The following is a 72,089-nucleotide window of genomic DNA, read 5'->3' as shown; positions in this document are numbered from 1 at the left end:
CGGTTACTACCACCACCTGATGTCTTGCACCCATCAAATAATGTCTCCATTCCACAAATGCTAATCGAATGGCCAATAATTCTTTATCCGTAATAGAATAGTTTTGTTCACACCCTGACAATTTCTTAGAGAAAAAGGCCACAGGATGCAAAATTCCCTCTTCATCCTTCTGTGATAAAATAGCTCCTACTGCCACATTACTAGCATCTGTCTCCACCTGAAAGGCTCTCTCTAGTTTAGGATGTCTTAACACAGGAGCGGTAGTGAATGCTGATTTTAGTTGTTGAAATGCTCGCTCTGCCTCCACACTCCATGTAAATCTCACTGTCTTTTTTAGTAGTTGTGTAATTGGACTAACGATTTTGGAGAAATTGCCAATGAAACGTCTGTAGAAGTTAGCAAACCCCAAGAAGGATTGTATGTCTTTTATACATTGTGGAGAAGGCCAATTCAACACTGCTTGCACCTTCCTTGGGTCCATCACAATTCCGGTGTTTGTCAATATAAACCCCAGAAATTCCACCTGGCTTACATGAAATGCGCATTTCTCTGATTTCACACATAATTGATATTCTTGTAACCTTTTCAACACTGCTGTTACATGTTTTACATGTTGTTCTGGGGAATCTGAGTAAATCAAAATATCATCAATATACACAATTACAAAAAGATCAATAAACTCATGCAATACTTCTTGCATAAAAAACTGAAAAGCGGCAGGGGCATTACATAAACCAAACGGCATGACAAGATACTCAAACAATCCAAACTTTGTTCTGAATGCCGTCTTCCACTCATCACCCTCTTTTACCCGTATCAAATGATAGGCTCCCCTTAGATCCAATTTGGTATAAATCTTTGCATTCTTTACTTGGTCCAATAGAACCGAAATCAAAGGTAAAGGGAATCGATTCTTGACGGTCACCTTGTTTAATGCATGATAGTCTATGCAAGTGCGTAACGTCCCTTCCTTTTTAGGGACAAAAAATAATGGAGAGGAAACTGGAGAAGTAGAGGGCCTAATAAATCCTTTAGACAACATTTCATCAAGATACTCTCGTAAGTGTTCATTTTCCTTCTCCGTAAGGGCATATATTCTACTACAAGGTAATTTCGCCCCTTCTTCTAGTTCAATAACACAATAATAGGTCCTATGAGGAGGCAACTGCTCCGCCACTCTTTTGTCAAACACTTTTGCAAATTCCATGTACTGTGAGGGTATTCTCTTTTCCACCGCGCCCACCACTTGGGGCCCTACTACCTTCTCAATTAACAATGCTGTGGGGCCTGTTTCGAGTAGAATGTGTTCCTGACACCGTTGTTCATCAAATCTTACTGTCCGTAGTACCCAATCAATTTGCGGGTTATGTAATTTTAACCATGGCATCCCCAGAATCAACCCAAATTGCAGGGCTGCTATAAGATGAAAGGTAATTATCTCTTGATGACCTCCTTCACAAATCATTTCCAATTTCTCAGTCTGTTGTCGTATGGGACCTGATGTTAATGTTGAACCATCTACCGACTGGACTCCTTCTACCTGCTGCTTGTCAACTACAGGTAACCCTAACTGAGTAGCCAGTGAGATGTCTACAAAGTTACCTGTGGCCCCTGAGTCCTCCTGTTTCGTCAAAGCAAAACATAATGTGACAAGAATGTAGAAATGGGAAGTTTTACCACCCACCGTGTTTGCAATCCACCTGGGGAATCTTACTTCTAATGGGCCTGACACCTGTGTTCCCCTCAAGGCCGGCCCAATTCTTTTCCCGCCTCCTTCGAACTCTTTTCACCACTCTTCTGAGGGGTATTGGGACATGTCCGTATGAAATGCCCTGCTTGCCCACAATACAAACACAACTTATTGGACCTACGTTGTTCCTTTTCTGCCGCCGATAATGGCCCTCTGACACTTCCAATCTGCATTGGTTCTACTTCACTTGCCCTTCCTCCCCTACTTCTGTCTAATCGTACAAAAGGTGTTACTTCAGGTCTCTTTTTATCACCTTTCCTTTCGTTCATGCGATGATCCAACCTCAGCGCTAAATCTATCATAGCAGTACATGTGCGCGGTTGAGGCTCCACTTGTGCAATGGCATCTTTTAGTTCCTCCCGTAATCCTTGATAAAATAATACTGTTTGTTTGGCTGCTGGCCACTCCGTCTCTATGACTAGCCTGTTAAACTGAGTTACATACGTTACTAGATCCCGCACTCCTTGTTTTAATCCCAACAATTCCTTATCCTGGGCTAGAGACACCTCTCTGCGATCAAATAGTCGGCCAAATTCCGTCAAAAACTCATCCCAGTTATATAATAGAGGATCATCTTTTTGTACCAAGGGCATCGCCCATGCTGCAGCATCCCCGGTCAAATAAGAAATGACAAAAGCCGTTCTAGCCTGGATAGTCTCGAAGGCTGTAGGTTTACACAGGAAATGTAGTCTACATTGTGTAAGGAACATCATGTACTTTCGGGGATCCCCCCAAAAACGTTCGGGGGCTGCCAAAGGGACACTACTGGGAGAGTGGACAATTACTGTGGAATTCTGACAGGAAGAGGCAACTCCCATTGCACTTGCTCCTTCCAATGGAGTTCTCTGAGCAACTAAACTTTGAACTTGAGTCTTCAAATTATCAGCTTCTTGTCTTGTCTGAGCTAATTCCAACTGCATATCTTGGAGGGCCTTTAGCACATCGGCCAAAGGCGGAGGAGTCGCTTCCATTTGGCTTGGGTGGTTTGAGTATCCCAATATGGGGGTGGCTTATTATGTCAAGATACACAATAATAGGAGGAGAGGTCGACACTCTCCCCCGAACCACAGAAGCCGAATGAAGTCGACCCTCCCACCGTGGTTGGCACAGGTACCTGATATATATATATAGACAGGACACCACGTGGCAGCCAGTGGGGGGAAGAGGGTTAGGGAGAGGTTGTGGACAGGGTGAGGAGTTTTAGGAACACCGGATAGAGGGTAGAGGAAAACCTAGTTTGGATAGGACTGGGGGAAGTACAGGGAAAACTCCTACACTTATAATTCTTGTAACACCATAACCTGCAATACTTTGATTACTTGATATCATATGTGGTAGTGCTGCCTGTTACCTGATAACCTATATCTTGAGAACACCTTAATACATGTATCTCACACACTGTGTGTCATTGACATGAAACAAAACAAGCATGGTTAGCAGATGAAACATACAATGGGAATACTCCCAAGATGAAGACATGACACATGGCCCCCTGGGCTGATATTTGCAACACTTATAGTTACTAACAAGCACATAAACGTATGGAACATAAAGATTTGTCAAGTGCTTCCTTGCAGCATAACAGAAAGATATGCACAGTCTCTCAGTATGTAGTTGTCTCCATAAATACCCCGTAGTAACCCCTGCTGGGTTGGAACAATGTGGGACAATGCAATTCTAATGGCACCTCTGCGTACTACCCATAGTTTTTGCAAAGCATACACCTAACAAACACTGGGTACTTCTGTTAGCATGCTCGTAATCACGTGTGCCTTTCGTCAAAGAAAAGATGAGCCCTTTCCGCACTTATCTTGTGTCCGGGAAGCTCCTGAGCCTTCCCGGACGTTGAATGCTGTTGCCCGTAGCAGCCGTCGGAATCACTTCTCTCCCCGCTGCAAAGTGCTCACGCCCGCCGCCTCCGCGTTCATACCAATTCCATAGCGGGCGGCTCCTGACTTCTCCAATGCTGCTTCGACCGACGCAGCTTCGACCTCCAAACAAAATAAGCCACACCTGCCGTGCGCCGTAAGCCGCTCATAAACCGTTAGCAATCAAGATCAGCTGGCCCCCACGCGCGCACGGCAGTAAACTACCCAGCCTCCTAAGTACTTCTGGGAATTGTAGTTTTGCTGGATTTTTCAGTGTTTTAGCCCTCTGAGCCCAGTATACACACGCTTGCCCTTATTCCTGACAATACTGCAGCAGGATCCAGAAGTTCAAATTGACCAGTTACTGATGACTCTTGAATTATTTCAGTTTTTTCCCTTAAGCTTTCTTCAATATTTATTTCTTTGTAGTATTCGTTATTGTCTTTGCGATATTGCAAGGCTTGTCTAACTTTATGTAAGTCCACCAGTTGTTGCCAAATTTTTGTGTCTTTTGTTGGTACACCATTTACTAAGACAATTAAACAATGCTCTATTGGATGTTGCACTCCTAGAGTGTGCACATTTTCTGTCAGATCTAATGGCAAATAAACTACTTTGCCACAAAGGCCTTTCACCAATTCAGAAGGAGGTAATTTTGCTGTTTTTGGTTGAAGGCGTATTATTGCTTGAAATGGGTGAACTGTTTGAATGATGATGCTCTCATACAAATTGTGTTGTTGCAGGGGTTTTGGTAGTGGGAATAATTTCAAATTATTTGTGATAGCACGTGCAGGAGTTTGGTTGTTGTCTAGTTTTGTAGTGCAGTAACTGCAACATATTAGGGGTTCACTTATTTGGTATTTGTTTTCTGCTAAAAGGTAGAGAGCAAATTCAAACCATTTGTAATCTTCGTTGTTTTCTATTTTGTATGTTACGTCTATAGTTTTTGTGATCCTTTTGTAAAACATTCTGCAGCAACACACACACACATGGTTTGGTACTTCAGCCGATGTACTTTTAAATGTTAGTATTTCTTTTTTGTATGTGTGTAATAGAAGGTTGCTATGTGCAGAATTGTTGCTAGTCTGCTCTAAATCTATTGCATTTTGTAAGTGGCTTTCACTTCCAAAATATATTCTCTGGATACGGTCGATTTCTTCTTGTAGGTATTTGGGTGTACCATGCAGAAGAGTGTTATATAAATTGGCTAATTCTAAAGCTGGACTGTTAGCATAGTACAGTTTATACACTAGATTTCTTACATTTGAATGATTTATTGATATCCTTTTGATATCATGGAAGGTGTTTTTGCAAATAGGTCCTGAAATGCAGGCTAATGAATGTCCTTGTAGTCCTGTGTATTTGCGCACTGGACAGATATCCATATTTTGCAGCACTTTCATTTTGATTTTGTCTTTACCTTTCACAAACTGATTGAGGAACTGACGTGAAGATTTGGAAGATTTGTTTGGAATGTCACACATTAACGTGCACTGCCATTTGTATACTGGACGGTCTTGTTCAGTCGAATGGAGAGGTCATTCTGAGTTTTCAGGGGATACTTTTGTAAGCAGTGTTTCTTGTTCCATGATGGTATTATTGATTTTTTCATACCCTCATCCACTGCTATGGTTGGCAATTGTGTTTGTTTGATTTTCTCTGTATGCTTCATTAAATTATGGTTCTGTGGTTGTTGTGTGACTCCATTCACCTCCACAAATATTTTAGAAGTTATTTTAGTTGACATTCCGTTTATTGAGAAGTTTCTTTTGTAGTTTAGCACTTAGGTTTGTTAGTGGTTTCATCCTATTTAACACTAAAATAAATAAGTTCCTTTTGAGAAGAATTGCACTGTCTATGAGAGCTTGTAGGATTAATTTTCTACGGTAGGTTTTAAGGTATGAGGATGACTTCGCTCCTCTTCTTATTAGATTCTGAAGGACTCTGTGGTGAAACATTTTTGCAAAAATATTTTTACTATGGGTTCTTGCTACTATATCAGGATACATAGGAGCATTGTTAGCAGTACTGTTTCTTGCCACATTATAATAGAGGAGCCAAAGTTTCGGTAGTTGAAGCTTCCTTTGTTTCGCTAAATGATTGTATTAGCATTTCTGTTTCAACGTTCTGTACACACTCTGCTAGAGATGGATGCTTACTTTGGACACTTTTATTTTCATTTGCTCTATTTCTGCGTTCCTTTCTACGGACTTGCTTTTTGGTAGGCATTCTTTGGGGTCTGTTGAAAAAAAAGAAGGCATGGTTTGGTTTGTTTTACAATGTATGTGTGCTGTGTGCATGCGTGCATGAGTTTGATGGGGAAGCTGGTTGCGGTGGTGTGTTAATGTGCATTGGGCAGTTACAATGAGTTGGGAAGGCTATTTTTCTGTTTGTATATTACTACACTGTGCTTCAGATGAGATTAGAAAGTGAGCTGGTGGTGAGGAGAAGCATTAATAGTAAACGTAATGGTATAAAATTAAAACAAGTATTAGTTTTGTAGTACTAACATTCTAAGGCTTCTGTATGTTATTTGTTTTCCAAAAACACAGGGATTTGTCTGCCATTCTGCTTGTTATTCATTGTTTAATAAATGGGGATTTGTGGGTAGAATGGTTCAGAAATCAATGTTTTTTTTGGTGCGCAAATTACATAAATAACCCACACAGTCTCTTTGAGGAACAGAAAGAATATAAAGGAAGGACTGTACCTACTTTTTTTTGCAGAATCACCAGGTTTCTTCGGATATGTTGTTTGCAGTGTAGACGCTGTTGATTTTCAGGAGAGTAGTCTTCACTGCAATTGTAAAATGAAGAAGTAAGTAACTTTGTGTGTTTAAAGCAGTGATGTTAATGTACGTTCATTTTGCATCTTTCGTCGGAGTATTCTCTTTTGATATCTCAACACAGCCTTTATATGTTATTTGCAGTCTGTTAGTTGAACCTGCTTCGCAAATGAGTACAATTTTCAGTTCATGAAATCCCCTTGTTTTTTTTAAGCTGTGTTTTCCATAGCAGAGAGGTTTGTAAGTGATAAGTCATTATAGTAGATTGGAAAAATTCGACTACTTTCCCATTATAAGTACGAATGCGAAAAATCGGGAGAACCTCAGAGGGAGATGTCACCACAGCAATCGGGAACGTTTATTTTTCTCGCGTTCGCATTGGAAGTAGCATTAATTTAGGCGGAAGACAGTAAAAAATTGTGACATTTCCTAATGGGAAATCGAGTTTCGCGCCTAAATCGGGAGAGTTGTTACGTATGTATAGGTTATGCGGGAGACAGTAAGAAGTAGTGCGGTTTCACAATGGAAAATCAGAAGTCTTTCACCTATAGGGGGAGCGTTGGTATGTATTGGCTATGCAGATTTAGTGGCATTAATTTGTTTAAATGAAATCATAAGGGTTGCACATGTTCTCTGAATAAAATATGCATACCTGTACTTTGTACTTATGCATGTGCGTATGCATGGAGCTGTAAGTAGAAATCCGCGACACTTGCACAGTAATTTTTGAAGTAGGTGCTTTGCAATGATATACAACTTGCATTCAGAGTGATGAACAGTACATTTGAAGTGCGGAACTCTGATGAGTTAGATTTAGAGATCTTGAATGTGATTGGTGGATGGTTGTGTGACTGCTTAGCTGTGTCCAATGAGGGAATGGATTTGCGAGTGATGTGGAAAAGGTTGAAGGACTGGCTAAGAGTTACGTGCCGCTCAGACACCGCGCTTTTACAGCAAATCCAGCATGGAAAGGGGACTGTAGGCATGAGCCAATCAGATGTTCACATTGTTCATTTGTGTTGAAAGACAGTGCGTGTAGTGAAGATGGCAGAGGTGGAGACAGTCAGGGTGTTGGTGCTCGGAGATATTTTTGTCCATGGTTTACAGCACTATTCCGAAAGTAGGCATGTGGCACACAATTTCGATGTCAGAGGAGTGGAGGTGGTGTGGAGAGCTGCGACTGATTGCAATGTTGTGGCAATTCTCCAAGTTTGCAGAGATATGCGTAGAATGACCAGTCCCCATGTGGTAGTTTTGCACTACGGTGCTTGCCATTTGGGCTACGTGAGTTCACGTACTTTGTTGGAAGATTTCAAACAGTTGGTGCAAGCAGTCATTAACATCTTTCCAACTGTGAAAATAATTTTTTCCGGCTTACTCCCTAGAAGAAAATGGAACAACAGTTCTGTTTTTTGTCCTGATCAAAGTATTGGGAGGTGTACCATCAATCGCGGCGTGCGTGCTTTCATGTTATGAGCTGATATGTTTTTCTGCACCCACGAGAACATTGTTTCCAGTAATGTGGCTTATTTTGAAGCAGATGGTGTTTCGTTATCTTTTTTGGGAAATGCCATGTTCTTTTGAAATGTAAGGCTTGCTTTGGAGAAGGTTCTGTGATGATTGTAGGAGTAAAGTAAGAAGAAATGAATAAAATACAAAATAACATGTCTGTCAGGCATCTGCCAAAAAAACAAAAAAAAAACGTCTCTTTTCAGAGCCCACCTTAAAGGGGAAAAGGGGAATACTATTTAAATGTACAGTCGTCACGCTCAGATCCTCTTCGTGTCCGCGGACATGGCGGTAGACTGCAGGCAGCGTGTATTACCAACAGGGTTTCTGGGGTGGAGCCGCATGCAAATGAGAATGAGCGAAGCTGGGGATTGGTCAGTAAAGTTCAGTGGGTGTGTTCTGAACGGAGAGATTTAATGAGAACGTCTTTTTCCTGACAGGAGACTAGACAGCTATGGCTCTGTGTGCTCGAAAACAGATCATTGCGCTATATCTGCAGATCTTGGATTTTCTCATGCGGAAGTGCACTGGCATGGAGTGCGTGAAATGAAGTGGCTGGACTTGGTACCTCTCTGTGCTACTTTACAGACAGAGCGTCATCCTAATGTAATTATCATTCATTGTGGAGGAAACAGTTTAGGGCATGTCTCTGGAATTTCTTTGCAATTTGCAATGAAGGAAGGACTTGCGAAGGTCATGAACATGTTTCCAAATTGCCTAGTCGTTTTTTCCCGTATTGCACAAAGACAAATGTGGCTGCGTTCTTCTGCATTTGGTCCACAAATGGAGAAAGCGAGGCGCAATGTCAATAAGGCTGTTTGTGCCTTTCTAAGAGATGTTGGCATGTCCTCTTTTCACAATGAAAATATTTTGTTTCGCAGCACTTTCATTTTTCGCAGAGATGGAGTCCATCTCACATATGCTGGCAATCAGATTTTTCTTCGAAATCTACAAAATGCATTGCAGCCTTTTTTGGATTCATAGTCACCTATATGGCAATCCGTTTTTTCACATCCACAGTTTTTCAAATACACCAACCACCACCAAAGGCTCTTTTCAGAGCCACCACTTACTCCCAGCGAAAAGTGCATTGGTTTTGCTCTGCTTGCACCCTCCATTTTTGTGCGTCCTACGACTGTCCGCTGACTTTTTGAAAAATGTGCGGGGGCCTACACCGGTCACTTGATAGTTCAATTGTTAAACTGAGAAAGGCGGCTCTGAAAGAGCCTTTTTAGTCATTTGTGTTGTTTTCCATTTTTTTTTTTACACACGACACACTAGGAGAGGAGGGTAAAGGAGGGTAAGGAAGGCATACCAACCACAGGGATAAGAAAGGGCAGGTGGAGAGAGAAAGATGCTTTACTTAGGTAGAGAGCAGTTCTCCTGGTGCTCCGTGACCGTAGTCTCAAAAGCACTTCGAAGACTCTCCCCCCTGCAGAGTACTGCGTCGCAGTACATACGCAATATTGTGACCCTCGCAAGGTAAGGGTCAACAGCATCGCGAATGGCCTGTGAGGCAGCTGGAGGGATATGCTCTCCGACAGGAGTGTCTCTTGTGGTGAGAGGATCGGACACAGAGGAGGCTGCGGAGGAACTCAACCTACTACGTTCTTCACATGGTACCACCTTGCGAATGTCTGCACTGTGGAACAAAGTTACGTGTCGCTTCATGGTTGTCGTACCAAAGCTGTACGCACCAGGTCTCCCGCGACTCAGCACCAACTTGCACTGGTTACACCTGACCTGGTTCGCACGTGCTTTCGGTACGTTTCCAAAAACAGTAAACAACCGCCACACCCACAACTCCCGGCAAGTGCTTGTAGTGCGGAGTTCCTCCACCTCATTCTCTTCTTCCTCTTCTTCCTTGTTCTCTACATCCTAACGTGTATTTCCCTCTGCAGGCCCTTGGGGAGGTGGTGGCGGTGGAGGGTTTGGGGTGGTGTTGAGGCTAATGAAGCAACAGCAGCCATGGATGCCATTAGGGTTGGTCGGCTAATCTTCGCTACAGGAGTAAAGGCAGCAAAACTCAATCTGCTATAGCCAGACGTACAATGAAGATGGGCTCGGGGGTGTGGCCTTTTATAGCGGTGGAGGGGTGCGCCTCGTGACCATATCGATCACTCAAAATCGCTGCAAAAATTCGAAACCATATGTTGAAAGGTAGGGCTATTGTATGGGACATGTGAAATGGTTATTTTATACTGTAAAATAATTTCCCATGTCTGTATAAGTTCTTTTGAAATGTTGCGGAAGCAGACAAACTGCGCAAATTAGGCCACACGCTCAGCGTGGGTGCGGTCACATGATAACATCGTGAACACATCCGCGAAGGAAATGGGTGCCCGCTGGACACCAAATGCAGAGTAACGGGCGTGCGCATGCGCGCGGGTGTCCTACGGACAGTGTTCGGGTCCTGAAACTAATTAAAAGTGCGACACAAGTGAGACGGACAGTTACGGACAGGCGCGCTGTTCGCAGTACTTATGGGTGTGGTGTGCATGTGTGTAGATGTTGTGCTGACTGTACGGCCAGGTACAGTGTCCTTAAGACACCTCCATTTTGTTTGACTACGGACATGCCGGCCACCGCGCCTGTTCTACGGACAGCTCCATCTTGGCTGCAGACGGTACGTACAGGTATAGTGTCCTTAGGACACTCCCATTTTGTTAATTTGCAGACATCCCGGACACCCGGTGTGTTCTAAGAACATGTTTTATCTTGGTTGTGACCTGTACGGAGAGGTATAATATCCTTAGGACGCCCCATTCTGTTAATTTACGCACAACTTGGACAGCTGGTGCGTTCTAAGATCAGTTCCATCTTGGTTGCGAATGGTACGGGTAGGTGTATTGCCCTTAGAACATCCATATTATATTGATTACGGCCAGCCCGAACAGACGCGCTGTCCGCAGACATTTTTAAAACTCTTTTAAAAAAAATGTTTTAATCCAAACCATTTCACTACAACTAACATAAAACATGTTTTAATACACACACATACATCAATCAAGAGAAATACAGGGGGAAGCAGATACTGAAACAAATCTAGGGGAATTAGGGTTTAACACAGGATGGTTGTGAGGGTATGAAGGGATGGATGTTTCGTCAAAATGTTTATGTTATTCTTGAGGGTTTGGGGATGGTTCACTAGGAAATGGAGAAGGGGGACAGGTACAGGTTGGACAATGATATCTTATTTTTCCTCTCACGTAGTCCTCCACAAATTGCCTTGACCTGTTAAAATTCTCATTTAGTATGTCCATTTTCTGTTGTATCCGTTACAGGCTGTCTTGCTCTGTGTCCTTTGAAGGACTTTGTTCTTTTTTTACCTTGTCTGTTAAAAATAAATATATATATGTTAAATGCCCATAAAATACTGACTATTAATTTGCTTATGCAGAGAAGTATGTCCCATTATTATCGCTATCCTCCGACATTTCCCCATGCGGAAAATTCTCCTTCAGCCACTCCAAAGTACTGCACATTTCTGTGTCAAAACAGAAATACATTATTTTTTCTGCACCTCATACAAAAAAGTACACACACATATAAGAAAAATGAAGTTCACTTACTATTTTCTTGTAATTTGTCTTCGTTGTGCTGTGTGCGTCTACTGTCGCTCCTGGCTGCACAGTTTCTGTGAGGTAATTACGTTGGAGGCATATCTTTTTTTGTTATGATATAATCCATTTCATTCTACATGGTAATTAAATGCATGGGTAATATTTGAGACGTGTAGGCTCAATTGGTTACTTATTAGTACTTATAATGTGTGTATGTGTTCTTTTTTAAACTTGTGCATTTTTCATATGGCACAATAGTACAATTTCAGATACCCCCTGACTGTTTGGGTACTGTTGATCTCATCCCCGCCTGCCCGCAGACAGGCGCTCAGTCCGTGCCTTTCAAATATCATTAGCGAGGGGGTTCCGTATGTTCTATGTTACATGTATATAAAGTAAGGGAATTATAGTACATATCTCCCAAATTCACATGATGAAAGTGTATATTCAGTAAAAAAAACTTTGTTAACGGGATGTTATGATTAAGTTGCCCTACTAAAAAAACTATGAAATTCAGTAAAAAAAACTTTGTTAAAGGGACGTTATGGTTAAGTTGCCCTACTAAAAATCCATAAAATTCACTAAAAAAAACGTTGTTAAGGGCACGTTATGGTTAAGTTGCACTACTAAAAACCTGTGAAATTCACACAAAAAAACGTTATAAACGTCACATTATGGTTCGAAGTAAAACCGAAAAACCCCTGAAAATCGACAGTTATGGTAGGCTAAGCAACCATAACTGCCCGCACCACTGTGCACTTCTAACACTAACCCCCAGAACATCAAAGATGACATCACAAAAGTCATTGATGACATTACATGTGTAGCCCCTTCGTTTATGTTCACTGCCATATCTAGGCCAGGTGGGTTTATTTACTAACAGTCAGAAACTTAACTTTCAAAAGGTATTACATTTATAGATATTGCTATTCTCACATGTTCTTAGAATACTTTCCTTAGAATTTAATCGCATCTTATGATGTACATATATAGGGGAAGAAGTAGGCCTGCAACATAGCCATCATTTTTGTACGTGAATACAATCATGTACATTATACCCAGTTGCTAATGATACTGCCTCTTGTTTGCTTACTTTACTCTCCATATATAAGCCCCATATTTGTATACATTGTAGTCTATTTATGTGTTGTGTGTATTACTTGAAATATGTAGTAAGTGATGCATTATTAGCAACTTAGTACATGTTTCACAGACCAGAAAAGTGTGATACAGAAGCATTCACCGTTTTATTATATAACTTTGGAAAGTACAAATATAGCACCTCTGTGGTGTATGCTGCAGCCAATACCTACATTTATGTATGAGTAGGTTCCTGTACTAGAAAGAACATTGTAATGGAATTTTCTTTAGAACACTACATTGCGTGATGAAGTATGTAATTTATTGCACATTTCCCGATAATCCCTGATACTTTTTTGCCAAAATTACATTCACAACCCCTTGTCTGAAAGGTAAATGCACATGTGATGTCATCAGTGATGTCATCAATGACATGTGTGATGTCATCTTTGATGTCCCGGGTGTTAGTGTTAGCAGTGCACAGTGGTGCGGGCAGTTGTGGTTGCTTAGCCTACCATAACTGGCGAATTTCAGGGGTTTTTCGGTTTTACTTCGAACCATAATGTGACGTTTATAATGTTTTTTTTAGTGAATTTCACGGGTTTTTAGTAGCGCAATATATATATATATATATATATATATATATATATATATATATATATATATATATATATATATATATATATTACACGACCACAGTAGTGGCTATGAAGTTATGGTTAAGTTGCTGTTTCCATAGGAAGCGTACTTTTTGGGCAGCTTATAACTCTGCTCCTCCTGGCCGAATCCTCACCAAACTTTGCAAAAAAAGTATATGGCCCACTCTGAATTTTCTCGCAAAGTTTAGTGAGGTTTGGTCTAGTGGTGGAAAAGTTATAGGGGGGTCCCAAAACGTCTTTTTTTCCCATTGACTGAATAGGGGAAAACTTTGCGCATGGCTACAGGTCAAAACACTGGACGGATTTTCACCAAATTTGCGTCAGGTGCAGTGGCTTTGTCTAGAAAGCGTGATTTTGTAAATGTGGTGACCTTCCGTGCAGTACTTTCCATTAAAATGACCAAAAAGTAGGTCTGAAAAAATGTGTGATATCTATGTCCGCTTCGCGGTCACACTTCCCTGTTCGGTCCACGGACAAGATACCGATTGGCTAAGAGGCTGGCGTCATGACCGCGGACACGCAACGTCTCTGCCGATTGGCTGCAGCGAGACGTGTGCTGCGTCAGATTGTTTGGATGCACCCGACATCTTGGATCCGCTGATAGCGGAGCGACAACCAGCGGAAACATGCTATATTTATAAACCTCTTTTGCTGTGGCATAGAGCGTTGGGAAAGGTTCAGACAGTAAGACATGGGTGATCAATGCATTTGTTGTGGCGGTCGGTCTTCATGATGTATTTTCTATGGCCACCTTGTACGCACAGAAAATGAGGGCTCCAATAACGGTAGCATTTCAGTCCATGCAGTGCACAGTGAACTTGTAACTGTTGTAAGGACACGCGTGGTGTTAACGAACATTGAAATTGACACCATGCCGTAATTGCATTACTTTTTCCTATGGGTATTGTATTCATTAGTACGCCGCCATGGGTGTGACATGCTACGGTGGTCGTGACCAGGGCCTAGAGTCTTGGATGCATGGCCCTGGCCACCACCACTGCAGCATGTCACACCCATGCATATACCCGTAGTAATGCGTATCGATTGCCTGGTTGTGGGGAGTGTGTGCAGTCTTGGGTGCATGGCCAAAGACCATGCACCCAAGAACAAAGTTATAAGCACTGGACCTCCAAGCCACTGCACACCTATCCTATGTAATATCTATGGACATACAGCTATTTCACAGCTACAGAGACACCCGTAGTATTCTACATCAGTCAGGTGGCTGTGGGGAGGGTGTGCAGTCATGAGTGCATAGCCGCAGGCCATGCACCCAACAGCACAGTTATATGTAGTGTACTTACAAGGCACAATGGGTGTGATATGGTGTGGGAGTGCATCACTCAGGTGGCTGTGGGGAGCGGCTGTAGTGTACTTATGTTCCCAATGGATGTCATATGGTGCGGTAGTAGTGGCCAGGATGTAGAGTATTTGAACAAAGTAATAACCATTGCAGTTGCAACTATGGATTTTATATACTGTGTACCCTTACATTCATAAATCTATGGCCTCACACTGACGTCTGTAGCCTGTGGCTACAAACTACTGCACCATATCACAGCTATAGGTACACTTGTAGCATCATTAAGATGGTTGTGGGGAAGGCGTAGCGTTTTGGGAGCATGGCCAGAGGCCATGCGGAAAGTACTGTTCCAACCACTCCAAAGTACTAGTCATTTCTGTGTCAAAACAACAGAAAGGCATTATTACTTCTGCACCACATACCAAAAAAACTACACACACATACAAAAAAATGACCTTCACTTACTATTTTGATGTTATATCCCTTTGTCCTACTGCGTCCGTCCACTGTCGGTCCAGGCTGCAGAGTTTCTGTGAAGTAATTACGATGCAGGCATCCTTTTTTTTTAATGGTACCACCCATTTCATTCTACATGGCTATTAAATGCATTGTTTTCATTTCACACATTCAGTTTTCCTTATATATTTATTAATACTTATAATGTCTTCCTGTCCTTTTTCTAAGTTCAACATTTTTTGTGTACGAAAATAGTACATTTTCAGATACCCCCTGCCTGTTTGGGTACTGTTGACCTCGTCCGCCCCCGTCCGCAAACAGGCATTCAGTCCGTCCCTTTCTAATATCAATAGGGAGGGGGTTCTGTATGTTCGATGTTACATGTACATCAAGTACGTGCATTATACTACATTTCTCCCAAAATCACATGACAACAGTGTATATTCAGCACAACAACTCCATTAACACAATCTTACCATTAAGTTCCCCTTCCAAAAACCTGCAAAATTCACTACAAAAAAAAACTTTGTTAAGGGGACGTTATGGTTAAGTTGCCCTATCAAAAACATGTAAAATTCACTACAAAAAAAAACTTTGTTAAGGGGACGTTATGGTTAAGTTGCCCTACCAACAACCTGTGCACTTCACCACAAAAACTTTTCAACCTCCCTATTATGGTCCCCTTAACAACGTTTTTTTTGTAGTGATATATATATATATACATATATATATATATATGTATATATATGTATGTATATATATATGTTACACAGCCACGGTAGTGGCTGTGTAGTTATGGTTAAGTTGCTATTTCCATAGGAAGAGCCCTTTTTGGGTGGCTTATAACTCCGCTCCCCCTGGACGAATCCTCACCAAACTGTGCAAAAAAAAGTATATGGGCCACTCTGAATTTTCTTGTCAAGTTTGGTGATGTTTGGTCCAGGGGGGGAAAAGTTATTGGAGTGGTCCCAAAACGTCTTTTTTTCCAATAGACTGAATGGGGGGAAAAGTTTGCGCACGCCTACAGCCCAAACCGCTGGACGGATTTTCACCAAATTTGCGGCAGGAGCTTGGCCCCGAAAGCGTGCTTTTGTAAATTTGATGCCAATCGGTCCAGTAGTTTTCTTTAAAACAACCAAAAAGTATGACTCATAAAATTAGTGATATCTATGTCCGCTCCGCGGTCACACTTCCCTGTTCGCTCTGCGGACAAGATACCGATTGGCTAATCCGTAGCGTCATGTCCGCGGACATGTGACGCGTTCACTGATTGGATGTTGGACAGCGTGAAGTGTGTCAGATTGTTTTGCTGTGCCCGCCATCTTTTATTCGTGTTTTGGTGTACGGGGACATCGCCGCTAACACATATAAAATGACACATTGCACTTGTTAAACTTATGAAATACTGTCTCGGAAGGTGAGGGTTAATGAGGCTGGGATGGGATGTGGCAGCAGGAAGTCAAAAAGTGGTGTTTTCTTGTCACCAAAGTCATACGGTAAATTGGAAGTTGCTGCTCAATATAGTGTCCGTTAAGTACAGGCGAAGAATTATTGTGTCTGTGTTAAAATGTATTTAAAATAATATTGCAGTCAGACTGGCGTCCTAGAGTTTGAAATCTGAGGCAGGCACCTGCACTGTTTGATGGAAACAGCGGGTCTGCAAGTGTATGGGAGTACCAGTTCTCATGAAGGCATTGAGACATGTTGTTGCAAAGTCAGAATGTATTTGCATTCTGAGTGAAGGTCACTTGCTTTGCTTTTTTGGTTGCGAGCGCAGTAGGCCCACGCATCCGACTGAACCCATAAGGGTTAATTGTTTTTTGACCTTGAGTAAAAGGGAACATTCAGTAAGAATGCAGGGAGTGAAGGTTTGCAAAAAATACTATTTGATAAGTGTTAGGGAGAATTCTCTCTTTAGGCTGAATTTCCTAGCCTAGTGAGTCCCCCAGCAGCTTTGCTGGATTTCTGGAGTTTGTTTTTTTCTCCTGCCAAGAGTGAGACTCTTTTTTCTCCCACTCTTGGACATGATTTATGGTGTTCCTTTGACTGGTTATGTGTTTTATGGGCTATGGGGACCTTTACCCCATAGGGTCTCATGTGTTTTTACTATGTGTGTTACACAGCATCCTCCGTGCAGTAACGCAGGGGTGTCCTAGTGACACCCCACCATAGACTCCATACCCTGGGACTGACTACTCTCTCCCAGGGCATGTAAAGTCACCATTGGCTTTACTAGTCCCAAATTATTAACAGAAACCGGTACAAATCATCATATTGTGGACGTACTGGTCGGGGCAATTTGATTTCCCCGGGGTCTGTTAGTCGAGGGGGCACGTCTCCATCCCCCCTGATCGAGTTTTGGCTGGTGGCAGTGGATACTACTTTTTATATTCGACCGCGAATATATCCCTATGGGATTTTCCCATTGTTCGAGGCTACCAACTTTAATTATTTAATTCTCATAGCCTCGAACACACCGCCCGTTTATTTATTTAATATTAATTCGCCGGTTGGTATTTTTTGCCAGGACTCGATTCTAAAATGGCGTTTGTGTTCTCTTCTGTGACTCCAACCCAAGTCGAGCCCTTTGTTCCACTTTTTGCGGGCTTCTCCACAGAAGCCTCCAAAAGTGGTGCCACTCTGTCTGGGTACCACAGTGGGTGTGGGAGGGGGTTTAGGCACCCTGGACTGAGTTACCTTGGTAACTCAAGTCACACTCTTGTGTGATTGGCCCAAGTGGTGAGCCGGCCGGCTCACCACTTAACATGTTTGATTGACAGCTAGGCTGAGTGAATGGGGGTGTGCTGCATAAAAGCAGGGCTTTGGGGACTGGAACTTCAGAAGTCGCCACAGGACCTGAGAATCCGACGAGGGAGAAGCTGAGCCGACCTACCACAACGACACCACCGGTGGAGCCCTGCGGAACCAACTCACCACTTCCCGACGACAGAGAAGATCTCCCGGCTGGAGAGGCTTCTTCCCCTGACTGGTGGGCACAACCAGTTTACCTTCTTTTCCTCGCATCCCAGGACGTCTTGTGGTCGAATTGCCCGTGCCAAGCACCCCGGCAACCGGATAGCCACTTACCACTGGACCCGAGATCCTCTCTTCCCCCGGACGAAGCACTGACTTGCATCCGCTGCCAGGAACAACTGCCCCCGCTGGAGTATTCTCAACACTTTAAGGTACCGTGTCCGCCAGGCCTCCCTTTCTAAAGATTGCTACAAGGTAATAATAATCCCTTAACCTTCTGGACTGGGCTGGCCGCCTTGACCATCTAACTGGTCCCTTTCTTTGGTCCAACTCTTTTTGAACCTTTTCAAGACTTTTGTGCACTGCAACCGTGTGACCTTGGACACATTTTGTTCTGATCCTCTTAAAGTGGATCCGGCCTTCTGAACTCTAACTTCACGGTTTTACTTTGCCTTCCTCTCTTGTTGTGTTCTTGTGAAAGTGTTGGGATCTGTTTCAATTTATGTCTGCTTTTCTCTCCCTTTTTTTAAAACGAATTATTAGAGTGCCATGTGCGTTAAGCGCTCACCGCTGTCTGAAAATAAGTGGGGCTTTACTTAAGAATTGTCTAATATTCTTTTAAGGGAGTGTATATCTTTTAGTGACCGTTTTTTTGAACTGCTTAACATTAGTGCCTGTGTGTTTTACTAGATGTGGTTTTAAATAAATAATTATATCTCTTTTACACCAAGCTCTGGTCAGTGTTTACTTGTTCTACTATGTTCTCTTGACCTATTGTGAATACTCTGTATACTGCCTAACTCTTCTTGAGGGAAGTCTGACTGCTCAGCCACAGCTACCAAGTGAATCTGTGTGGTACAGACTGCTACCAAGTGGGTTTACTGCCAAACACCTGTAGTCTTAAATCTTTTGCAGTGGTCCCAGAGGGAACTGCACAGGTTTCTGCCTAACAATAAGGTTATGTATTCAAACCGTTTGTAAGGCACATGTAATATCAGTTCAAGAAGATTCTTTGGTGCAAGTACATTGCTGTCTGAGTTTCACGAATACAATGGAGACGGTGACTATCGTGTAAGTTTACTTTTGACGACTCTACACCGGAACAAGATTTAATTTTTTATTACCAGAACATTAATTTTGGCAATGTAACTGAAGTACTATCTTTCTGTGTTTTTTACTTATGGAGAGTGCAGATTCTCGGTGTTTGTAGGCTATCACTAGATTCACCCATGTTCAACGCTAATATTTCTTTAAAATGTCATGTATGATCACACCGATTTGTGCATAGTTTCCACGTTCTTTTTGTCTTTTTTGAAATTGTTTGCTAAATGTTGGGTATTGATAATTATTTTCTGTTATGTTTTCCGAACAGCTACATCCTGCCTTACTGTGATTGCCATGGATTCCAGATGCCAAGTGATGGATTTTTTGCACGCCAGATGCACGTACTCGTGACCGGCTGCCTAACCGTCACTGTTTTGGGGGACGATCGCGCAGGACCCATTTGTCCGTACGCGGCAGTGGCCATTAGGAGTAACATAACATCTTTTATGGTGGTCTAGGCCGAGGTTCACCCCGACGTCTTGGAAATCACTGTGCGACCGAAGCGGTTGCTTTATCGAAAACGAATACTTTGTGTATGGGAAAAGAACAACGTGCGCCTCACGATTAACATTTTCGATGACGACCGAAGAAATAAAGTTACTATTTGATTGAAAATGGGAATAGTCTGATGGTCTCGGACAGTTTATTGTGAAATAAAAGTACTTTACAAATTCTAAAATGTTACTGTTTTCGTTTAAAAACCAGTTTATTATTTCAAAATGTGACGTGCTACGTTGTACGTCGCTGTGTGCTCATTTTCAGGTTCTGCGTCACGACACGTAGGTGCTTATGGGCGCATTTGGCTAAGCTGGAGAGGAACGTCATCCAAACAAGGTGTATAATATCATTAGGGTTGGTTATGTAACGAGATGTGGGAGTGTTTTCGTATTAGACAAATGTTGTAATTTAGTTAAAAAACATAGCGGTATACGTTTACTGACAGAGGGGTAGGCTGTAGCCATGGGGAGTGGGCAGAATGTCGGGGTCATGGTATAAGGTCATGATCCGCACAATGTGGCTACTGGCCATGACCAGAAGGGAGAAAAGATAGGATTACAGTGGCCATGTCCACCTGGGACTGGCTTTGTGGTAAAGTTGTTCGACATTAGGATACATTTGAAAGGGAAGAAAAAAGTGCTTGTGGTAATATGTTAACAGGATTTCCTTTTTGCAGGCTGCCATGGAAAGCGAAGAGGGGCCCTGTATGGAACAACCGCCTTCCCTTTCTATGGGGGCCATCTTGGAAAAGGATTTTGATTAGGACGAAAAATCCTCTTTTTTAGTAGTACGGGTTACTGCTTTGGAAATCTAGATTGTTAATGGCATTCATCCCCCATTTTAGGGCTGGAAGGGGGGTAATGATCCAGAGGTCACATTATGCACTCTCGCTTCAATTGGACTGATAACTTGGCCTGTAGGCCCTTTATTCACTGTTCCAGTTCCTGGAACGGAGGACACACGCTACAGTATTGCCATTAGCATAACACAAACTGCAAATGGAAATGTTGGAAAATCTTATTGCGTCTATGTACTTTACTGAGAAATATAAAGTAGATGGAGTCTATGCGATTTTTTTTTATTTGCATTTTTAAACTGTGAAAGGTGGTTCTTAAAGGAACATTTAATTTGTTTACGGATGGCTTTTTTTTGGAAGGACAGCTAAGAAGGAAAGTTGCGGACGGAAATGAGCAGAGGCACCAAACAGTAATATGGAGGGGGTATCAATTACATTTGTGATGTCATCTTTGATGTCCTGGGTGTTAGTTTTAGCAGTGCACAGTGGTGGTGCGAGTTATGGTTGCTTAGCTTACCATAACTGGCGAATTCCAAGGGTTTTCGGTTTTACTTCAAACCACAACGTGATGTTAACAAAGTTTTTTTTAGTGAATTACATAGGTTTTTAGTAGCGCAACTTAACCATAACGTCCCTTTAATAAAGTTTTCTTTACTGAGTATATATATAGATGTGATATTTATTCTACAGGCTTGGCTTTATTGTTGTGATCTGGAGCGCCAGATTTGCTAAGTGAAGTAGAAAAGATAACATTGTGGGTGTATCACAATGAAATGGATCCACATTCTTATCCCTACACCAGCTGCTGAACCTGCCCGAACAACAGCGGTATAAGGATTTTGTTGCTGGCCAAAAGCAAAATCTCCATTACGTCTTCCTGGAGGTCCCAATCCTTGTACCTCAGCCTCTCAGAAACCATGCACGCAGGCTGAGTGTTTTGACCTCTGGATGGAGAACCTGACCCTGCTCTCGCGAGAGAAGGTCCTCTCTTTGTGAAAGACTTATCAGAGGGCAGATGGACATGTCCAGAAGGTCCGGGTACCACGTCCTCCTCGCCCAATCCTGGGCAATTAGGACCATTGATTTCCCAAACTTTCTCAACCTCCTGATAACGTGAGGAATGACAGGGACTGGAGGAGACACGTTCAGAAGTGGAAACTCCCAGTCTGCCACAAACACGTCTCCTAGAGCTCTTCCATGGGGAACTTCTCAGGAACAGAATAGCTTGCACTTCCGGTTGACACTGGTTGGGAACAGATCCACTTCAAGGTTTCCCCAAAGGGTGAAGATCTCTTGAAGGACTTCCAGAGCTAGTTCCCACTCGTGGGAGACTGTGCTCTGTCTGCTCAGAGCATCTACCGCCAAGTTCTCCTCTCCGGCTAGGTGAATACCCTCTTGAATTGACCAGTACCAGAGCTGCATTGCCTCTCTGCACAGTGGTAGTGACCTTTTACCTCCTCTCTTGTTGAGGTAGTACATGGCCACTGTGTTGTCCATCATTATCAGGACATTCTTTCCCTGTACAGAGGGTAGAGAGGCCTTCAGTGCTAACCTGATTGCCCTCTGCTCCTAAAGATTGATATGTAGTTTGAGCTCTGATGAAGACCAACGACCGCTGATTGTTAGATCGTTGGTGTGGGCTCCCCACCGCATGAGTGAGGCTTCCGTCACTACTGTTATCTCTGCCCATGGTTGCTAAAAAGGTTCTCCATTCAGAATGTTGTCCTTGCAGGCCCACCACAGAAGGTCTTGTGCAACTCTGCTTGGAACCTGAAAGAGGTCTTACATCCTGCCTGGGAAATGGGGCCATTGAGTCCTGAGAGCCCATTGGAGAGATCTCATTCTCAGGCGAGCCTCTGGCACCAGACAAATGCAATATGCCATGAGGCCGAGCAACCTCAAAAAATTGATGGCCGGATACTCTGGGCACTCTGAAAATTAGTGATCATCTGCAGAATGTGTTGAGCCCTCACCTCGGGTGGTGAGTCTTTTCCTGGGGAGGCATCCTGGACTGCTCTGATAAATTGGAGTCTTTGAGATGGTATCATATTTGACTTCTTGTAATTGAGGGAGAAGCCCAATTTGTGGAATAAGTGGCGCTGAGATGTTCCAGGGTCTGTTCTGGAGAACGAGTCCTGATCAGTCAATCGTCCAGGCAGGGGTGAATGTGCATGTGTCATGATGCCTACCCCCGGGGACCCAGACCACGTCCAGCAACCCCAGAAGCAGGCATCAAGTTAACCTAAGCAAGCCCAACAACCCCTGCTAGGGGCTATTTGGGTCCAGTCCTGGCGCCTATGGCGCCAGGCTCATATGGAGAGTGTCTTGGCGCCTATGGCGCCTATGGCGCCAGGCTCATAGATTAAAACTTACCTGATGCAGACCATGCTGCAAGAGCTCCAAGCCAAAAGCGGCTTGGAAGGGACTACTTTACTTAGGGACTATTTTTTACTCGGGCGGGGCTGGGGAGGAATACTTACCTGGGACTACTTTGGTTGCTATTTAAACCACGCCCGAAGAGCAGCACACGCTTCGCGTTATTCTGCATCCAGCAGTGTAACGCTCACCGTGCCTGCAAGTCTGCATCCAGCCTTCTGCCACGCCCACCTCGAGTTTGGAGCTCCTAGAAAAAGGGAGAAAGAAGTAGAAAAGGTTAGAACAAGAGCAATACCTTTAATCCTTACCTGGATTCCCGATCCATCGCGCCTTCGAGCTGGAAGAAAGAAGTTATTTTATGCGCGTCGCCTCGCCTGCTGCAGCGCCGCGCTGAACTCACCGGCCTTCGCAACATCTTCACATTCCACTGCATCCTCCTGCATGTTCCCGCCGCACTCCGGCACCTAAGGAGAAGACAAGAACAGCAAGGTGAGCCAAGGGAATACACAGAGGAATATAAGTTACCCCCCATAGACTTACCTGATTTTACCACCGGGGGTACTATTCCTCTTCACGGGTCGGCGCAGCTTCCACTGCATTTTCGCCGAACCCCGTCCTCTAAGGGGAAACAAAAGGACAGCCAGGTGAAACAAAGGGACTAACAAGGGGAACCCTCCTCATCACAATAGACTTACCTGATTTTACCGTCAGAGGTATTATTCCCCAAGACTTCATACTTTCTCTCAGCGCCTGAATAAGGGAGAAAGCAACAGGTTACATATTGACATTATTTTATCGAACTGTGTTGGAAAATACAAATCCTTACCAGATTACTATCGGTTGCCATGAGGAACTCTTCATTAGGGTCAAGCTGCAACCTGCAAGGAATCGGACAAGAGTGAAAGTTAGGCATTTGAACTCTTACAAACTTTATACTTACGGCGTCTTGCCGGGAATCTCGGAGTCAATATTGTTCTGGAACTCACCAATTCCTTCGAGCCAGTGAAGCAACTGGTTATCAACACGCCCCTGCGCTCAATGCAGGATGGAGAGCTCATCTTTTCAAACCATCAGGTGAGACTATAAGAGGGGACATCAAAGGCGATCTGTGGGGAGAACGGCGCGGGTGGGGGGATTTACGCTCAACTCCACGGGTGGTTAATTCCCTTTCTCCATTTGCAGAAGAATATTCCTACGGGCCAAGCAAACGAAGCTAGGTGGGCCAGTCCAGTCCGTCATCTCGGCCCTATGCGTCACATTGGTGGAGATCGCAGCTGTCCAGTTCCGATTGACGCCTCTGTGGGAGCCAGGTGAGCGTAACAGCATGCCCCCTGTCCCGAGACTCGGAGCCAGCACTGCCATCAACTTGGTGAAAACCCTGGGGAATTGCAGAACTATGAACTGAAAATGAGAACCGCCAACTGCAAACCTCAGGTACTTTCTGCGCTTGTGATGATGGATAGGCACATGAAAGCAAGCATCCCCAAGGTCCAATGATACCATCCAGTCTTTGAGTTGGAGTTTCTTAAGTCCAAGATAGGTCTCAATCCTCTGTCCTTTTTGGGGAATAGAAAATATGGGGAGTACAACCATTGTTACTCTCCGCTGCAGGTACTGGTTCTATTGCACCTTTTTCTAGCAGGGTCAACATTTCCTGCATAAGGAGCGGATCTGGAATTGTCAATGAGCTGTTCCCCAGTGGATGATCCTGGGGCCTTTTTAGATAAGGAAGGTAACCCTGCGCTACCGTTTCCAGTGGCCAATTATCTGAAGTAATGGCTCTCTACTCTTTCAGATGCTGTGAGAGCCTGCCTCCCACTGGGGTTTTGTGGATTAAGGCCTGTTGGAGATTTTGTCTTTGGGGATAGTTCCTGATTTGGCAGTATTTTAGTATTGTGGTATTTTGGCTGTAAATTGGCCTTACCGTTGGTGGTAGTTCAGTGTTACCCTATTTTGGTAATAGTTCAGAACTATCTTATTCTGGTGGTATTCTAGTGTTAGCTTACTTTTGTGGTAATTTTTAGTGGTATCTTATTTTTGTGGTATAGTGGTAATTTTAGTGGTGAGCATACCTTCCATCATACAGCCCTATGATAAAACAAAACTTCCCTCTTTATAATTATGACCCACCTTTGGCTGACGATAAAGAACCTTTGGACCTGGCACACTTTCAGGGAACCCAGTAAGATTATACAGAATGCAACTTATTGCATGTAGCTCATGTTGCTGATTTATTTACATCAGTAACCTATGTGCCTTGGAGGGCACCGCTTTCTCTTCAGCATGCAGAGAAAACCCATTCACACACACACAACCTTCTATCTTGCATATGTATATTCTTCCTTGTTTCCTAAATATACCTTTGGCGGTAACAAAAGTGGTAAATGTTTTACCACCGTGGTGTAAACATCAAAACCTCCCGACCACTCCTTCCCCTTGATACAGTAATAATTAGAGGCATGAAATGAAACCAGAAAATTCACCAGCTTTGCTTTTGTTATGATATTTGTTCTTATTATACACAATCAAGGGTAAAATGTTAATCTCATAATATTACAGTTACATATATTCTTACCAACAGTAATCACAACTTCGACCCTCTAAAAGATAAAAAGAGAGAAGAAAACAAGCACAGGGCAACATGGAAGAGTCTGTACACATGTGTGCAATTTTTCTTTTAAACAAATGCAGACATAAAGCAATAAAAATAAAGCATTTCGTTTTATAACCTAGCACCCTAAGCTACTTGAGCACATGTCAACGATCCCACGTACTCCTCAATTAACTTGACTTACAATTATTTTGAAGTCTGCTTCTATGTTCCACCTGCGTCTCTTGCTGCCAGAGCTTATCTGCACAACCTCACACAGCCCACGGACACAGCCCTGGGAATTCCAGTCACTCCGAAGCCACAACGACACTTCCTCTGCCCTGTCTTCAAGCTCTCTTCAAGCTGCAGCCTCTGGAGGCCCGCGTCCCAGAGAGGCACTGGTAGGAATCGAATCTCAGGAAGCTCTGACTACACCCCCCTGCTCAGCTGCTTAAATTTCCTCTGGCTTTCCATCACAAATTAACTCAGCCTTTCCTGACGTGGTTCTAACACCCCCAGACTTCTACCAATCACATTACAAGGGCCTGCATGTAACTATTCACTTCCTATGAGAACAATGGGAGCTTCAGTTATGCAAGAGCCTGTTACACTTCTAGTTTCCTACTGTGCATATTTTTCTCTTCTCCATAGAAGAGCACTGAAACCGAATGAATTTTCATCTGTGTTTACCAACTGCATTACAATGTTAATTTCTGTTATATAGGTTATTTCCACAATGCAACTTGTCACAGTTAGAAATACTTAATTTGTAAATGTGCACATTGAAACCCGGTCTTTTTCTGCATTTGTTTTTTTTTTTAATGTAACCCTAATGTGATATTTCACCTGCTCCATGTAATGTCCCAACTCTTCTCTACCTCCAGGGTAATTCCATTATCATGCTGAACTGTACCCCTAATTTGCACCCACTTTAAAATAACTGCCCGTTTCATTTAGTATTTCTAAAAATGAACATCCATTTTAGGCTGCATCTGTCAGGTTTCCATGATCTGGAGTCTTTATTTCTACAGCTTTAGGCTGAGTGTAGGTTTTGTTTACAATATTTTCCTTGACCATCATGTAAGCCAGCTGTTATTCTCCCAATTCAAGATGGCGAACTTCCTGCTCAGCAATGATTGGCTAGAGACTATTATGATGCAGTTTGGAACCTCTGAAAAGGTTCTAAACTGCTTTTCATTATAGATCTGTTCAGGAGTGGTCACAGCGCTCAAGAGCTCCAGAGGACACCTTAGAAACCAGAGAAAAGAAAATACATCTCCTTGAAACCATTCTTCAGAAAGAGCCAGAGAATTACTCAGATAAGTGACAAGTGAAAACAAGCTTGGTTAATGTTAAGAGACTGTATTTAAAAGACTGTTTGTGAAGACTGCATGTACAAAGTAGAAGAATGTCAATTTAGTGAAGTCAGAAGAAGCAACCATCACGTTTTAAAAACTGTTCGTTTATTGGTTATCTTCAGATTGTATATAAGTTAATTTTTTGTTAGAAGTATAGCGTGCGTTGCTGGCATCAGAAGGGAACGTTTGTACGACTTGCATGGTGCGCGTGGGAGGAAGAATAGAAGGTCTGTTGTTTCGTTTCCAGCGTGTCTATTCTCCTCCTGCTAGAGAAAAGGACCTTGCGGCGTGCCGCGCGTGATAAGGAAGTAAGGAGCTGCATCAGGCGAGCACGCGGGCACATTGCGCAGTGAAAACTGTTGTGGAAAGGAGATCGGCTGAGGGAACAGAAGCTGCGGCCGACAGGGTGTTAAGCGCGGAATACAAATGAAACAGTGTTCGCGCGGAGCACAGATGAGACAGTCCTGAAGCATTCCAACGCAGTGCGGCAGTTTTAAGGTATGCACGCACGCGCGCAAAAGTTATAATTAGTTTGGCAATTCAAAAAAGCAGTTGATTAATGTACAAGAGAATAAATGCAAACTTTATAAATAGCAAGCCAACGTTTTTTCAGGACCTTTTAGTGAGCTGAAGGAAAAGTGAATAAACTGCAAGTGAACAGATTCCAGTGTGAACACAAAGTAATTCTTCAAACTGAAGAAATGGTGCACAGAGATCAGAACAACAAATGGTTTAGTTCTGTTGAAGTTTAAGTTGAATTGAAAAAAGAAAACAGGAGACAGCAATTGAATTTCATTTTGGAGAGCAGAGAAAGCATTTCAAAAGCCAGAATAAATGAAAATCTATTAAGTCACATTTCTTTTTTGAACTTGAGAAAGAAGCCACAGAGAGCCCAATAGCTTTGAACAAGTTACCTGCAAAGGCAAGACTAGGAGACTAGAACGCTCTTGATTTCCTTGTTAAGCCTCAAGCAGAGGCAGTCGGGTAATGGGAGGTTTTAAGAGTAGAATACATTATTTCAAGTGCAGATGTTTAAGATGGAAGTTTAACCAGTAATGTGTTATTTGCAGGTTCGCCATAGTTTCAAGAATTGAAGGAGGCTAAAAAAGAGGTCCTAACCATTTTTTTTATTTTCTCCACTTCCCCTTTTCCCCCGGTCTGGTCTTGACTATTGGGTGTACCGGTTTGGGGGATCTGGTGGGCTATTCGTCTGCTCCTGCAGGATTTCGGCACTGGGACTTGACAGCAAATCTGGGAAAAGCTGCCATTTGCACCCATTACGAAATGGCTGCTTTTAAACACTGCCAATACAACACCCATTTTGCTTCCCTTACAATCTGTATACATATGCTGTTATTTGCATGAATTAGCACCCAAATATCCCTACAGGCCTCAGAGAGGTGGCTGAAGCAGCGATTGAGGGCAAAGCTGCCGCTGCTTGGGCTGATTTAGCACCTCTTCCTTGCCACCACGAGGGAATCTTCTTTATCCTCTATGGCTGGCTTGTTCTCTCCCTCTTCCAATTGAGGGGTAGAAAAGAAAGGACTAAACCCTCCAAGATGACGTACCAGAGTAGGAAATTAGCCGCCTCTTTTGAGGTCTGTAGCTTTTCCAGACTTTCATCGGCCTTGCTACCAAACAGTCTCAAGCTGTCAAAATGCATATGGACTAATCTAGATTGCATGTCCGGTGCAAACCCAGACTTCCTCAGCCATGCAAATCTGCCTAGCATGGTGCTAGTCGCCATGGACCTGCCAATCCTACCTGCAGTATCCCTACCTGACTGGAGGCACTGACACATTGCCTCCTTATCATCCTTCATGATAGCCAGGAAGCCGTCTCTCTCTTCCCCTTCGGGGATGTGGTCAGCCGCCAATGCTGGGCAATCCCACGGAATGAACGAAAACTTAGATAAGGCACAAGTGGCATTTGCTGATTTCAAGGCCATGCTACTGGCACTAAATACTTTTCACGCCCAAGCGTCCACCCATTTATCATCCCTGTCTGTAGGAATGGTAGGATAAGCAGATTGTTTTGTGGATGTGGCTGCTTGGATCACCAAACCTACTGTAGTCGGGAGCTTGGTTAAGTAATCTAGGTCACTGTTTGACGGTCTATATTACTTGGGAACATTTTTATTAACCGCAGAAATAGAATCTGGGGGGTGGAGGCGCTAGTGAGCCCAGCAAAAATGGCCGCAGGCCAGTGAGCTCCTGTACACATAAAGAAATCTGGCAATCATCCAGAGGTTTTCTCGACGAGAACTTGTTGTCTTAGAACAGCACTGCAAGCGTGAACAATCACCCCTCAAGTCACACGCAACTCTGAAGAAAATTGCTGTGGGGAAAGTGCAATTCTGGAATCACACGTAGAGTCCTCGTTGGAACGAAGAACTAGAGGCAGAGAAGGAGTAGCCGGCCCCGAATACTGAAAACCGATGCATGTGTCATGATGCCCGCTCCCGGGGAGCCGGTTCAAGCCCTGCATCCCCAGAAGCGGACATCCAGTCCCCAAGGAAGGACCCAGCAACCCCATATAGGGGCCCTTTGGACAGTGTCCTGGCGCCTATGGTGCCAGGCTCATAAAGGACATCAGTCCTGGAGCCATAGGCGCCAGGCTCATTATGGGAGTGCTTGGGTGCACTTACCTGATGCAGACCATGCTGCAGGATCCCAGCCTCCTTGAGGCCTGAAAGGAATTACTTTACCTGTGGGACTAATTCACCATCCGGGCGTGGTCGGGGAAGGATAAATACCTGATTGAAGGAAGGATACATACCTGTAACTTCTTCCAAGGCTATTTAAACCCCACCCGAACAGCCACACGTGCTGCGCGTTGTTCTGCATCTAGCAGCTGGACGCTCACCGTGTCTGCTCCTGCATCCTGACTTCTGCCACGCCTGCCAGCATCCTGGATCACCTGCAAAGGAAGAGAAGAAGAGAACAGAAGAAGGAAAAGTCCTTACCTGCTAAATCCGCATCCCGGAGACATCTCGCCGACAATCCTGAAAAGGAAGACTTTTATTTAAAAGCTCATCGCGTCGATCGCTGCTGCGCCGCATTCCACTCACCTTTACAGGGCGCCTCCATGTTCAGCAGCGATCATCCGGATTCGCAGTCACGCCCCAGCGCCTCGGGAGAAAAAGACCAGAACAAAAGGTGAGAGAGAGAAGGGAATAAGGAAAGCTAAATCTCCATGTTAAGACTTACCTGTTGATTCATTCCCTCTTCATTTCGGGTCCGCACCGCATGCTGGCATTTCCGGACCCCGGCCCCTAAGGGGAAAAAGAGACATCAGCGTTAATGAGCGAATGAAAAGACATTACCAAAAAACGCTCATTAAAGACTTACCTGATTTCTACAAGGATTTCACCTCTCATCTCGGGTCGGTGCCTGTTCCCCGGCATTCCGTACCCCGGCCCCTATGGGGAAAAAGACACTAGCATTAGTACATTAATGCATGGACACAAGGGGAACCTCTTATCAAAAAACTTACCTGGAAGCCAAGCAAGTTTGGTTCTCACCAATCCGAAAATCCAGTGAAGTAACTGGATACCAACGCGCCCCTGCATCAGAAGCAGGATGGAGAGCTCGTCCTTCCAGACCCTAAGGTGAGACGCTACGAGAAATCACAGAAGGGTTTCGAGGAGGGTGAGAGGGGAAAGTGGGAGGCCGATTGCATTACCCCGCAGACAGTTAATCCCCTATTTTCGCCTACAGAAGGATACTTCTGCGAGCCAGACAAGCCAGATTTGGGGGCCCGGTCCAGTCCGTCTTCCGAACCCTGCGCATCACCTTAGAAGAGGTCACAGCAGCGCGAACCAGGCCAGCGCCTCCGTGGGAGTCAGGTGAGCGTAACAGCATGCCCGACCCTGAAGGTGGGAGGCGCTCCGACGAGGATCTAGCATCAGAGTGAAAGACCGGCAACCCCGGAGTTCCTGGGGGCAGCACATGCTTGCCGTGTCCATAAAGACCGCTGCACAAGGCACCAGCGATACCAGTGGAGCGAAGCCAGCAGAATCGGATTCTGCACGAAGGGGTGCCCCGGGAGAACGCGTTATCAGCTGCAGCAATGACAGCAAACAGATTCCAGAGGCATTGACAGGAGAGGGCAGTGCGCCCGGTCCTAGCTCCAAGGGGACAGCTGAAGCCACCGGCGTGGATGCACCTGACGGGGGACTCTTCTGCATCACACGCAGTGCCGAAGCACGAGCTACCAAGCGGGAGAAGCAAAGGGAGTTGGACCCGCGGACTGAGGCACCCGCTAGCATTTTCAACAGACGGCGGCTGGCGAAGGTGCTGGCTTGGCAGGGAAGGACTGCACCCCCCGTGACATCGAGCAGATGCCACAAACACCTTCTCCAGCCCCGCGCCACAGAACGGATATAACCGGCGCAGCGCTGCAGGGGAACATGAGCCTCGAGCACCCCGACCCTCAGCAGAGTGGAGGGAGGTCGTAATGATGCAGTAGAACGAAGAACAGGGGAGACTGCAGAGGGTGTCTGCACTCCACCCGTTGGTGGTGCCGACCTGCAGGACTGTGGACGGGGGTGAAAAATCAGGAGCCCTCCTCCTATCAAGAAGGCGGCAGACTTGTCTCTGGGGTGCTGAGGATTATAACCATTGCGTTTGAGAAACGCTGTGACACTCGGATGCCCCGAAGCCCTGCAGGACTGCTCTGACAGTCGAGGGGGAGGAGACAGAAAGCTTAAGCACGGACAAGCTCCTGGGAAGATAAGAACCTCTACGCCCAGGCCGGGAGTCTCCTTACTAAGGTGGAATATGAACAGAGGCATCGGCTGCGCCCGGCCCATTGCAGGCTGCGCCCCGACACATGGCAGGATACGTGCAGATTGTGCACGTTGCTGATTTGAAAACAGCGGAAGCCATACCAGATACCAGCCTATGTAGGCAGTACGCCGCGTCTGGAGCTGCCACAACCGCATAAGGAAGGTACTGTCTGGGAGAGTAAAAGGGGGGGGGGAATAGAAGAGTACTTAAAAAAAACAGCAACAACTACTACGGGCTACAAATAAGTGGCTCCAGCTCCCCTGACACGCACGTTGCACATAAGAGGAGCTGCCTTGTTCCCTTACACTATCCAGGTACGCAGGGTTCTACAGGAACTGGGGAAGTGGAACAAATAACTGGTTTGGAGTGCAAGTGAGATATAATCCCTAACTCACGCCACCACCTCCACCCCTGTATGGGACACCCCACCCCCAATAGCAAGCCTGGAGACATTTGTGGAACAGCACCACTAGCTTAGGACATCAAGCATACTGTGCTGGGGGAGTAGCAACGGTTTGGACGAGGAAGGAAGGAGAGCAATCCATGGACATCAACATACGGGTACCATAAATCCAGTCGGCGAGGTAGCGGACCCCCTGGTGGTGTGACACACAGACATATCAGATGGACTGATTGAAGGCTTGGAACTCCACCGGGTGCAGATTCACACAAAGAGGACGCTGAAGCGGAACAACCCAACTGACTGGCGGAGCAGTTGATAATACACCAGACCAAAGCCTTGCTCATTCACGCCTGAGGAACACCTCTAACTCTGTTATATTACCTCGGGCATCATACCCTGGCACTGACAGATTGGTGCAGCAGAAGCATCAACTAAGGGACGCCTGGTTAAAACAATAGGAAGCACTCCGAACCTGATAGCTGAATACAGCGCTGCACCCACCCTGCCCGTATGGAAGGTCAGGGCTAGTGGCAATGTCCAAGTCTAACAAAGAGAACAAACAGCAATTTAAGTTGCATTTCGACACTCTGTCTCAGGCAAAAATGAACAAAGCAATGGAAAACCCTCCAGAGGTACAGACTCAAGCAGCGCCCCAAGATCCAGCGGGTGCATTCCAAGACATCAAGATGATGTTCAACTAACTGCAATCCAGCATACAGTCACTGGATGGGAAAATGGACACTCTCACTTGCAAGGTCGACCACATGCAAGTCCAACTGGACAAGCACAGAGAGAGGCTGGATGAGGTCGAAGGCAGGGTGTCCGCAGTGGAGGATGGATTGACATAGACAGCCAGGGAGATGGTGCAGGTGCAACGGGTGCTGAAGGAACTCATTAACAAGCAAGATGACTTGGAGTCCACATCGCGAAGGAACAACCTCAGAATAATCGGGGTTGCGTAATCGGTGGAACAAAAGAATATGGAGCTGCTGGTTGAGGAGATGCTGCGAGAGACGCTGGGGTCAGAGGGATTCTCACCCATGTACATTGTGCAAAGGGCACACCGGATACCCGGTGGGAGGAGACCAATCCCAGGAGCTCCACCACGCTCAATTATAGCCTGCATGTTGGACTATTGGGACAGGGACACAGCTCTTCGTAAAGCTCGGGAAAAAGGGACGGTGTCATACAAAGGAGATGTGATTAGGCTATTTCCAGACTTCTCAGATAAGGTTCAGGCTTCCAGGAGGACAAACACTGAGGTCAAGAAGCAGCTACGTGAGAGGGGCATCCTATACGCCATGCTGTTCCCGGACAAGTAACGCATAGAACACGAGGGGCGTGCAATCTTTTTTGAAACCCCGGAAGAAGATAACGCATTTTTGGAACTGAAACCAAGAAACCCCTGACAACGGGGGAACAATTGGTGAAAACGGACCCTGAGACACATATCCTTTGGTAAACTTGATGCTGGGAACTAACTGATGTTTGTACTCAGGAATGTCGGGTAATGACCAGAAACCTAGATAGGTGTATGGGGAGGGCTGGACATCTGGCTGTCCCCCAGGCGAAAGCATAAGTTATGTGTGTGTGTGGGATACAGCTGATATGTTGGGGGGGTGCATACCGACGAATTGGGGTTGCCGGTGGGTGTGGGGGGGATTCAGTACGAATACCACCTCACATACACACTGGGCGAATCTTGTACGATGTTATAGGAGGGGAGCCGGTGGAACAGGTTTGAAGGACCAGCCTTAAGGAATATCTATGCCTTTGTAGAGGGCAATGGCGTCACTTAGCTTTATTACGTGGAAAGCCAGGGGCCTAAATTGCCCCTTGAAATGTAGGAAGGTGCTGCTGTACATGCACCAGGTTGGGATAGCATTCCTACAAGAGACCCATCTAACGCCGGAGGTGGAGTCTAAATTTGGGAAATGTTGGGGATATCATAGGTATTATTCGCAATACTCCTCCTATGCAAGGGGTGTGTGCACCCTTATACACAGCTCTGTCGGGTTCTGCTAAACCAATGTTGTTAGGGATAGGGAGGGGAGGGCTCTTGTGGTCCAGGGCACCGTCCAGGGGAAATTATATACGTTGGTTAATTATTATGGTCCACATCAGGTTGTGGTAGATGCATTGGAGTGGATAGATCAGCAGATGGGGAAACTGCCATTGGGGAAAATAATCTTGGCGGGCAATTTTAACGCAGTCATGAATCCAGCATGTGATCAAACAGGAGATGGTAACCTGGCAGGGGGACTAGCAGGCTGACGGCATGGCTCTCGCGTGGGAAGTTGAAGATGTGTGGAGGTTTAGGAATCAAGGTGAGCGGGAATACACCTGGTACTCCATGACCCCAAAAAATATGTAATCGAAACCGGTCGACCAGAACTTTCGCAGATATCTCTAAGTCATTCGAGATACAGGCCTGAAAATAACAATCACCAATGACCAATGCTAGATGACATGAGATTGGTTATGTTTTTATTTGTCCTTTTTCCTGTTTGCTTCTTAACAATCCAATAATGGATATTGTGAGAAATATTTTGGTAAAGTAAAGAACGTAGACAACGTATTAAGAACAAAAGATCAATTGACGAGAACGTGCCTTCACATTCTTTCTTTTTAGGAAAAATCTTTTATGGTTAGGTCGAGCACTTTCCGGAGGGTGAATAAAACATGGTAGCGTACCATTTACTGAATACTCCCATGTGAACTGTTCTACCACTAGTGCAGTCATTGGACTAGATCCCAGGTTGTGTGTTTTAGTGAGAATGTGTTTTTCATTATAATAATAGGACTAGTTTCCCCCTCTTGCTATCCACCTTAACCTAGGGCTGTTACACCTTAAAGGCATAGGGTGTTCTTCTGGCTAGGTTGAGTATAAGGGAACACAATTATAGTTTTGTGAAACTACTTAAGAATTCATTACCTGTACCTGTCCTTGTTTTGTGTGATATCTTAATGTAAATGTAACAGGAAGGTCTGATATCCCCATATGAGGGGTATTTTATATACAAAAAAACGAATCTCCCTGAGTGGTATGTATCCAGTCACTGCTTGAACAGGAGAAGGGGGTTGGAATCCTAGCTCGCACCCTGTCAGATCACGCCCCTGTACTACTGGTTATTGGCCTGGAGGGACGGGTGAAGGAGAGGCCCCCATGCCGATTCAAAAGGCCTACGGGCATGCTGGCGCATTACAAGAATTAAAATAAATAAATAAAATAAATAAAAAAAGCGAAGGTCTCACAGATAGTGTTTGTTGAAGGCTTAACAGCCGCCATTGATAACTTCTTAGAAACCAATGTAGGTTCGGTGACATCTTCCAGGACGCCGTGGGAATGTTTCAAGGGTGTGAGAATGGGGAGTGCATATCCAAAGAAACGGGAATACTAAGGCAAATTAGAAGGGAACTGGCCACTAAGGACAGCAGCATACGAGCAATGCAAAAAGCTGCTCCCACCCCAAAAAATCGGGAGCAAGCAGAGCTTCTACAGCAACTGCAAGACTTCCAAGCGCTAGCACTCAGGGAGATTAAATACATTGGGGGTCAAGTGGCGCTTCGCCAATATGGGGAAGGGCAAGCCCCGGGCCGAACACTATCAAAGGCAACCAAGATGGATAACCTAAAAGATAGGATACCAGCGATAGCAGATGAGCAGGAGGAGGATCAGTTTGAGGACAAAGAAACAGTTGGAAAATTCTTCAGGTTTTACAAACAGTTATACTCCTCCCAGGCCCGAGCCCCCCAGGCCGAGATAGACATGTATCTGGACCAAGTGGCGCTGCATTGGTGCACAGACGACCAAAGGGAACTACTGAGCCGCCCACTGACATTGGCAGAAGGGCTGAACGCTATCAAATCCCTAGCGAATGGAAAGGCGCCGGGACCCGACGGATTCATGGCAGAGTTTTACAAACACTATGTTAGCAAGCTCGCCCCCACCTGTCGGAGATGCTCCAACATAGCCTGGAGGAAGGACATCTACCGGAATCACTGAGGGAGGCAACGGTGGTGGTGCTACTAAAACCGGATAAACCTTATAACAATTGCTCTTCATATCGTCCAATATCACTTATTAACATAGATAACAAGGTCTTAGCGAAAATTCTGGCATCCCGACTATCACCCATGATGCAAACTATGGTGAGGGTGGATCAAGCAGGTTTTGTCCCGGGACGCTCATCCGCGTATGGATTTAGGAGAATGTTCGGGTTGATAGCGGCTGTGCAGTAGCAAGACTCAGTAGTGGCTGTTCTGCTGGACGCCACTAAATCGTTTGATTCGGTTGAATGGCCGTTTCTGTTCTCTGTCCTGAGACGCATGGGGATGGGAGAACACTATATAGCTTTGGTCTCCCACTATACATGCAACCGGTAGCTAAGATAAGGGTGAACTGACAATTAACACCGACTATCGCACTGGAGAGGGCGACACGACAAGGATGCACCTTGTCACTTCTGCTGTTTGCCCTGGCTATAGAGCCACTGGCGGAAAGAATAAGGGAAGTGCATTTACATTGTGGGATTCAGCTGCACACCCACAGAGTAGTGATATCATTGTATGCAGATGATATGGTGTTGTTCATTAAAGATCCTAGCATTAACCTAGACCCAATCATGAGAGATGTACAACTATTTGGGGAACTATCAGGGCTGAAGGTGAAAGCTGCTAAATCTGTCCTGTTCCCATTAACGGAGGGGTTTGAGCGGTACTGGGACGAATGGGGGTTCCAATGGCACATGTTCCAAACCCACTATCTTGGAATCAATATAGCCAGAGACAACAAAGTGGTGTATAATAGCAACTATGTGAAAGTCCTGGAACAGGCGAAGGAGGCCATGTATAAATGGAAGAACCTTCCTCTCAACCTGTACGGTCGGATATCCGTTATTAAAATGACGCTACTCCCTAGGTTTTTGTATATCTTTTTGAATGCCCTGATAGCTGTACCAGGGGACTACTTTCGGGATCTAAAAACAGCGCTGCTACAGTTCTTATGGGCGGGCAAACAGGCCAGGGTGTCCTGGAACAAGCTAGCAACAGCGATACGAGAGGGAGGCCTGGCACTACCTGAATTCGAGACCTACCATGCAGGATTTCTCCGCTACTGGTATGAGACGCAGGGGGACAGAAGGCACGCAGAGGTGGAGAGGGCGCTGACTGCACCGGCCCTACTGAAATCGATCATCCTCACGGCACCGGATAGAGCACGGAAGTCCAGGGACATGCTGGATGTAACATGTAGAGCATGGACCTGCATAGAGCGTAGGGCTAGGGGGGAGGTTCTCTACTTCCCTAAACTCCCTGTGATACACATCCCGGGGGTCCCTATTACCAGCGAGATGGGATTCACGAACCCTGATGAGGAGGCTGGGATTGGCACATCTGGGGGAACTCTTCCTTAATGAGGAAATTATAACACTGGATAAACTGAAGGAGAGGGGGGAGCTGTCGGCTCTGGACATATGTATATATTTTAGCCTGAAGGCGACCTTACGTCAAGTGTTCACTACATTCCCCACACAGCCGCAGGTCTCCTGTATATTAGACAAACTGCTTCAGGGAGAGCTGAGCAGCAGGGTAACATCGGGTTGTATGCATTGTGTATGATCGCAGGGGAGACCGGGAAAACATCACCATGGAGGAAATTTTCAGAAGAAATATGTAAATATTGTTGCAAGATGACCAGAAAGGGAGCCATCAATGCGAGGTACAAATTAATTCACTTTAAATACCTCCACCAATTCTACCACACACCAGCTAAATTGAAGGAATATTTTCCAGACACCTCAGGGAGATGCGCCAGATGTAATGCCACATTGGCGGACTTCCTTCATACTGCCTGGGGATGCCCACCCATACAGCAAGTTTGGGAATTGGTGTTTGAAACGAATAGCGGTATCACAGGTCAGGTGATAGACCCAGACCCACTGACAGCACTGCTATGTTACACCAAGACAGTGCCCAAACAAACCTGGAAACTTGTCGGCCTGCTCCTGATACTGGCCAAGAAGCGGGTAGCAATGCAGTGGGGGGGGGGGAGCAGCGCCCCAAAATCTCCTTTTGGAAGGCAAACATTTTATATTGTCATGACATGAAAAGCGGATGGGGGAGTGATAACTCAGAACAGATATGGCGACAGGAGCATGTGGGATGCTTACGTGCAATTCTTGATTGGTCAAACCGATGCTGAAGAGGATGGCTCTGATATGTCCTAACTCGAACCATGACCTGTGAGAAGATACACGGCGTGAATGCACTGTATAAGGGAGGTATAAGATGCATAAACAGAAAGTACCTGTTGAGCAGATTGGATTAAATGTAGAATGCCATGATGATATCAGGACCTAAAGTACAATGTATAACACGTATGTTATGTGATGTGGGATAATGTGGGGGGGGGAGAAGGAGTTGGGATTGTTGGCACATGGCGTCGGTTCTATTTTATATGCCAATGAAAAGAATTTTTAAAAAAAAGAAATATAATCTGGGATTTCCCAATTTGTTGTAACCTTTTTTGTAAAGCAATATGGAAGGGCAAAATGGGATCCCTCTGTGGACCTTGGTCTAATATGTCCGTCAAGTCATCCTATTGAAAAGGAGGAGCAGGTCTACTCCATCCCAAATATTCTACTACCCGTTGCCCCCCTGTGAGTGTCTGTGTGCCCCCATGCCCCCCTGTGAGTGTCTGTTGTGCCCCCATGGCCCCCCTTGAGTGTCTGTGTGCCCCCATACCCCCCTGTGATTGTCTGTGCGCCCCCAAGCCCCCCTGTGAGTGTCTGTGTGCCCCCATGCCCCCCTGTGAGTGTCTGTGTGCCCCCATTCCCCCTGTGAGTGTCTGTGTGCCCCCATACCCCCCAGTGGGTGTCTGTGTGCCCCCACCCTTACCTGCCTTCTACCTTTTTCCCCCCTCTACAATTCCCACCTCTTCTACTATCTTCCTACTCCCCGCCTACTTATTTCTCTCTCCTCTCAGCCTTCCCCCTCCTAGCACTTACTCCTATCATCTGTTCCCTTGACTTTTGATAGCAGCTTGTCTGTCTCCCCTCCTCCCCCCTTGTTCTTCTCCCTCCTTCCCCCACCCCTGCTTTTTAAATTTGTCACTGACAAATTTGCTCAGTATCGTGCCCTGTTCATCTCCTTCTCCCCACTCATATCCCCCCGCACCCCTACCCCTCCTCCTGTATACCACCTGCACTACATCAATTGTCGTCAGACATAGTAATGTTACTGCTTGCTTTGTTCTCCCTCGTTTCCATTACCCCTTGCCTTACTTGTTCTATACACTTGCACTATCAGAAATGTCGACAGGCCTATTACGATAGTTATTTTTCTCATTCTGTACTGTTTCAAGGACTTTTACTGAATGTAACTGTATTTTCCTATGTTCCCTCCCTCCTTGAAGCGCTTTGAAGCACATTGTGTATAGGCGCTAAATAAATAAACAATCAATCAATCAATCAATTAGTTGTGGATATGAGCTGTCAGCATGATCCGGAGGATCTGGCTTTCTATATTACAGCTCAGGAGCAGTATCTACTCCACTGGCTGTTTGTAGTTTGTCATAGAGATCTTTAAATCTTGATTCCTGTGAAATAAACGTATCTGGTGCATTTGGAGTGACATATTGAAGACCAAATGGTGTTTGATCACCATCATATGGTTCATGTTCTTCATAGATTGAAGAAAGATATTTAAAGAAATCTTTTTGTGGTAGAGGTTTTGAAAGTGAACCCCAACTTAAAGTGTCACCCCTTAAATATATGGGGTACCCCATATCACGCTCACACCAGAGTAAATGCACCCCTCTAGGGAATTAAGGCAATGAGTATTCATCTTGCAAGGATAACTTAATCTGTAAAAAAATGATGATGGGGGAAGGGCAGAGGACTCTGCTCCCCCCGACCAGCATTCTGTCTTCCTTGGCTGGCTCCTGCAGACAAATGGCCAGCAGGCGCCTTTATATACTGTTCAACTTGGTCCCTGGATACCTGCAGCGCTCATCCAAAATGGTCCTTCTTGCCTTTCAAGGGACGCTGCAATCTTCCTTCTTGCATGGCCAGGTTTACATTTAGACCAACCTACTTAACATACTGCTGCCTCTGCAGGTACATTGTAGCTCCTATTTAGCATAATTTTCTATATCATAAACCTTCATATATAAACACACCTTTCCGCCAATACTCTTAACACTTCACTCAATATTCTTATTTTTATCTGGACCAGTAATTCTCCTTAAAACTCTGTTATCTCATACTGTTACATCGTGCACATGAGCCCCAGCCTGCCTGTGTGTTTTGATAGACAGGGAGCAGTTGCTCAGTTACCTCGTGCTCTCTGCAAGCCTTAGGGGACCCTACGGCAGTGCCTTTAGTCTATTTTTAGCACAGGGAGCATTCACTGTGTGCTTTGAGAAAAGCTAACTACAATTTAACAGTTTTACAACTATATTCATCTAAAATAGATATTTGCACCTTATATTTAAATCCTAACTATCTTCATTTAGTGACCCTCCTTCCCCCTGGACTCTTGTAGTGCTTAGAAAACAGTTAACAGAAGTCTTGCCTAATTATAAAGCGCTTTGGAAGATTGGGAATGAAGAAAATCACTATCTCCTTCTCAATAGTTTGTAAGATTTCTCTTGTGTTGCCTTCAATGGTTCCGAAAAGGTCTTCGGAGTAAGCCTCGAGGCCACTGGCGTTGAAGCCTTCGATTTAGGCATTGATGGCTTCGTTATGGGTGTTAAAGATTCTGACGTCGAGGGCGTTGATGGAACTTATTTTGTTTTCTTTGAAGATGTCTTCGACAAAACCCTCGAAGGGCTGGGCTCTCGACTCGCCAAAGTCCTCGACACCTTTTCACTCCTTCAAGGCTTATGAAGGCTCTCAATGTTCGTCAGGCTTGTGCCTCCGGACTCAAGAGTGCACAGGGTTTAGCCTTAGACTTTCCCTAGTCGTCTTTATGTAGAGCGACCAGGACATAGTCTTTCTTCCGATCTTCTCTCTCAAAGATTTTCATCATCTCCCTCCGAAACTCTTCCAATTTTGCTGGTGAGTTGGATTTAGGTGGACATGTTATTCTCTTGGGTGAGGAGTCACTCGAGGAAGAAGGAGACTTATGAAGTCTTTTCCTCGACTTCCTGGGAGATACGAAGAATGACACAAACCACTTCTTGATCGAGATTTCTTTGATCTTTTCCGACGAGGAGAATCTCTCGACTCATCCAAAGTACGTTTTTTTGGGACAGAAGGGTTTTTGAGATTCTACCCACCAGCAATTTAACTTTGCGCTCTCTGAGAGCCTTGTCAGTCATCGCCTGACAGGATTTGCACTCCTTCGTACGATGCTCCGTGCCGAGGCACCGCAGGCAAATGCAGTGGGGGTCGGTGATGGAGATCTTTGACCCCCAATCCTGATCTTTCTTAAAACCCTGTCGTGGGCGTTGATGCAGTCCACAGTGAAGATATTAAGTTTTATTTAACAAACTGAATCGTACCGTAAGGGCAGATCTTCTGAGACCAACACCACGAAGCAAAACGATTCCACTTGTGACCATAGCACTTCAAAGTCGATGACGCCCTGGCCTTGGCGAGGACCTCCCTGCAGCCCGCAGGTAAATCATATCCTCCAAACTCTATGGCTGCAGGAGCCAAGCCCTCAGATTCAGTGACCCTGGGTCGTGATGAAGGATTGCACCTTCTCCTATTGTGAGAAAATCCAGAACCACTAGCAGCTTAACCGGAGGTCACATTGACAGGCTGATAAGGTCCGATACCAATTTCATATCTGTCTCAGCCACGCTTCCCTGGAGAGCGCTGGGGATCAAGTGCCCCCCTGTACTGATGTAGAACATGGTGGTGGTGTTGTCTGTGAAAATCCTCAAAACCTTGCCTTTCAGAGACTGTTGGAATGACTTCAGGGCCCAGAACACTACCCGTAGCTCCAGGATGTTGATATGAAGATCCTTCTCCTCCAGCAGCCAGAGGCCTCTGGCATGCAGACGTCCGGTGTGCGCTCCGCATCTCTCCAGGGAGGCGTCTGTGGTGACGTCTCCTGATATGGCGGGTTTTAAAATCCCGTGCCCTGGGCGATGTTGGAGCGGACACCCCACCATCCTATCGCCCGACGGAACTAGTCGTTGAGAGAGATCTTGTCTGTGAAGCCTCCAGACACCTGTATCCAGCGGGCATATAGGAATTCTTGAAGGTATCGTATTTGCAACCTGCAGAGCTGGACGAGGTAGCTGCAGTACGACATCATGCCCAGCAACGACTTGATGGTCCGTACCGTGGCCGTCTTCGACAACAGCCGTTGCACCTTCGCTTGAATGGCTGCTATCCTCTCCTCCGAGGCCAAAGCCAGACAAGACACCGTATTGAGTCTGGCGCCTAGGAACAATGTGTTCTGTGATGGCGTTAAGCAGGACTCTGGAAAGTTGACAGAGAATCCCAGATCCATTAGTAGCCGGACGACTACCTCCGTGTGTCTGTCAACCAGCTCCCGCGAGCAGGCACGAATCAGCCAGTAGTCCAGGTATGGGGATACGTGTATGCCCAGTAGATATAGATGGGCTGCCACTGGAGCCAGGAATTTCATGAACACTCTGGGGGCCGACTTCAAGCCGAAAGGTAGCGCGTTGAACTGGTAGTGCTGTCCCTGCACCACGAAACGTAGAAACCTCCGATGTTTCTTGTGAATGGGGACGTGGAAGTAAGCATCCTTCAGGTACAACAACGTCAACAAGTCTCCTTTTTCCAGTTGGCCGAGCATATGGTGCAACGTGACCATCCTGAACTTTTGGGACTTTAGGTATTTGTTCAGACGCCGTAGGTCTAGGATGGGCCTCCAGCCCCTTGTCCTCTTTCTGACCAGAAAGTATCTGGAATAGACTCCGGAGCCCTGGAGTCATTAGGGAACTAGCTCTATCGCTCCTTTTCGCAGCATGGCCTGTACCTCTTCCAGGAGCTGTGGGATGTACTGCTCCTGACGGGTAACTGGTGGGATCCGTGGACACCTGCACTGAAACTCCAGGGTGTGTCCCTAGGCGAGAGCGTCCAGCTCCCATCTGTCGGTGGTGATCTTTCTCCACTCGCTGGCAAACCTCATCAGCCAGCCTCCCACCGGGGTGCACGAGTGGGGGCCCAACGTCCCGGTCGGTTCAGGCTTGCTTCGGCACCGGCGTCCTGCCCTGCGGGCAACCGCAACGCTGTCCTCCGCTACCATAGGCCTGGGAACGGCCTCTGTAGGCTTTCTCCGATGTGGATCTGGAAGACTGCAAAAACGATATTGAGAAACCTTTGGAAGACCTACTCGACTATCCCCCAGCGGAGCGAAAAGAAGACCGGTGCTGCTGGAGAGTGCCCAAGGAATGGGCCCTCTCTGTATCCGCTTTAATGGCCTGGAAGGACTCGTCAACGACCTTCCTAAACATGTTAAGGGGCATGTCCAGCACCTTCGCTTGGACCTCCGGATGGAAATTTGTGGCTTTCATCCAAACTTGGCGCGAAGGCAGACACCGTTTCCCATTTGTCGGAACCATGTGTTGGCGACGTCAAATGCCACTGTGATGTCGTGATCAGACACCACTTCCCCTTCTTGGAAGAGAGCGATTGCCTCTATATTCTTATCGTCGGGGAGGAACTCCAGAATTGGCCCCAGCTTGTACCACAACTCCCTGTCATACCTGGCCTGGATCGCTAGTGCATTGGTTGCCTTGAGAGTGGACACCACGGTGAAATTCACCTTCTTCTACATGGCGTCCATCCTTTTCCCCTTGCTGTCTGGGGGGACCGAAGACGACGAGAACGGGTTGGCCGACTGTTTCATCGTGGCCGCTGATACCACCGAATCTGCCAATGGCTGCGACTTCAGTCAATTGCGTGCAGAGTCTGGTACACTTTATTTCTTCTCCAGCCTATCTCGTTTGGCTGGGGCCGTGCACGGGTTCTTCATGAGGTCCAAGTCCTCATCCCAAACATCATCCAGAAGGGGCACCGCCATTATCGTCTTCCTCTTTGCCTTGCGCCTCTGGTATTGGAAGACCTCCTTCTTGGTTTCCTCAGGCACCAGCTGGAATAGCTCTGAGGCTCTGGAGATCATGGAGTGGACCGATCCCATTTCATCCGGTGGGGACACCCTATGTGGAGCATCCAAATGTGGCGATTCACCGTCCGCTGCGACCGCTGCGACAATATCCTCATCATCATCTGTCGTTGTGGCCATACCTGTCCCTGTACCTGTGTCTGGGGCTGCTGTGGGAGAAGGGACCGGACGTGGTGGCAGAGGTTGACAAGGGGGGCATCGGATGATCCTTCGCTGAAGGCTGATCACGGACCTGGGGGACCACAAGTACCGGAGCCAGAGGCATCCTCATCTGGATCTCTGACACCAAGGTGTATAGAGTCAATGGAAAATCCAAGGAAATGTCCCTCGACTGAGAAGGCAGAACATGAAAACTAAACCTGCGCCGTCGTCGTCCTCCTCCTCTTCAACATCCGTGTGGACTATATAAAGGGACTCCTGGTCTTCGTCATCCATGGACAAGACCTCCATGGTTTGGGCGACGGCCTGGGAGGGCTGTTTCGGGGCCTCCTCGCCCTCTGACCCCACTTTCTTCCCCGTTGAGGATCTTGAGCCGGGGCCTCAGCTGGTTTCACCTGTTCTGGCGTGCCTACAGACTTCCCCAAAGTCACTGCGGCGGTGTCAGGCCTCGGGGGTAGGGATACCTTGTGAGCCGTGGGGGCTACCCTCACAGGATCAGTGCCCTCAGCTGTCGTGGTAGTGGCAGTCGTCAACGGAGTCGCCGACAAGGTCTTATTCTGTGCCGGTTGAGTCTGCTTAGGCTGCTCGGTCGTCTTCTCCTCCGTCCGCAGCTTCTTGGATTTCTCACGTTGTTTAGCCGGGGTAGATGACTTCGTCTTTGAAGAGGAGCTCGATTGTCGGCTGGCAATGGAGGCGGAAGGTGATGTTGTTTGCGCCGTATCCACCTTGGGACCCACTTCCGAGGCAAACACGGTAGACTTGAACGTGCGGCTCTTGGCCATATCTTGGCACCCCACAGATGAGGCGCCCTCAAGGGACTTAGAAGACCGCTCCTCGGACCAGGCGGTCCTGGGTGAGGCATTACCCTGCTCAGAGCACGGGTCAGAGGCCTTGGCGTTAAGCCATGCCGCCAGCTTACTATGCCTGTCCTTCATTGTCTTCTTGGAGAAACCGAAGCATATCTTGCACTCTACCTCCTTGTGGTCCGGGTGAAGGTAGTAGAGGCATTGCAGGTGTTTGTCCTCCACAAACACGTTCCATAGCTCACATTTGGTGCAGGGCCTGAGGAGGGCCCTTCCCTGCATCTTTTCCTCTGTCATGGTCGACAGGCGCAAAGTAGGCCCAAAGCCTTGTATAATCTTCAATGATCTACGCCCTTGAGGGACGCAGAACTTCACCAACAACTGGTCCCCGCTGTTGGCAGATGACAAAAAGAGCACATAGGCTTCTTTAAAACAAAAATAGAACATTTTCTGTCAAAAACACAAAAAACGTAGAAAAAAGATCAGTGAGCAAACTCGAAGACTCCCAACACTGAAGCGTGTGGTAAAAATCTGAAGATGGTTGCAAGAGGAGGGGCTTAGAGAGAAGACTGTCATTGGATGGGAGCAATATGACCCAGAGGACAGTGATCGGTTTAGAGGAGAAATGCAGTTTTTAAGTGAAAGTGAAACTGTTTTTTTCTTTTACAGAGGATTCCCAGCCTGACGGCAAGGAATATTCATGAGCATGTGAATTCATGCCAGACCCCATGCTGGAGAAGTAAGGATACCTGTGAGTGTACAGAGGCAAGTCCCTGGAAAGGTTCTGCTGGGAAATGACCTCAGAAACGTAGGTCTTGTGGGGGACACAGCAGAAAGATCATGCACAAGGTCACACACAAAGGCTTCCCTGGCCAAGTGTAAAGACTGGAGGGGGGGTCTGTACTTCTGCTCTCTATATGGTAGAGGAGAGGCACATAGGACCCCAGCCAAGATTCTCTATTGTTGGTAGCAATGGACGAGCAATCAGGGCCTAGCTTCTCAGGAGGTGATGTAGGCTGGTTCTTAAGTACAGTGTAATCCCCCAACCCCCACAAAGGAATGTCCACACGCTGTATTAGTTAAAACACAGTCTTTATATAATTAAGTTCAAGGTTATCTACACAATCACAATAACTCACTTTGTGCTCAGTAAACCTACAATGGCAAATATATACAGTTCTAAGTGGTGCCACAATTATTATTAGATTTCGTTAAAGTGCATCAACTGTACTCTGGTTAAATGTCACACAAGTCACTTAATAAAGGTAACCAACAATAGACGTAGGAGGAAAGCAGTTGGTTAGAACAATTGGCAGAATACTGGCCTCTACCGTTAAACAGTTCTGTGTGGAGATCCCCCCACCTGGGCAACAAGTAGAGTAAATATACATCACAAGCCCACTCCATATATTGTTCTATAAGTCTTATTTCCTTCTATAATGTTTCTACCACCTCAAAGTACCTGGAATGGCAGAGTTCGATGATGAGTCGTCGACAGGTCCTTCTTGAGCGGCTCCCTTTAAAGCAGGAGCCACAGATCGTCGAGATCCCTCGAAGAAAGTGAACTCGGCGTTGAGGCGGCAGTTTCGGTCCCAGCGGTGCTCGTTGACGACGGAGCGTAGGCGTTCTGCAAGGAAGACCTCGATGTCGATAGTTCAGGACCGCAAAAAGATGGTGAAGAACTGTGGCCCAGCAAGGGCGTCGAGTCGTCCAGCGTCTCTACAGTCGTTGGGTGGCAGAAACCCACCGGCAGATGCTCCTCGGCGCGTCGACGGCCTGGCCTTCACCGGCAGGATAAGGCGGGCGGTGGTGCGGACAAGCGCATCTCTGAATCAAAAGTCTTAGGCAGAGGAGTGTTCAGCTCCAGTCAGCGGCGGCACAACGTCAAGCAGTCCCCTCTTCTGGGCAACACGGCTTCGACGGGCCTCCAGCGGTTACAGCAAACTTGCAAACCTTGGTCGATGCCGGTGGACGGAATGTCCGGTGCTGGTCTTTGGTCTCCTCGGAGGTCCCAGTCTCCGGTCGGCAGCCTTTCGAGGGTCTGACTGCCAGGGCGCTTCAGCAAAGGTTAGCGGTGCTCGATGGTCCCTCGGAGCATGGGTAGAGGTTGCCTAACCAGGTCCTCTCTTGGATCAGTCTCGACGGCTTTAGGATTTCGGCGAAGGGAGACAGCAGTCAACCTTTTTTTTTATTTTTATTATTTTTATCAAACACACTAAACATTATAACTTGTTAGGACGTTCGTAGTCAGAAGCAGAGCATCACATTATACAGTATTATTCTCTCCCCTCCCTCCCCCTCAACTCGAGCCGTCTCATCCGCATCATCTGCATGAGCATTTTCAGGAATCTCAGTGTTTGTTGACTCATCTGAGTCTTTTGTTTTGTGATTCCGCCCATCTCAGGAGGTCTGCCCACCATATCTCGACTCTGGGCCTGTGGACCGCTTTCCAACACATCGCAATTCTGCGCTTAGCCAAAATATAGGCCAGGTCCTTCATCTTACTGACATGCTTTAAATTACGTGGCCTGGGGAAAATCCCAAGCATACATGCCCAGGCGGACCTTATGTCAAGCCCCATTCCCCCACCAGCCATCATCGTCCTTTATTTCTTCCCAGAATCTGTGCACCTCAGGGCAGACCCAAAACATGTGCAACAACCCCGCCTCTTCCTCCCCGCACCTGGGGCATTTCTGTATCCCCGAGCCTCCAAACCTGGCTATTCTTCTGGGAGTCAAATAAGCTCTATGGGTGACATACAGCTGGATCTGCTGGAGTGTCGCATTCCGGGACACCTTTTAATGGTACCTTTGAGCTCTATCCCACTGTCCCTCTGTCATGGGTTCTCCCACCTCCTCCTCCCAGTCATGCCTCAGTTGGAGCAGCTCCTTCCCTGCCTTCTCTCTCAGGAGCTCATATATCCTAGATATGTCATGCCCACCCTCTGAGACATCATACATCATTTCTAGAGTGGCATCAGGTTCTTCCATTAGCACCGTCTCTGGCCACCTCCCCCTCACCCTTTTCATGAGCCTGGTGTAAGTAATGTATTGGCCTCTTTGCACCCCCGTTTCCTCCTGCAATCTCTGGAATCCCAGTGCCTCCCCTTCCTGCCATATATCTCCGAGGGTGGCTAAGCCCACCGGCTCCCAGTATCTACGGACCGCTTCAAATAATTGGGAGTCATCCCCGCATAGCACCGCCAGCGGGACCTGTTGGGAAAGCGGATCTGGGTCACCCACCGTTCTCCATGTCCTGCGCCAGACCTCCCAGCCCAACTTCAATAGTCTTCCCCTCCTCGCCATTTTAGTTTTCTGCAGCCACACCGTCTCTCTTAAAAAATATGGAGCTGGTTCAGCTTGCAAAAGCCTAGCTTCTGCCGAGTCCTCTGCTGACAGCCACCGAGCCACATACAACAACTCTCCCGCCAAGTAATACAGTTCAAAATTCGGCAGGTTTATGCCCCCCTTATCACATGTGTTCTGTAGTTTCCAAAGGGCCACCCTGTTCCTGGAGTTGCCCCATATGAAGCCCTGCACATACCATGAAAAAGCGTCTAGGGATCAGGTACGGGACATTCACAAAAAATGCAAGAGTCTGGGCAAAACCACCATCTTGAGCAAAGCTGCTCTCCCCATCATGGTTAGGGGTAAACTAGACCAGAACGCCACGCTATTTTTAACTCCCTCCATCGCTTTCTCTGCATTTTGTTTGTGCTCTGTCTCTATCTTGTTGGTACCTGCAGGTTGGGCAGCCTCTCCAATGGGGCGCGCTTATACCTTCCCAAGGGGAACAGACTAGACTTCCCGGGGTTCACCGGTATGCCCGAGAGGGTGGCGTAACGATCCATCACCTCCAACACATATTGCAGGTTCTCCTCGGGGTAGCGCAAGTAGAGGAGCATATCGTCCGCATACAGCGATATCAGGTGTGCGCCCCCTGTCGTACGGATCCCTACCTCCTCGTATTGTTGCCGCAGGCATATTGCCAGCGGCTCTAATGCCAGGATGTATAACATGGGTGACCAGGGGCATACCTGTCTGGTCCCCCTGCTGAGTTTCCATTTATCTGAAATTGTGGTTCCGGTTTTAACTCTTGCAATCGGGGAGCTGTATAGCATCTGGACCCACCTAGTGTATCCTGGTCCCATTCCGTAACCTTTCAGGGTCGCTTTCAACCATGGCCACCGCACCGAATCAAAAGCTTTAACCGCGTCCAGCGACACGATAGCCAACTCACCCGAGTCTCCCTCGGTCTGGTCAATGATATGGTGCAGCCTCATGTGGTTGTCTGTGATATTTCTACCGGGGACATAGCATGTTTGGTCTGGATCACCCTCTTTAGCCTGTTGGCCACCACTGCCGTGAGTATTTTGCTGTCCTGATTGAGCATGGACAAGGGCCTATAGGATCCACATTCCACATCCGGCTTACCCGGTTTTAGGAGCGGGATGATCACTGCCTCACGGAGGGACACCGGTAGTTCCCCCTGCTCGTAGGCTTCATTAAACATGGCCATCAGCGGCTGAAGTAGCTTCTGCTTATACTTTTTATAAAACTCACTGGGCAACCCATCCGACCTGGGCGCTTTACATGTAGGCAGGTGCTGGATCACCGCCTCCAGTTCGTCCGAGGTGATGGGGGCGTCAAGATCCATGCGTTCCAGATCATCTAAGGTGGGCAGCCCTATATCCTCAATTGTTTCCCGTATTTCTTGACTCATCTTCTCCTGTGTCCTCATATAATCGTCTGTAATAATTGAGGAACTCCTCGTTTACCCCTTCCTGGGTATTACAGATTCAGCCTTCCCCGTCCTGACCTCCCCGATCACCGAGCGGGGGGTTTCATTTTTGTACAACCAAGCCAGTAATCTACCCGGCTTATCCCCCCCTGCATGTAGGCTCTCTGTGTATTTCTTATAGTTTAGTTTGCATAATCTATCCCAGAGTTCACTACAAGCTAACTGTAAGTCCTTTATCTTGCTGGTGTTCTCTCGGGCGATCCCCTCACTTTTCGTCAGGCCCTGCATATCTTCCTCTGTTTCTTGCAGTTCCCGTTCAATACCCCCTTGGAGCCCTTTGGACTTTGATATAGCTACTCCCCGCACCACCACCTTAAATGCCTCCCACACTGTTCCCACAGAGTGTACACTGCCCATGTTAATTTCAAAATATTCCTCGATGGCCTCCCTCAAATCCTTCGGAATCCTGCATCCTGTAGAGCTTCAGTTCTGAGCCTCCATGTCGGGATCCGCGCCCTAGGGGGTTGATGCCGCCACTCTACGACCAAAGGCGAATGGTCGGATAGTACCCAGGCCTTATAGTCTGCCCCCACCATTTCCCCCACTATCTCGGCGGCAGCAAACACATAATCCAGCCTTGTATGCAGGTCATGTGGTGCTGCATAATGCGAATACTGCCTATCAGTTGGGTGTAGCCTTCTCCAAACATCCTCTAGGCCAAGGTCCATCAACAGAGTCCTAAGCGCTTTAGCTGCTGGCGCCGGCTTGTATGATTTGTCATCAGACCTGTCTATCCTGGGGTTCAAAGTGCAATTGAAGTCGTCCCCCCACACCATCGCGCAACCCACCAGGGGGCTAATGGCACTATATAGGGACCTGAAATATGCCGCTGTATCATGGTTAGGGGCCTACAAATTAATGATGTTAACTTCTCTGTTCTCCAGGAGTCCTGCCACCACCACCATTCTGCCTTCTGGGTCTATTGTCGAACTGAGCAGTTGGAATGGCCCATGCGGTGCCACCCATGTAATCACCCCTCTTGCATATGCCGAGTATGTGGCTCCTATCACATTACCCCTCCATTTTTTCCTGACCACCTCCAACTTCTCCTTGGTGAGGTTGGTTTCCTGTAGCAGAGCTATGTCAATCCGCATTCTCTTTAGGTACATCATTACCTTATTATGTTTTAGATAACTATTGAGGCCCCGCACGTTCCAGGTCACAATTCTGAGATTACCCGATGCCATTGCTTTGTTCGACATTTCCCTGTAGGCTCGTATACAAACTAAAACTCCCCAAAACTATGTACACCACAAACTTCCCCTCCTCCCTTCATCCCTCCTCCCCACCCACACCCAACAACACCCCCCCAACCGTTGCCCAGCTCCCTGCGTCTGGCTCCTTGCCCTCCCAACCCCAACAACCCCCCCCTTACCCCAACTACACCCCACTGCACACAACCCGTCTCCTCCCCTCTGCCCCCCACCCCAACAAATGCCCAGCTCCAACCCTGGATCTCAGGCCCACCCGCTTTTGGTCCCTCCTCAGAGTCTCCGAGGACAAGAACCCAGCAGGGTGTCACCGGATTACCAATGACCTAACTAAGCTTAATGCTATGGGGGTACAAGGGTTTGCTCCCAATAGCTCCCGCTTAGATGTTTCTGATTTTGTAGTACAAGCGGATTGCGTATGCATGTTCATCCCAAGCAACACCTTCCCCCTCTATATTCCAGTCCCAGGGTCTTGCGCGGCGCCCGGCTGGGTGCCGCCGCCGCATATTACTTATCCTTCTTCGCCTCCTGTCTGGATATCCGATTCTTGGGGGCTGCTCTGCATATCCAGCTACCCCATAGCATCCTCCGGGGTCTCAAAGAAAAGGATCTTGTTCTTGTGGAACACCTTCAATTTGGCCGGGTAAAGCAGCATATATTTGTGGCCCGTTTCTCGTAGTCTCCTTTTCACCGCCCCAAAGTTCATCCTGCTGCGCTGCACCTGCAGGGTGTAGTCTGGGTATGCCGTTATCTTCGCTGACCCTTTTTCAATTGTTCCACCCTTCCGGAAGAATTCGAGTATCCTCTCACGGTAATTTAGGATCTTTGCAATTATCGGTCTGGGAGGGGTACCTGGTGGTGGCCTCCTCACCAGAGCTATGTGCGCCCTCTCGACCGCAAACCCCTGGGATAGCACCCCTCCCGTTATCGCTTGGAGCAACATGGTTTCGACATATTCCGTTGGGTTGTGGCCTTTAGTTCCTTCAGGCAGACCAATAATGCGGATGTTGTTCCGTCGGGCCCATCCCTCTGCCTCCTCTGCCCTGCTTTCCAGGTTGTCCACTCGTTGCACCAAGGCATGAAGTTGCGATTTGTGGGCGGCGCAGTCCACTGTGTTTGGGGCCATCTCCTTTTCTAGTTCTCCTGTGCGCTCTGCCAGTGTCCTAACATCTTGCCTGAGGAGGTTCACTTCTTCTTGGACCACCCCAATTTTAAGGTCCAGTGCCACTTGATGCTCACCCATAGCCTGTACCAATTTGGTCTCCCAGGCAACCTTCAAGTCTGCGATCATGGCCAGCACCTCCTGGATCGTGCCCGGCGCTTCCGCGCTCCCCTCAGCAGGCTTTACCTTGCTCCTGGCACCTTCTGCAGCTAGCGATGTCTTGGCGTAATCATCCAGCATGGGCTGCTTGCCCTTTAGTCTTATGCTCTTGGTGGCCATCGTGGCCCTCCGACCAGGTGTGATCCGACCTAATAACCCCGCTCCTACTGTCCCGCTCCGTGTTTAGCGGTGCCCGGTGTCTGGGACCAAACCAGCCGTGTCAGGGGTTCGCGTAGGCTGCCCGTGGCCCCTCTGGGGTGGGTCTGTTTTCACGTGTGCCTCTGCGGGCTCGACTCAGTCGCCACTACACCGTTACCCGACAGGGCCCCCCGGCCGCACAACCCTCGACAGTATCTTCCCTCTCTGCTCCAGATCCAGTGCCGTCACACGCTACCCACTCTGTGTCCCTATAAGACTGCGTGTGTCCCAGGTGGGCGTTGATGTCCAGCCTCCCAGCACAGGCTGTAGTACATTTCCGAGTTGGAACCCCTTTCAAGCGGCCCGGTGGTCACTTTCCTGCTCTTAGTTAGTGGAGTAGGGGCGTGTTATCTCCCCCGTGTTTTCCGGTCCCAGCCTCAGAACCGGGTGTATGTTCGCTTTCTGCGAGTGCGTGCGGGCAAGGGGCTCACCAAGCACAACCTCCAGCACCCTCTGTCTTTTCGTCCCTGTCTCCACAGACAGCGCAATGTGCCCATGTGTGCCCCCGTGCCACACCCCCGGCAGGAACCCCCTGCGGGCCCTCCGATCACAAGCCGCTTCGCGGCTGTCCCTCGCCGGCTTCAGCTCAGCCCAGGACGGGCCCCGCTCACATTGGCCGAGTATTGTTGTGTCTCCGGTTCCCGTCACGGCAGCGCGCCGTGTAAAGTCCCCCACTGAAGGAGCTCACCTCCAAGCCACCAAGCCCCAGTGTTTTATGGGAGGCACCTGGCCTCAGGGCGCCGCTGGGCACCTCAGGACCCCAAGCGCTACGGCACAGCGGGTCTTGGGCACCTCTGGGCCAGGATCAGCGCTCTGCTGCCTCGCTTGTGCCTCAATGCGGCACTTCCAGTCACAACCCTGCAGCGCCGCCCGCGCCATCCTCGCTCCCGCCCCCTTCAGGTACAGGACCGCAGGGGCCGCTGCTGTGCCCAGGGTCATCAGTTCATACGTTGCCGTGGTCGGGGTGGGTCTCCGCATCCGCAGGTCCAAAGTCCGCCGACGCTCCTCTGTATTACGCTGGCCTCTTCTCCCTTCTCTGGCCCGGCGGGGTCCTCCTTCTTCCAGGCTCTCCTGGTCGCTCTCGAGCAGGATGCCTCAAGCCCTCCGGTATGGGCGTGATGTGCACTGCGCCGGCCAGCACAGTCCACCGCGACCTCGCGGACCATTTATGGTCCTTTGTTCCCCAAAGGCCACCTTGGATTCCTCACGTTGCGGGCAGTTTGTTTCTTAATTCAACTCCGGTTCCGCCTGCGGAACGATAACACGGGCTGTCTGCACACTCGTTATATGCCCCCTGTGTTCATGCTCCTTCAGGGGCGCCGTGGGCATGCATATCCGCCCGCAATCATCATATTCCTTCAAAATCAATGCCGGATCTGTGGGAGCCCCTACGAGCAGCGTCCTTTAACACAGCCATCAAGCCACGCCCCCTACAGCAGCAGTCAACCTTCTTCTTCAGGCTCGGCTTCAAAATTAAGTGTCAGTTTCAACTTCAGCTTCTGAACGAATTCTAGCAGTGAGAGGCCCCCAGATATACTAGATGATCTCTCATTCCTTCTGTTGGGTCACACTCAGGCAACCGATCACTCAGAAGGACATTCAGCAGTGTGTCAGCCAATCAGGCATAAATTGCATTCAGGCTGCACGCATGGAGTGAAGTCAGCAACCCGCCGTGCTCCTGCCCATGATCCTACAACGGCCGATATAACGGCGTCTGAACTAAAAGATCTGAGACACAAATCAACGTGCTCGCAGGAGAACCCTTTTGCCGCACTTGACCGTGTCGCTGGAAAAAATCGGCACCAGCAACGCAGTGAACGGAGCATCGAAAAGGCACCCCGGCGGCACCCAAGATGGCGGCTTCCAGCACGGAGGCTGACGGAGTGCCGCGACAGTGAGACGGACTAGAGTGCCGGCGAGCTTGCTGGATGAGGCTGATGTCTCGGGCCCCTCTGCGAGCAGCCGAAACGAAGCACGACTAACACCGGCACGAGCGCTGTGACCTCGGTGCATACACGGCGTACTGAACGCGAGAGGAGATCCCAGTTGGCGGATGAGCACAGGAGGTAGCTGGGAACCCCAGCGGTGCACTGAAGCAGGGACGGAGCGGACCGTTCGGTGCCCGCTCCTGCCGGCACCCGTTAAGAGGATCGCTGAGTCGTCTGGTCGGGAGACCGCGAGTGCTATCAACGGATAACTCCTCGCAACACGGTCCCATCGGTTGGAGGCGGAAGGTGATCCGCATCTGGTTGTCTTAACCGGTAGAAGGAACCACAAAGCACCCACAATACCGAGGATCCACAGAAGGTAATTCTATGCCTGAAATTTGGCGGGCTAAGTAATACGCCAGGCGAGCCTCTGGACTAGGCGGCTAGGGCCGGACGCACCATCACCATCCGGGAACCCACAACAGTCTGTTGCGCTGCTCCCTACTAACCCTAATACCGCCCCACAGTGCCACAGATCTTACCAGGGCAAAAGACACCGCTAACCAGACGGGACCGCCGGAGGCATCTAACGGTTGGGGAGAATTGAATAATCACACGTGCGCCCAAAAGGTAGAGCTCCCACCCCGCCTGCCGGAGGCACAAAATACGAAGACTATAGGCCAAACACAGCTCATAAAGCCCGGCGGGTTAGATACTGGATCCGCACTGGACCTGCAACCATATTCCGCCCGAACAAGGGCCACCCGAAACAAACCTCTGGTCACAGGATAAAGCTCATAGCGTAGAATACAAGTCTGGATCCCCCAAACCGGGCCATGTCGCCTCCTAAGAACAGATCAAAAACTGCGACGATGGACGCCTTCACAACGACGTTGCAGAGGCAGCAACCGACGCAGGAGATCACTCCCCCGACTGAGACACCCACTCTGGTGGCGGACCCCCGAGACACTCAAATCCTGCAGGCTATTGCGGCCCTACGAACTTCCATGGAAGATAAGATAGGAGAAATCAGGTCAGACATACAACTAATGAGGCAAGACGCCCGCAACCTGACGGAAAGGGTGACCAAAACTGAAGCCTCCCTACAAGAAGCCAGTGAGGACACATGTGAACTGAAGGCAAAAGTCCAAGAACTGGAATCAATAGTGGCTAGACTGGAATCTCGCTCCGAGGACGCGGAGGGACGTGCCCGCCGCAATAATGTTCGAATTCTTGGGATTCCGGAAGACATGGAGGGCCTGAACCCCACTGAGTTCATCGAATCGCTGCTACTTCAGGTAATTGGAGCAGGCAATCTCACCCAGGGATTCTCTGTGGAACGGGCCCACAGGTCTCTCCAGAAAAGGCCGCCACCTGGTTCATACCCACGCCCAATAATAGCTAAAATCTTAAACTTCCGAGATAGAGAGGTAATATTGCGGTTCTCAAGAGAAGGCGGAGAGATCAGAAGGAACGATTCTTTAATAGTCATATACCCTGATTACACCCCCACGGTGCAAAGAGCGCGGAACTCCTTCGTACCGATAAAAGCTAAACTACGGGAACTCAATCTGAAGTATATGCTGCTGTACCCAGCCAGACTCAAAATACTGTACAAAGGGAAGGCAATCTTCCTTGAAACTCCGGCGGCTGCAAATATGTGGCTTGAACACAACAACCTCGCCGATGACACGGAAAAACTCGAAAAAGGAAACAAGCGATAAAGAAACGATTGAAACTGCCTGAGAAAAGGATCACGACACTAAGCAATCACGACATTGTCTGCGGAGCCTGAATTAACGCTGCAACGAACAGAAGTCTTAATTGGGCAGGAGCACGAGGCCCCAAGTGCAGGAACACCAGCGACCCGCCCCACCCAATACAGTGTTGGCCGAATGCCTACACACCACCCGTACCGAAAGGCCTGGAGAGGCCCCGGAGGCTCGGGAGCCCCCGAGCGTTGTGAGTTTGAAACAACTGCTGGGGGCAGTTACTTGTTGTTCCCTTTGGTTAACACATCCTTCGAGATGAAAGTTGAGAAAGTTGGTAAGTCTCCGAACGTCAATATGAGGATAAGGGATGAGAGGGTGGAAATAGTGGACTTGATGGGTTTGAACCTACAGCTAAGGGAACTTTGTGGGGACTCAGCCAAGTTAACAGATGGCCCCTATGAGAGGTGGATTGACCCCGGACCCCTTCTGAAACCATTATGGCTGGTCAATTCAGGATAATGACATGGAATGTGCGGGGCCTGGGCACCTATCTCCGCAGAAATAGGATTAAATCCTACCTGCATAGGAAAAAAGTGGATATAGCTCTGCTACAAGAGACGCACTGCACTGCCGAGTCAGAGGCGAAGATCAGGGAACACTGGGTGGGACAGGGCTTTGGGGCCTCCTACTCCAGATTTGCAAGAGGGGTTTACACCTGGATCAACCCCCAGGTACCGTTCCGACTCACCAAGATGGAAAAAGACCCAGAAGGCAGATATGTGGTAATATGGGGGACCTTTGAGCAGATGGAAATATGTATTGTGAATTCGTACTTCCCCAATCACAATATCCCAACGCACTTGAGGGAGCTGAGTACCAAAATGCTACAATATAGGAATGGCTTCTTTATATGGGGGGGTGATTTCAATTGTGTCCACAACCCAACGCTGGATAGGTCCTGGCCTCCAACAAGGGGGCCCTCCACTGCCACCACGTCCCTGAAAGCTATGACTGATGAACTAGATCTGGCAGATGTTTGGCGGGAAATACACCCAGAGGAAAGAGGTTATTCGTACTTCTCGTCTCCACATGCCCTTCATACTAGATTAGATTATTTCTTTGTGGGTAGAGAGCACTTACCTCAGATAGGGGATGCGCAATATCTGGGAAGAACCATTTCAGACCATTCTCCACTCCTAATAGAATGGAATCACACTGGCCCAAAACCTCCCATCCCCATGTGGAGAATGCCGGTGGAAGCCCTGAAAGATCCGGCATTTAAAGAGGAGCTACATGAGTCCATAGACAATTTCATATCAGAAAATACTGGGAGCGTAGACCACGTCAGTACTCTATGGGATGCCCTAAAAGTAGTAACGCGAGGAGAAGTCATTGCTAAGGCGGGTGGCATCAGGAAACTATTGCGCAGCGAATTAAGCAGGAAGGAACAGGAAATAGTGAAACTGGAAGCTGCCCCCATAGACACCCCGAAGAGGGAAGAAGAACTACGCTTAGAGAGAATTGCGCTGAAGCATGGAGCAGATTAGCTAGATTTGACTTTGTCGCTAGAACAAACAAAGCACACGCAGAAGCAGACAAACCTGGCCGGTTACTAGCTTGGCTCTGCAAGAAAGAACACCCCAGACACATAACCACCACACTGCGGGATGAATTTGATGAAACTCACAACACTCAACAGGGTGTTAATGATACTTTTACGAGTTTCTACATGCAATTATACTCTCACACTGATCGAGTCCCCCAAGACCAAATACTAGATACTCTTGATGAGATTGGCCTGCCTAAAATAACTCCCACACAATCTGAGACCTTAGACATGGACATCACACCCGAGGACATAACTGAGGCAATTAGATCCCTGGCTACATGTAAAGCCCCGGGCAGCGATGGGCTGCCTCCGGAATTTTACAAGGCATATGAACCCTCATTAACACCGCTATTACATGAAGTCTTCTTGGAATCTTATGAAAGGGGGACCCTACCGGATAGCATGAGGGAAACTCTGGTCGTCCCAATGCTCAAGCCTAATAAACCCGCAGATAGGTGCGACTCTTACCGCCCCCTTGCTATGCTTAATTATGACGTTAAAATACTTACATCAATTCTAGCTAAGAGGCTATCCAGAGTAATTGGAGACATAATACATACGGACCAGAACGGCTTTGTGCCTGGTCGTAACACGACCATGAATCTGCGCAGGCTTCAGCATATAATAGCTCAAACCGACACAAGCCAGGAATGTTATGCACTACTGTCCTTAGACGCCATTAAGGCATTCGATTCTATTTATTGGGAGTGGCTGGTGGCAGTACTGGATGGATTCGGCTTTGGCCAGGGGTTCATTAGGTGGATTAAGATCCTTTATAATAAACCAAGAGCACGACTAAAATCTGGGAGATATGTGTCAGAGGCCTGGGACATCTGTAGGGGAACTAGGCAAGGCTGCCCTCTCTCACCCATGCTTTATATCTTAGGTCTGGAGCCCATAGCTATTTACTTTAGAAAGCAGTTTTTTGACGCAGGCATAAGGATAGGCGGGGTAGACCACATTGTTTCTTTATATGCCGATGATGTGCTTATATATGTCAACAACCCTCTTCTTAATGTGCCAACAATGCTGGAAGTCCTTGACAATTATGCGAAGGTCTCGGGCATACAATTCAGCAAAACCAAGTCCTGCTTGTTTCCGCTAGCGGGACTAAAGGGTCGGCCTGCTGAAGAACTTCCTTCGGTGGGCATAAATTGGCAAACCACTTCATTCCGTTACCTCGGGATCCAGATAATGCACACCCCAGAGCTAATGCATGAATGTAACACGAGGGCTGCACTCCCGGGACTGCGTAAATCCATGAGATTCTGGGCTAAGCTACCTCTATCAATGATGGGTAGGGCCTCTATAGTTAAAATGATTGTTCTTCCTAGATTCTTATACGGGTTCCAAAATGTGCACTTCTACATCACTAAACCCTTCTTTCTATTACTTGATGCAATAATCCGGGACTTTTTATGGGGAAGTGGTAGACACCGGGTTGCCCTATCCACATTGGTTCTACCATACAAGCAAGGTGGAATTCAACTACCGAATCTAGAGAAATATTACCTTGCTGGCCAGCTGGGCTTTGTAACTAAATGGCTAGCAGACAAGATCACGTCTGAAACTCCCCTGCTACAGGACATGATATCTCCGGTAAGACTGAAAGAACTGATTTGGGCCCCCCAAAACCTGCTACGCAATGCACCCTTTTTGGTGACCCTGGGTAGGAAAATTTGGCATAGAACCGAGTCGGTCATGCAACTAAAGCAGCCATACTCCCCGGAAATGCCAATAATCTCGGGGCAGGACAAGGCCGATACCGATCTGCATAATATCAGACTCTGGGAAAGGAAAGGGGTATACACTTGGGGAGATCTATATGCTGAGGGAACCTTCCGGGAATTCCCCATGTTGCAAGCGGAAGATGATATCCCCTCTGGCCAATACCTTTGGTACCAGAAGATTCGAAAAATAGCACGAATAAAATGGGTAACCTGGCCAGAGGAACCGGAAATGGACCCCTTCATAACACTACTATACAATCTCGGAGAAGGCGGGAGGGTGGTGTCCCAAATATACGGTCACCTAATCGACACTCCTAACCCCCGGAGTGCAGTACTTAGGTCTAAGTGGGAAACGGACATGGGACTGGAGGTGTCAGATAAGGAATGGGATAGAGCACTGGCGTTCCCTAGGGAGGTCTCTAGAAACCACAGATTTCGACTGATCCAGATAAATGTATTATACCGCACCTACCTAACCCCAAGCAAATTGGCTATAATCAACAATTCTACACAACCGAACTGCACCTGGTGCGGGACGGATAATGCAAACCTGATCCATATGCTCTGGAACTGCACCAAAACTCAGACCCTCTGGTCAAAAATAAAGCAAACGTGTGAAAAGGCGGGTCTGACCAGGTACACATGGACTCCGCATGAATGCCTTTTGGGAACCTACCCCAGACTAGCTAAATTCAAGCACTCAGTTAAACTGATGGACTTAGTGTGCATATTGGCAAAAAGAACTATGGCCATGTCATGGAAAAAGCCCACAGGTCCGATCTTCACTGTATGGCATAAAGAACTTGAGAAATGGGCGAACGCTGAAACAAGGGCCTGGGAGGATAGTGTAGCCAGATCTTCCGAAGACTCGAGCATGGCACTAACTGCATGGAAAGACACCATGGTAAAACTGTTCCACTCTCCAGACGACAAACCTCCTTGAATAACTCGCCAGGGCGAGTCGCTGATCCATGCAGCCAACTAAGTTACTTGGAACTAAATCATCACGGCCCAAGAAGGCTCCTGAACTGGTTTTGCCCCCCCCCCATAACCCAAACATCCACCCTGTCGGAGACCAGCAGAACATTGTTCAAGACGACTCAGGAGACGGTTAATGTTAATTTGTTGTTTGTAGTTACTGTTTAATATGCTGCTGTACTAGGTGGAAATTTGCTCATTTGATATTGATGGATGCACCCGCTGATGGTGTTGTTTTGTAACCCTAACTAAATGCCAATAAACAAATTTCAAAATAAAATAAATTGCATTCAGGCCATTCTCCTCCCTCTCAGACATTTACAACAAGGAATGTGTATTGGGACAAGTACCTAGCCATTGAACACTACACACTGCATTCATACCAGTTTCGGGCAGGCCTGTCTCAGTCATTGTGTCAAACACCAGAAACCAGACATCCACAACAAGACGTGCATATTGGTCACACACTCCATTCACCCAGGTCCCACCACCGGGTGTACCCACAACATACAGTCACTGGGAAGGCTCCAGCCATTCTGGCCTGGACTTCACAACAACACCACATATGGAACTTCCACCCAACAGCCAGTGAGGGGGAAGGGACAGAGTCAGGGCTTCCCGAGACTTCGGGAAGATCAAGGTAACAGGCGATGGAAGGCAAGGGACCACAGGGGCCATCTTGTCTCCATCAGGAATCTACCGATTCCAATGACAGGGCCTGGGCATCCCAAAATGGAGGATGCTCAGGGCACCAGTCAATTCAGCACATAGCTGCCATCAGCCCGTACCCTGCTCTGTGGGCCACACACAGGTGCCCAGAAACATACACTAAGGGCACAGGGTTGTACCCCCACCCATGGGAACCATAAGGGTATCCCATGGGTCTGTACACCAAACCAAAAGAGAGAGCTGCACCGCCAGGAGTCCCACATGAACACCTGTGCAGAAAACACGACAGAACACACAATAAAAAGCATTAAAGGACAAGGATACGGAAGCCCTGTCCCTCCGATGCATTTCCAGCATCACAGTCGCCCCCCCAGACTGAGGTTAGGGTGCCTAATCTCCCACGAGATAGACACCCTCATCCAGACGGTCAACATACATCTGGAAAGGCCATCTGCATTATCGTGACTCTACCCTGGTCTATGCAATATGTTGAAGTCTAGCCCTTGCAGGCTAATGGACCACCTGAGCAACTTGGGGTTTTCACCGTTCATCTGCATAAGCCACTTCAGGGGCTTATGATCTGTTTGGACCTTGAAGGTAGACCCGGTAAGGTAGGGTCTAAAACGCCTAAGGCTCCAAACTATACTAAAACATTCCTTTTCAACAGTAGCCCACCTAGTTCTCTACCCTTGAGTTGTCTACTGATGAATATGATCGGATGATCCCTCCCTTTGTAATCTAACTGGGACAAGACAGCTCCAATTCCGGTGTCGCAGGCGTCAGTTTGAACGATAAAGGGATTGCTGTAATCAGGGGCACACAACACGGGTGCCCTACACAGACTTTCTTTCAAGCCATCAAAGGCCTTCTGACAGTCTTCCGTCAAATTAACCTTCCTAGGCTGCTTGGGTGAAGTCAGAGCTGTCAGGGGGGCAGCTATGGTTCCATAGTCCACCATGAAATTGTGATAATACCCAGTGAGGCCCAAAAAGGCTCTCACCTGGGTTTGAGTAGTGGGAGTCTCCCAGTCATGTACATCCTGTACTTTACTGGGGAGAGGTTGGATTTGACCCCCTCCTACCTCATGACCAAGATACGTGACTTTCCCCTGGGCTATCTGGCACTTGGTGGCCTTGATAGTGAGGTTAGCCCTTTTCGAGGCATGCAACACCTTATCCAGATGTGTCAAATGCTCTTCCCAGGTGGAACTGTAGACGGCAATGTCGTCTAAGTAGGCCACACAGAAGGCCACTGAGCGCATGATTGACCTCTGGAAGGTGGCAGGGGCATTCTTCAACCCAAAAGGCATGACCCTAAACTGGTAGAGTCCCTCTGGTGTTGAGAATGCTGTCTTTTCCTTGGCATGGTCCGTCAGAGCTATTTGCCAATAGCCTGAGGTAAGGTCGAAGGAGCTCACAAATTAGGCAGCACCTATGGTTTCCACAAGCTCATCAGCCCTGGGCAATGGGTGCGCGTCAGTTTTGGTGACGGCATTGACTCCTCAGTAGTCCACACAGAACCTCCAATACTTGGTACCTGCCTGGGTACTTGCCTTTTAGACAAGGACCACTGGACTGGAACAGGGACTGGTTGAGGGTTCAATAACACTCAGATCCAACATCTTGGGGACCTCAGCCTGGATGTTGTTCTTAACGGTGTCTGACATGCGGTCGCTCCTGATTTTGACAGGCACACTGTCACCAGTATCAATTTTGTGCCTACACCACAGTGTGAGGCCTGTTGTCAGTGAAAACAGAGAGGCATACTGCCGGAGCAAAGCCCTGCAGGCCCTCTGCTGCTCTGTCGTCAGATCAGGAGACAGAAGTACTCCAGAAGTACTCCCTCCACTGAGCCATCCTGAGGGTTGCTATGCAGCAAATCAGGAAGGGGCTCACTCTCATCCTCTTCTTGCTCTGAAGCTAGAAAGAGACATGCGACTTCTGCTCACCTGTGGAAAGGCTTGAGCCTGTTAACATGGATTACCTGAGGGGCTACCCCCGGGACTCCCATGTCAACCAGATAATTGACTTCACCCATCTTGGAGATGATCCTGAAGGGTCCAGTCCACTTGTCTGCCAAAGCTCTTGGCTTGGTAGGCTCCACCACAAGGATTTCCTGTCACGGAGTCCAATCCACTTGCAAGGCTTTAAGGTCATGCCAGTATTTATTCAGTTCCTGGCCGGCCTTGAGATTCGCTGTCGCTTGACCCATCATCTGTGTCATCCTCCGTCTGAGGCCTAACACATAGTCCCCCACTCGCTTGGCGGGACCTGGAGGGGTGGCTTCCAAACCTTCTCTGATCAAGGTAAGGGGTCCCTCACGGGATGTCCAAAGAGTAACTCAAAGGGGCTGAAACCAACACCCTCTTAAGGTACCTCTCTGTAAGCGAACAGCAGGCATGGCAGGAGAAGATCCCACTTCTTCCTTAAGGGCTCTTCCAAAGCACCTAGCATGCCCTTGAGAGTTTTATTAAATCTCTCAACCAGACCATTGGTCTGGGGATGGTAAGAGGTGGAGAACTTGTAGGTTACCCCGCACTCTTTCCACATGGTTTTCATGTAACTAGACATGAGGTTGGATCCTTTGTCAGAGACAACCTCCTTAGGGAATCCAACACAAGTGGAAATGCCCAGGAGAGCCCTGGCAACCACCTTGGCAGTTACAGTCCGAAGGGGTATAGCTTCAGGGTACCTGGTGGCATGATCAACCAAGACCAGGATGAACCGATGTCCACCTGAAGTGGGAGGGTCAATGGGACCGACAATCTCGATGCCCACCCTCTCAAACAGCGTGCCAACCACTGGCAATGGCTGCAGTGGGGCAATGACACTGCCTCCAGTCTTGCCAGATAACTGACAAGTTGGGCAGGTCCTACAGTAGGACTCCATTTGCACTCCCATCCGTGGCCAGTAGAAATGGGCAGAGAGCATCTGCTTAGTCTTCTTGGTACCAAGATGACCAGCTAAGGGCATCTCATGTGCCGACTGCAGCAGGAAGGGCCTGTAAACCTGGGGTACCACCACCCTTTTGAGGGCACCAGGTTCAGGCTTAGTGGGCTCACTAACAAGGAGCTCACCCTCCCAATAGATCCGGAATGTCCTAAGCACTTCTCCTTGTGCCTGGGAAAGAGCCTGTTTCCTCTGACCCTCGAGAGAGTGGTACTCTCTCTGTCCCTTACAGAAGTCCGCCCGGGAGGGTCCCCCTTCAGCCAACAGGCATTGAAGGTTGGCGTGGTCCTCCAGGTTCATAACCTTTCCCACAAGAGAGTCTTCTGTCTCTTCTCCCTCAGGAGTTGAGTTTGGGTTTTCCACTGCCCGTCCGGAGCATGGATCCCAATGGGTGCTGTAGGAACAGCAGGAAGAGAAGGAGCCCCCTGCACAGAGGTGGCCTTCTTGTTCTTCCTTCTTCTTGCCTTAGGCCTTGCCTTTGGCTCGGGCGCCTGACTCACAGCCAGGCCCTGTGTCACCTGTGACCTAGTCACTGCAGCAGCAGTCAGGGGTAGACCATCCGAGATCAACCCCAACTCTACTAGATCATCTCCTAACAGAATGTTAGCAGGGACATTGTCCTGAACCAGGCCAGGAAGCTTTGCTGTCTTGTCTCCAATCATGAGTGAGACTAAGGCTACAGGCGATAATTTGGGAGGCCCACCAGCTAACCTGGTGGTTCTAAAGGGAGCACCTACATAGTCCTCTGGCTTGAGCAGGGTCCTGTCCACCACTGTCATGCTTGCCCCAGTGTCTCTCAAACCAGTAGAAGGCTGGCCGTTCAAAAGGACACTTCTCAAAAACCTACGTGTGTTCTGTGGGATAGTTGCCAGTATTTCTGCGTACTGGTCCCAGGCCACAAGGGACACTAAGGAAATCTCTACGGGAGCACCGAAGGTGATCCCGGTAGAGGAGGTGAGGACAGTGGCCTCCACCCAGGTACAAAGTAGGGGTAGGTCAGGCTGACAGCTTGGACTCCAAGCTCCTTACCCTTACACTTACACTTGGGGTCACCCCTTCAGTGATCCAGAGCACCGCAATCCCAACCAGTGCCGGGAGTGCAGGGTACTGTTAGATCTTAGATTAACTGATAAGAAACACACAGGATCCAGAATATAGTGCCTTGGATTCTCTTTAAAGGATACAGACTGGTAGCCGTAAAAGGATACTCTCGATGTCTTCTCCCAACCGAATGATGGTAGAAGTAGAACGTAGTGCAGTCAAGAAAAACCTTCTAACTAATGTCACTGTGTGACTGGTAAAATTCTACAGTCAGAGAGAGTCATTAGTGGGAAGGGCGTGAGTGGACCAAGCTTCACCAAACTGTTGATAGAAGGGAATTGTATCAGAATAGTAGTAGAAAGGAAGAGGACCGTAACAACCTATTATGCACTAACCTTTTGTACAGCCACTGGTAGTCCAAAGATGTACAAGGAAATCCAGGGAAACAACGACAATGAAGGGTAAATGAGGAAACTAACCCGTACGTAACGAAGGCCGCACTAGAGCCGGGTTGGTGCACACAGGAAAGCATCCAAAGTTCAGTGCACTACTTAGTAGACAAATAAAAGGAGGAGATGGAAAATCTTGGTCCAGGAAGGTATGCCCTTTTGATGATGGAATGGAATCCAGTTGAGAAAGTGGTAGTACAGACTGTTTGAGAATAAACCACTATAAACTATTCTCTGTTGGAAACCGGGCACAGCTAATTGTGGAATTAGCTGAAAGTTCTGTATGGAGTTGGAGCAGAGGGAAATGCCACGTAGGAACGCAGCTTGAAACTCTGTGTGGAACTTGGAGCTGGAATTTGCAGGATGCTGTGTAGGAACACGGCTGGATACTCTGTAAGGAAAAGGAGCTGCGTGTTGTTGGGTGCCGCGTAGATGACAAGGTAGAGGCTCTGTGCAGGAAATCAGAGCGGAATGCGGGGCGTCGCGTAAGAACGCGGAAGACAAACTCCCCTTGCGGAATGAAAGGCAGTAAATGAGCGTCTGCGCGGAAGCAGCAGGTGCAAGGCTCCGGGATCAGTAACACAAGCTAACGCGATCAGAAGCGCCGGCGCTTAGGATCTGATCCGTTAAATGCAGTCAGTTGACGTACACCTGACCAACGTGATGACGTGATGTTGGTCAGGTGATCCAGGCTCGTAATCCAGGAAGAGGAACAACACACAACACGATCGTAGCCCCAACATGACAGCATGCAGGTGCAGGATCAACGGCGTCTCCCGGATAACTTCCATTGTGTGTAGAACGGTCTAGCCGTTCTAAAAGCCGAAGATGCCGGTAAGCGGGAGCATGTAGAGTGTGTAGAGGAGCCTGATGATGCAGGCATGACAGGTACGGTATTGGAACCACTGGGACCCTGCTTTGCAGCAGGCGGACCACTACTCTTACTCCCACCCATAACAGACTTATTGTAACGCTCACCTGATTCCCGCAGAGGCGCCGGTCTTGACTGGGTGAATGCCGTATCTTCAAAGGTGATGTGTAACACACGGTTGGCTCTTTGGGCTGGACCTCTGTGCACTGTATGTCTGACTCGAAGAGTAAGATGTCTGCAGATAGAAAATATGGGATTAATGAACTGGGGTTACTGGGTGCCTCTCTCCTCTTCCCTTTCTCTTCTCCTGTAGAACCCCAAAGGTTAACACCCTAACCTTAGGTAAGTGAACGCCGAGCTCTCCATCTGCCTCGGGGCAGGGTGCCGTAACCAGTTTCTTCACTGGATAAGGGTGCAGGCCTCTTGACCTCAGAGGACTGCTGTCCGTCGTTAACTGCACGAACGGTAAGTTATGGGCCCTTCAAATGTCTTAAAAGTCTTTTGTAATGATATCTCTTGTTTTGCAGGGTTCCGGCGATGGCGGATGGCGGGCTGATGAGAGTTGAGGATCGAACCCGCGTGAGGAATAGAAGCGCCTGGAAGCACGTAAGTAAGCGCTTGTAGCCTGCTTCACGATGCGCACTGACTGTCCCTTTTATCTTGCAGGTACAAGTTCGGAGCTTTAGAGAAGCTGAAGGGTGCTGGAATACCCACTGGATTCGGCGTGGGAAGGAGTAATGGCACGTGAGTGATAAAGTTGCCCAATGTCTTTAAACACACCTTCTTTTGTCTTTCAGATGCGGGATGCAGCGCCGAAGGCCTCCGGAGTGTGCGAAGAGCTGGTAAGCTTTTGTCTTTCAGATGCCGGAATGCAGTGCGAAGACCTCCGGAGCATGCTAAGAGTAGGTAAGCCTTTGTCTCTCAGATGCCGGAATGCAGCGCGAGGCGTTGGTGACAGCAGATGGACCAGGTAAGAGATGCGCTGCCACTGAAGACCGTAGTGCTAACCTGTTCTTTCTTTGTCTTTACAGGTGTTGCTGAAGACTGGATTCCAGGATGGTAAGCCTTTGTTCCCTTAGGCCCAGGATCAGAAGCAGAAGACACGATGAGCGTTCTGCTGCAGAGGATGCAGAATAACGCAAAGCAAGATTCATCCATCGGGTGTGGTTTAAATAGCCTCCTGTAGTGCTTAGGTGTCTCCTTCCACAGCCACGCCTAGGTAAGAAAAGAGTTCCTGCTTTCCAGAAGAGTTCCAGTGTTCTGAACCTAGGGAGTGGCTCCTGCCCCACCCAACAGGAAAAGTAGTCCCAAACAGAAGAGGATCAGGGGTTCAACTGGCAGGTAAGTAAGCAGCATGGTCTGCTGCAGGTAAGTCCACCCAAGCATTATGAGCCCGGCGCTTCCAGCGCTGGGACTGGGCATCTTTATGAGCCTGGTGCCACTGGCGCCAGGACAGGGTCCAAAAGGTCCCAATTGGGACTGGCTGGCACTCGGAACCGGGGTTATGGGTCTGCTTCCAAGGGAGTCGGGCAAGTCCTGATCTTTTGGAAGCAGAGATCATGACACTTATCCCCACTAGGTTTTTGGGTCTTAGGAGAGGAAGGTTTTGGTTTACCCGACTGTGATTGCTTCTGGGACTCCTCATCTTTCTGAGAGGTCCCCTTTTATTTGTCCTTGTACTTCCCACTGGAGTCCTTAGGGGACACCCGGTGGGAGACCCACTTGTCAGCCAACCTAGCCAGCTTAAAGGGATCCAAAAGTTCTGGTCAGCAACATACTGACGCAGCTCTGGTGAATAGGCTTCCGAAAAATACTCAAAAAACAGAAGGTGGGACCATTCAACAAACGTTTTCACTTTGTAACCATCAATCCATCCCATCATGTTCATGTGCGCAGCACTCACCCAGTCAATCCAAGACACATTCTCTCTTTTCTTAAGATCCCTGAACCTTTTAAGGTATTGGGTAGGTGTCTTGCCAAACTTGGCAATCAAAGCAGACTTCATGCACTCATACTGACCCCTTTCTTCCACACTCAGTTTCAGAATACAGTCATACCCAGTCTGAGGCACTCTGCTTAACAAACACTTAGCCCAATCTCTTTTATCTACATCATGAATTGCACAAGCCATCTCAAATGCTTCATTCCATTGGAGGATATGAGAACCCTCTGCATACACATCAACAAAATCTTTCATGAACTTGGTTGCTGGGCACGTGACACTCAACTGGTTTAGCTGAAGTCTCCACCCAAGCTTTCTCTAACTGGATTCGCTGACATTCAGTGTCCTTGACTTTGAGTTCAAGATCCCTATTCTTGAGTTCCACTTGCTGTGCCAACTCCTCAAGTTCCCAGGAATTGCTGGGTGTAGGAACAGAGGCAGCAGGAATGGTGGCGTTCCCAGAAACAGATTCAGCGACAACCCCCGGGGCAGAGTCCTCATTGGTTGCACCCCCCCTTTCAAGAGTTTCACCATCAGTCTGGTAGTCCACCAGGGCAGCTATCAGCTCAGCCCTAAACTTATCCACAAAGTCTAACTGCCTGGCACTCTGGAGAACCTCTAAGCTCATCCAAGTCAATTTACCATTCGCAATAGATTCCATTGCTTGTAATGCAGTTATCTTGTACACAACTAAACATCAATTTAACAAAGTGAAGATATTTTGTAAGTGGCACGGTTATACACTGATTCTTAAAACCATAAGCAACCCACCGCTGCCACCAGTGTAAAGACTGGAGGGGGGGGAGGGGTCTGTACTTCTGCTCTCTATATGGTAGAGGAGAGGCACAGAGGACCCAGCCAAGATTCTCTATTGTTGGTAGCAATGGACGAGCAATCAGGGCCTAGCTTCTCAGGAGGTAATGCAGGCTGGTTCTTAAGTACAGTGTAGTCCCCAAGCCCCCACACAGGAATGTCCACACACTGTATTAGTTAAAACACAGTCTTTATATAATTAAGTTCACGGTTATGTACACAATCACAATAACTCACTTTGTGCTCAGTAAATCTACAATGGCAAATATATACAGTTCTAAGTGGTGCCATAATTATTATTAGATTTAATTAAAGTACATCAACTGTACTCTGGTTAAATGTCACACAAATCACTTAATAAAGGTAACCAACAATAGACATAGGAGGAAAGCAGTTGGTTAGAACAAATGGTAGAATACTGGCCTCTACCATTAAATATAGTTCTGTGTGGAGATCCCCCCACCTGGGCAACCTGTAAAGTAAATATATATCACAGTCCATATATTGTATCTATTAGTCTTATTTCCTTCTATAATGTTTCTACCACCCCAAAGTAGCTGGAATAGCAGAGTTCGACGACGAGTCGTCGACAGATCCTTCTTGAGCGGCTCCCTTTAAAGCAGGAGCCACGGATCGTTGAGATCCCTCGAAGAAATTGAACTAGGCGTTGAGGCGGCAGCTTCGGCCCCAGGGGTGCTCATCGACAACGGAGTGTAGGTGTCCTGCAAAGAAGAGGCGTACGGGGCACCTCGATGTCGATAGTTCAGGACCGCAAAGAGATTGTGAAGAACTGTGGCCCAGCAAGGGCGTCGAGTCGTCCGGCATCTCTACGAACGGTTGTTGGGTGGCGGGAAACCCACCGGCGGATGCTACTCAGCGCATCGACGGCCTGGCCTTCTCCAGCGGGATAAGGCGGGCAGCGGTGTGGACGAGCGCATCCGTGAATCAAAAGTCTTAGGCAGAGGAGCGTTCGGCTCCGGTCGTCGGCGGCACGACGTCAAGCGGTCCCCTCTTCTGGGCAACACGGCTTCAACGGGCCTACAGCGGTTACAGCAAACTTGCGAACCCTGGTCGATGCCGGTGGACGGAATGTCCAGTGCTGGTCTTCGGTCTCCTCGGCGGTCCCAGTCTCCAGTCGGCAGCCTTTCGAGGGTCTGACTTCCAGGGCGCTTCGGCGAAGGTTAGCGCTGCTCGATGGTCTCTCGGAGCACGAGAAGAGGGCGCTTAACCAGGTCCTCTCTTGGATCAGTCTCAACGGCTTTCAGCTTTCGCAGTCCATCTTCTTCTTCAGGCTTGGCTTCGAGATTAAGCGTCAGTTTCAACTTCAGCTTCTGAACAAATTCTAGCAGTGAAAGGCCCCCAGATATACTAGATGGTCTCTCATTCATTCTGCTGGACACACTCAGGCAACCAATCACTCAGAAGGGCATTCAGCAGTCAGTCAGCCAATCAGGCATACAGTGCATTCAGGCCATTCTCCTCCCTCTCAGACACTTACAACAAGGAATGTGTATTGGCACAAGTACCCAGCCATTCCATACTACACACTGCATTCATACCAGTTTCGGGCAGGGCTGTCTCAGTCATTGTGTTAAACACCAGAAACCAGACATCCACAACAAGAAGTGCATATTGGTCACACACTCCATCACCCAGGTCCCACCCACAGGGTGTACCCACAAAATACAGTCACTGGGAAGGCTTCAGCCAGTCTGGCCTGGACTTCACAACAACACCATATATGGAACTTCCACCCAACAGCCAGTCAGGGGGAAGGGACAGAGTCAGGGCTTCCCGGGACTTCAGGAAGATCAAGGTAACAGGCGATGGAAGGCAAGAGGTCACGGGGGACATCTTGTTTCCATCAGGAATCTACCGATTTCAATGACAGGGCATGGACATCCCAAAATGGAGGATGCTCAGGGCACCAGTCAATTCAGCACAGAGCTGCCACCAGCCCATACCCTGCTCTGTGGGCCACACACAGGTGCCCAAAAACATACACTAGGGGCACAGGGGTGTACCTCCACCCATGGGTGCCATAAGTGTATCCCATGGGTCTGTACACCAAACCAAAAGAGAGAGCTGCACCGCCAAGAGTCCCACATGAACTCCTGCATGGAAAACACCACAGAACACACAATAAAAAGCAGTAAAGGACACGGATACGGAGGCCCTGTCCCTCCGATGCATTTCCAGCATCACACCAAGGCTGAGCCAAAGGGGAACCCAAGGCTGAGGGAGTCAAAAAACTCAGGAGCGGTAAAGAGAATATTCCCCCCTACTCACCTACCATCGAGGTGGAGGTAGTTGGCCAAGCACCTGAACCTGACGAGGAAAAGGTGGTGCCTGAAAATCTCAACCCACATGACCACCCTGAACGCCAAAGTTTATTGGTTGAAGGTGGTCCTGATATGGAAGGGTTTTGTAAGGGCCAACTTGAGTGCCCATCTGTAGAAAGCCCAAGGAGACAGGCCTTTTCCCAGCTTGTGGGTGAACCTCCTGGGAAACAATGGATTTTTTGGGAAGGTTGGCTCATGTACCGTGAGCCCACATAGTCTACTGAAGGTGGCCATAGGAGGTTGGTGGTCCTCCTTCAAGTAAGACCCTTACTCTTACAGCTGGCTCATGAAGCTCCTCTAGCTGGTCACCTTGGGATATGATATGATGTGGCATTTATAACACGCCCATACATAAGTGTTACTAGGCGCGAAACCAAGCAGAGGCCATCCATGCAATTGTACTGGCCCAAGATGGGGGTCCAGGTAGAAGGCCATTGTAGGAATTGTGCCAATTGTCAGATTTCTGGTAAAAGTGGTTCAACAATCCAGGCTCCATTGGTGCTACTCCCTGTGGTGAGGGTGCCATTTGAGAGGGTAGGGATCAACATTGTTGGTCCCTTTGACCCTCAGCCATCCTATGGCAAGAGGTTTAT

This window comes from Ambystoma mexicanum, chromosome 3p (genome assembly GCF_040938575.1).
Source record: "Ambystoma mexicanum isolate Mex_15411 chromosome 3p, UKY_AmexF1_1, whole genome shotgun sequence".
NCBI lineage: Eukaryota > Metazoa > Chordata > Amphibia > Caudata > Ambystomatidae > Ambystoma > Ambystoma mexicanum.
This window is presented reverse-complemented; position numbering follows the sequence as displayed.